General features: G+C 42.5%; 2 protein-coding genes across 5 annotated transcripts in view; one reads left to right on the plus strand and one right to left on the minus strand.

The window, feature by feature from the left end:
* Positions 1-4,292, plus strand: part of NPAS3 (neuronal PAS domain protein 3) — a 596,091-nt gene extending 591,799 nt beyond the window's left edge. For all 4 annotated transcript variants that reach the window (XM_066188407.1, XM_066188408.1, XM_066188410.1 and 1 more), the window contains one exon: positions 27-4,292. In XM_066188407.1, the coding sequence (XP_066044504.1) occupies positions 27-1,336 (1,310 nt within the window). In that variant the 3' untranslated portion in view covers positions 1,337-4,292. The remainder of the gene's footprint in view (positions 1-26) is intronic.
* A 26,630-nt stretch (positions 4,293-30,922) lies between these two features.
* EGLN3 (egl-9 family hypoxia inducible factor 3) lies at positions 30,923-58,192 on the minus strand. The gene is made up of 5 exons (XM_066188411.1): positions 57,710-58,192; positions 37,298-37,417; positions 35,293-35,429; positions 34,530-34,603; positions 30,923-33,430 (listed from the first exon to the last, which is right to left on the minus strand). The coding sequence occupies exons 1-5, from the start codon at positions 58,064-58,066 to the stop codon at positions 33,393-33,395; spliced, it is 726 nt and encodes a 241-aa protein (XP_066044508.1). The 5' UTR covers positions 58,067-58,192; the 3' UTR covers positions 30,923-33,392.
* Positions 58,193-72,089: the final 13,897 nt, after the last annotated feature.

Consider the following 72,089-nt stretch of genomic DNA (forward strand, 5'->3'; position numbering starts at 1 on the left):
TTTGTTTCACTTTCATTTTGCTCCAGAGGACAATGAGAACTCAAAGTCAGATGAGAAAGGAAACCAGTCAGAAAACAGTGAAGACCCTGAATCGGACAGGAAAAAGTCAGGAAATCAGTCAGATAATGAAATGAACTGTAATGAGGATGGGAACAGCTCCAGCAACCAGGACAGCAGGGACAGTGATGACAGCTTTGAAAACTCAGACTTCGAGAATCAAAAGGCCCCTGAGGACAGTTTTGGCACTCTTGGCTCTATGCAGATCAAGGTGGAGCGCTATGTTGAGAGTGAGTCAGACTTGCGGTTGCAGAACTGTGAATCACTGACCTCCGACAGTGCCAAGGACTCAGACAGTGCAGGTGAAGTAAATGCCCAGTCTTCCAGCAAACATCAGAAGAGGAAGAAGAGGAGAAAAAAGCAAAAGGGAGGCAGCATGACCCGGAGAAGGCTGTCAAGCACCTCAAGTCCAAATGGACTTGACTCAGCTTTGGTGGACCAGCCCCAGCTGCTCTCGTCACCAAACAGTGCCTCAGTGCTCAAAATTAAAACAGAAATCTCAGAACCTATCAATTTTGATAACGATAGCAGTATTTGGAATTACCCACCCAACAGGGAAATCTCAAGGAATGAATCACCCTACAGTATGACCAAGCCCCCCAGTTCCGAGCACTTCCCTTCCCCCCAAGCCAGCAGTAGTTTACATGTCTCCATTCCAGACTCTGTTCTCACCCCACCAGGGACTGAAAATACTGCCAGCCGTAAAACTCAGTTCAGCACCTCATCCAACTCGGCCATGGCTCCAGTGTCCTCTGACCCTTTGTCACCCCCACTTTCAGCATCTCCAAGGGACAAACATCCAGGAGGTCCCACAGCGTCCAACTCTTTGTTGTACACTGGGGATCTGGAAGCCCTTCAGAGGTTACAGGCAGGCAATGTGGTGCTTCCTTTGGTTCACAGGGTAACAGGAACCCTTGCTGCGACCAGCACTGCTGCTCAGAGGGTCTACACCACTGGCACTATTCGGTATGCTCCTGCTGAAGTTACTTTAGCCATGCAGGGCAACCTCCTCCCCAACACCCATGCTGTTAACTTTGTTGATGTTAACAGCCCCAGCTTTGGTCTGGATCCTAAAACACCGATGGAAATGCTCTACCACCACGTTCACCGACTCAATATGTCGGGACCATTTGGAAGTGCTGTGAGCGGGGCCAGCCTGACCCAAATGCCTGCAGGGAACGTGTTCACAACTGCCGAAGGACTTTTTTCCACTCTTCCATTTCCTGTGTACAGCAATGGCATTCACACTACACAGACTCTGGAACGGAAAGAGGATTGAAATATGACCACATACTGTGTTCAGTGTTATACTCTGAGGCATAGACTATGTTTTAATTTAGACCTTTAATTCTAGCACTTTGAATTTGAGCAGGTCAGCTTATTATCTCAATATGATGGTCCCCATTTCATTCCCTTTCTCTTTAACTTGACTTATTCTTTAATGTAAAGATATTTTTTTATTTTTGCCTTCAGAGAGTCGAAGTACCAGTTGCCTGCCATTTTGTCTTCTTCTAAGATGTGTGTTTTTTCCTTTGCATCTTTATTAAGATGCCTTTAATATGTGTATGCCTCTGCCATAGAATACTCAGTGTTGTGGTAAAGAGATTTTAAAGTGACAACCATTGGTTTTACTTCAAAATGATCTTGATATGATCAAGATTAAAAGAGACAAGCATAAACAATGTGCCCTGTTTGACTAAGTCAAATGAAAAGGGGGTTTTGTTCCTAATTCCTTTAAAATAGGGGATAGTATTTTAGAATTTTATGCAGAGTTTAATTCTCTTTTTATGGTTAAGATTTTCTTACTTGCACATAAAATAATTTGGGTTCTTAAAAAGTTAATTTCTGGCCTGTGACTAGAATGTTAAAAAGTTGGACTAAATGTTAATTACAGAAACTTTAACTTAATTTCTAAAACCATGGTGCTATCATTTATTAATCTGTAATGTCTTCATACAATATGCAGCTTGTGGGCTGGGTTTTTTGGAAAGAATGTGTTCCGTACTGGTTTATAGTGGGGTGCTGCAGTCTCCTTGGTTAGTTAAGACAAAAGCCCTCATTAACATTTGCTGCAGGACTTAAAATTTGTTACCTCCAAACTAACAAGCATAGCCTCACATCAAATTTAAATGGGTCAGGAAGCCTTTTTCAAAAAGAGCTTAAAAACAAAAAACTCAATTTAATTGACGCGAGGAGCAGTTTCTTAGGAGCATATTGTTTTGCTTTATTTTTTTCTCAGTGTAACTGAGGCTAATTTTACAACATCAAATAACACTTCAGAGTAAAAAAAAGAAAACAGAAGAACTATTTAACATGTTTTATTTTGTTTTTCATTTAATATTATAGAGGGAAGGTTGTAAATTTCTTTTTTGTTCTTTGATTTGGGTATTTTTTGTTGTTTTCTTTTTCCTTATTTCTAGTGTTGAAACCAATATGTTTTAAAACTAAAGGATGGGTTAATAAGCTTGAAATAGATAACTACAACTGAAAACTGCACATTAAGTAAAAGAAAAGAAATCTCCTATTTTGTCTTCGTTGCCAGAAATCACAGTGTAGTGTCAAACACTCCAAATGACTGTCAAATATAAATTCTTCTTCCACTCCATCTTTGGCAGCTGTTTGTTAAGGCATCTAATAACAGATGTGAGAACTGTAATGTGTACAATGTGTAAGTGTCCTTGGCTGTCAGTCCCATTGCAGTTTCAATGTGTGTTACTATATGCAGTATATACTAAGCTAATGTAGTTGTTTTGTCCTTTGTCTTCTCTGTGCTTTATCTCTAGTCCGGAGTGGTAAAGTCCCATTCCTGCAGTCCTAGTGAACCAGTGATTCTTGGGGGTTAGTGGTTTTTGTGTGGTGGCCTTCCTCTGTAATGTCACCTTATGCTGCTTCCACTGTCTGTATACCTTTTCATTTCTGCTGTTGCTTTGCTGTTGTGTATTCTCAAACCTCTCTCCCCCCCTTCCTTTTTCCCCTCCTCCTCCACACGTTTCTCCTCTCTCTTTCTCTTGCTCTCTCGTTCTCTCTTCTTCACTCTCAGAGATAAAAGACTCTTAACTAGCTCAAGGTTAATGGAGCCATTTTTCCCACAGAGGAATTCTGGGTATGACTTACTCTTCCAGTGTACCCCACAATGCACTACAGAGTAATGCTCAGATTTATTAAGCAAATTGACGCCATATAGCCTCAGTTGTTAACATTCCCAGAGTCCTTGTGCTCGAACTGTAAGCAGAGGGTGCATTTCTTTGGTCTTCTCCTAGGTAGGCTGGCAGAGCATTATGTAGAGCAATTACCAGTGAGATAGGAAATTCTTTCAAAGGTCAACTGGCATTGTTTTAAAAGGAAACTGAGCTTAGAATTGTCATATATATTCGCTTATGTGTGCAATGCTAATGTATTAACTCAGCTGTCCTTTGAATTTTTCATCACTCACTGCGTTGAGTCAATTTCTGCAGTAGCTTTGAATTTGAGAAGTAGGTCCAAGTCACAGAGGAGTGATAGCAAAAAAGGAATTGGACGCTAGAAATTTAATTAATGAGCTTTTAAAGGTTCCATGGGAAGGATTTATGTAGGTCTGAAAAAGGCGAGAAAGCTGATTGGAAAATTCAAAGTTTAATTTTGGAAGCTCTGCTCTAGCTATGGAACAATCAAAGGACTGCACCTATCAGCTACAAAGAACAGCTAGACAGCTGTTGTTGTTTTGGGTTTTTTTTATAAATGTTTCTGTGTTGTGTCAAAATGATTTCTGGTGATTTAAACTAACAGATAATCACAGCTGCTGTCTAAATCCATAGTGTTTAAAATTACAAAATGAAAAAAAAACTTCATTACCTGTGAAGACTGTGTCTGTGTTTTTAACTATTTCTTGTACAAATATATGAAATCTTTTATGAGGAGACTGGTGCCAAGTAGCTGAATAATGGGGAAAGGGATTCTGTTCGTATAAATCTTAGCAGTGTTACCAACTCTACAATATAAAAAAATTAAAATGTTAAAAAGTGACAGCTATGGTACATTTATTTTGTGTTAAGCTAACCGAATCTAACTTCTTGAGTGCCTGGCTTATTTGAAACATTTTTTTCATTGATCATTGATAATGCTGCAAATCAGAAATGTACATACTTCATTTACAACAGGGTTCTTTTTATACTTTTGTAGATTCTCATACATGTCATACATGGTTGTCTTTATGTAACTTAATTTTTTTTCATCCCGCAGGTGCCATTTTCATAATAAACTTCTCTTGGATTTGTTACTATCTGGCATCATTTCTTTTACATATAACCATCCTGACTAATGAATGCTGGTAGTATTTGTTTGAGCAGGTATTTTTAATCGTTTTGTACCAAAAAAAAAAAAAAAGAAAAAAAAAAAGAAAAAAAAAACTAAAATACTGTAGAAAAAAAAAATAACCAAAAATGAAAGAGGAAAAAGCAAGATTTTATTAACACTTGTGAAATGAAGAAAGGAAGCTGTCAAGATGTAGGTTAAGAATGCTAATCCAAATACTACAACAAACTTGCCACCATTTTAAATTCTCAGCTACCCCAACTCATTGTCATATTGAGCATTTTTATGCACATTATCAAAGCTGAATAATGGACCTGCAACATTAACCACTATAGAAAGTGTGCATTTTTTCCTTGATTAATGCACACTGGAAGAGGTCAGCTTTTGTACATTAATCATTTAAAATGCACTTTATATTTTCATTTTTCTACTCTACAATGTTACAGTGAAACTCTTCAGTCACATTATATCCTACCTAGGCTGCTGATTCTTTTAAATGTGTACTTTCTTTCCCCAGAGTGGCAACCCGTAAGTTGTTGGTGTCGTGCTGCTAGACATTCTGCCTTACCAACTGAGGATAGAAACATTTGCCAGTGCGGAACTGACAAGGCAAAAAGCCTTGGTCCCACAAATGAAAGGGGGAAAAAAAAGTCAAGTATAGTTCTGATTACATAGATATCCACACACAGGGGCTGGCCTTAAAAAGGGAGCAACCTGCATAAATTTTTGGGGGAAAAAAAAGGCCCAGGGCAAGTGGTTTTGGTCTCTGCAGTGAAAAGCACGGAGAAGCTCAGGCACAGGAGATGCCTCCCCAGGTACCCATCACTGTGTGCTGCCTCTGTGGCTGCTGCTGCATGTACAGAGAACGGGCTGGGGGTGGGACAGGAGGGGAGTGGAAGCCTTCTCACCCACCACAGTTCTTCATTCATTGCCTTTCTTTACAGTGCCTCTCCCACCTCTGAGAAATATTTCCAATTTCCATATTTTTTTTGTTATTGCTGAGTATACCGTCTCTAAGAATGCAAATTTGCCAATAGCCAAAATCTCAAAGCAACTTTGAGTGCCTAATCTCTTCTGTTCTGTAGATCCACTTAGAAATTAATGTTCCTGGGCTAGTCATTCTGGGTCAAATTCTGTTTGCCTTATAAATGCTGAGTAAAACTGTCTAGTCACAGTTTGCAACACAACTCTTTACTGTGAAAGATACACTCAGCTGAAGAGCATGTGAATCTGGCTTGCTGTACTGATTAAAAAAAAGTGTGCACAATTATAGCTCAGGGAGCCAGCTCAGTACCTTTATAGATTGAAGTCAGGCTCTTTGAGCTTCCAAGCAGTTCAGGATGCCCACTTCCCAGGCTCCAAGCATTGAGTTTGATACAACTCCAAGTTGCAGGGGGTAGAAAGAAGCAGAGGTTAGCAGTGCTGCTTTCAGCTCTGCTTGCGTGTTCCAGTTGGCAATGCATCTTGTTTATGAGGTAGCTAAGGCTGCCAATGCCAACCGAGAGGAAAACAGAATTTAAATGCAGATTGGAAGAATGACCAGAATAAAGCCTAATGGAAGAATAACATGCCTGTTCCAAATAAGTGTTAAGCAGTATTACTAAAGCCACTTATTCCAAGAAGGGGCTTGAGAGGGGCATTTCTGAGCTATTATAAGGGGTTTTTATATCTCAACCATACTGTCTACACATGCATCAGAGCATGGAGTTGATAGTCAAACTTAAAAGACTGCTCAAAGATTTGCAGTTGAATGAGGACGTTTGTGTATTAAAGAAAATTATGGAAAGGCCATTTCATGGGAGGTTTTCACGGTGATGCCGTTGCACTCGTCTATCTCTGTTATCTGCAGCAGCTTTAATAAACAAAGTCAACTGCTTGAAAACCAGTTGAGCCCTTTGAAAAGGGTTCTTTGGGGTAGACCCAGCTGCTATCTTTGTAATACTTGAGGAAGAAGTCTTTGCCATTCAGGAAGTTGAGCAAACTTTCTCAAGTCATTCCATCAAAGAACATTTCCCAAAACAACTGATCTCAGTAACTGCCATCTCTAGAAAATTTGTTGCTAGCCCGCTTGTTTTGCAAGGTGATGTATGCAGGTATTTAAAAGCTAGCTGAATGGTTTCAAGAGGAAAAGGGCTCTTTCAAACCCTCATGATTCTGAGAAGTTACAGTAAAAGAAAAATATTTCAGGAGTACTTAAATAATCAGCTCTGACATCTTGCACTGGTGCTTTTGCACAGTGGCCATGTCACTGGAGTAACTGCGATGCCCCTGACAGCACATTTATTGTTATAATTCTAGGAAATGCATTAGTTTAAATGTGTCAGTGCTCTCAGAGCTATTTGCATAGTATTTTCCCTTCTTACCATCGTAATTTCTTTATTTTCATTTTAGGGCTGGGGGAGGAGGGTGGAAAAACTGGATATGCATTGTCAATTAATTTAATGAACTGTCATCTATCCAGTGAGTTTACTGAAGAGCCTACAGAAATGTTGACAAATGGGATGTCACCAGAGCCACAGATGCTCAGGTAAGATTAAACCCTTTATAAAACATGCACATGCATGCACACAGACATTCAGATCTGCTACCCCTGAAATCTAGTTGGGCTTTCAGACTGTGCAGGGTGGTACCTATGTGCATATGCATAATAAAGGTCCTTTCTTCCTCTCTTACCTATTCTTTCATCTTTTCATAAGTGAGAACTGGAAGCTATTTTCATAAAACCTATCAAATCACATCCACATTTTTTCAGCAAATCATAGAATCATAGAGTGGTTTGGGTTGGAAGAAACCTTAAAGATCATTTAGTTCCAATCCCCTTGCCATGGGGTTGCTTAAGGCCCCATCCAACCCAGCCCTGAACACTTGAAACCAAGGGATGGGTTGTCCACATTTTCTTCGAGTGATTCACCACTATTTGACTAAAGAATTTTTTCCTAGCATCTTATCTAAGCCTGCCCTCTTTCTTTAAAACCATTTTCATTCTTCCTCCTTTTTTATAAACTCCCTTTTGGTCCTAGAAGGCTGCTAGGAGATGTCCCTGAAAACTCCTCCATGTTGAACAACCCCAACTCTCTCAACCTGTCCTCACAGAAAAGATGCTCCAGACTTCTGATCATCTTCATGGCCCTAACAGGACCAAACAAGATCTTTTTGAAAGCAACAGGACATGAGATAGGCCAAGGATTCAGAGTTCTTCTTTGAATTTATCTGAATCAGGTTGGGTGTTCTCCCCTACTATTTTGCTCAGAATCCTAAAGTCAGCAAGAGAGAGTGGAAGAACAGCTTTTATTTCCATAATCACCATGAGGTGGGTCTTTCAGCAAAATAAAACCTCAGAGTAGTTCAGACTTCTTTCATTTGGTATATTTCACATTTCTAGAAGTAAATACAGAGAGCTTAGTGACTTGGGTCTGAAGCCAAGCATATGAAGTCAATAACAATGAGTTTGATTACATTTGTAGGAAGTTGTAAGTTTTTTCTCAACTTGTAGAAGCTGCGTAAACTGGATGCAGTGTGGAAAATAAGGGCTCTTTTTGTAGACACCAACAGTACAATGGGCACTGGCTTACTGCTTGGTGAAGAAGATCATCAGGACCCAATACAGGCTTGTGGGGTGTCAGTGGGAGAAAGTTTGCATGCTTTGCAGACAGGAGACTGTATTGCCCAGTATTTCATCTCAAATTACCTTTCAGTGACTCTAGACATAGAAATATTGAGATTACCTTTCCCCTTGCAAGTTTTCCTGAGCAGAAGGACTCCTTGTTTTTCTTGTTTGCAATAAAAGGGAACATAATATTTTCTGGCAGAAGGAAAGGAATCAGGTTTTCCTCTTGCTTTAAAAGCATTCACAGATTTATAGCGGAAATGACAGGAACAGGATGTATTAACCATATGACCCCAGCAGAACGAGTCTATGCTCTTGATTGATGTAAAAGTTTATCTCTGTCCTTTGAATAGCCACAAAGGGTCAAGTCTTGGTCTTGCTCAAATCAGTGAGAGCTTGACTAATGACTTTAATGGCTTCAAGACCAAAGTTTTGAGCCAATACTCATAATCAAATAACAAAGCACGGCCTATAGCATGAACCACTGACCAATGAGTCAGGCTAATTCTTACCCTGCATCATTTCCTTTCTAATTCTGTACCACACCAGTCACACTCTAAGAGGGCAGCTCTTTTTTGTTTAATTAAAAAGCCTTTCCCAGTTTTCCCAAGCTGCATAGTCTGATCCATCCAGAGATTCCTACCTTTAAAACAGGTGGGGAGTGAGGCAAAGGCAGAGGTAGGCCTGCAAAGACTGCCTTCTCACCCATAGGAGTGGGCCTGGCCATCTGGTTCTTTTATCTGAAAGCAATGGTGGAAACTCTGCTGGAGTTCTTGAACTGACAGCAGTACTAAGTGATGGCACATAGAGTGTCAAGAGTACAACTTCCCCAGACCCTCTTTTAATATCATCCAAGAGATGGGAAAGTTTACACTGTAAGGAGCTGAGTATTCCCTGAAACCAGTTTCCAATTTCTGTTCAGTAGTGTGAATTTCTTAGGTCTCTGTTGACTCTCCTGTACTTCATTTCTTTCTTCTGCCCAGCTGTCTGCTTTATTACAGCATGCAAGGTAGCATCTTGCAGGGTAGTGACAAAAAAAAATTTCGTCTCAGGAAGTCCAGTCTCCTTAGATCATAGAAAATGGAAAGAACCAAGATTCTCCAAAGATTTCTTTGGGCTGAAAACACAAACACTATAATTCATCCTTTTTAGCAAGGACCAAGGGATCTTGGACTTTTCAGGATAATATTCGTTTCTGAGAACATGCCTCCCATTTATTGCTCATTGGCACCTTGAGAAAGCTGTAAGTTTTGCCCTCTCCCCTATTTAAAAGGAAAGATCCTTGCTGCTCTGTATACTTTTGCCTTGCTACAAGACCTGCAGCTTATGTGCCTGATTAAGGCCCCTTCAGTTCCTAGACCATTTTCTTCTCTGAATATTACCTGAAATTTTGGATTGCATGTTGGCATGATCATTTGCTTCTCATGAGACTGTAGCCTTCACGTGTTCTTTTTGGCAGCATTTTTCCTCTTTTCTCCACCACCCTTGTTTTTGGCTTTGCCCATCCTTATTATCTTTAGAATGTCTTCAAACACATACCCCAGGGTGCATAGCACTTCCCCAGCATGATCTATAAGCATTACTGCTGTTCCATGGGCCTTGTTACCAAGCCAATTTTATATCCAATTGAGTATTTTACTATCAGTCCCATACTTGCTAACCTTATAAATTAATCTGTTATGTGGCACTGTATCGAAAGCCTTTTCAAGTCCAAGTAAATTATGTCTCCTTCTTCATCGCTGTCCACTTTCATTGTCACTTCCCCAGAGAAATGAATTAAGATTGTTAAGCATGACCTCCTTTTTGTAAATCCATGCTGACTATCTCTAACCAATCTGTATTAGATTGATATTACATCAGGACACAGACTCAAAGAGGGCCTGCTATATAAATGCAACCTAAGGTTGCTTCATGTGGAGATGAGAGGTGGGAATCACTGATACACTGAAGTTAGCTGTACCAGGTCTGATGGTTTGCCAATAACTTATTAGTGGCCAGACCCCTCCCAGGGTCTCAACCAGAACTCCCCTGGAGAGAACAAAAGCTTTTATCTACATTTGCCTAGCCTGTTTCTACTGCAGAAGTGAATGTGATCACAGAGGATGAGAACTGGTTCTGCTTCTATTCATCTGTGATTAAGACAAAATCACAAAGACATTGCAAAACCCTCATTTGCAACAGAATGTTGTCCCTCAGCTTCTGAGGGAGCTGCATCTGCATTGCCTATGTCAAAAGGCAGCATTGGTTTTTGCTTTGTGTACAAATGCAGCCAAAGGATGCCAAGAGAATCTCTCACTTTGGCCAAGGCACTGGAGAGTGTGGGTGCTACGTCAACTGCAACAATTTTCCTGATATCCCATTAAGACACAGGATCTTGCTTCCCTTGAAACGTGTGTCTACTCTGAATACATATCTCTACTCACTTATGCCAGAAAAACAACTTTTTCCTTGGCAAGAAGTGGGGACTGCGAGGTGCAGCTGTGTCAACTGTACCATGTCCCCTTGCTTGCTTGCTGGGGTATGAAGTTATCAGCCCACACAAGCAGGATGATGAAAGGGGCTCTCAGCAGTGAATCCTGGGAGCAGTTTAGGAATAAATTAAGTAAGTTTTGCCAGCTTTTCTACCTCAGTGACTGGAAATACCTCCCTCAATGGTGTAAGCATAGTAGTGGTCTAGTTTGGGAGGAGAAGGCAAATCGATCCCAGCAGTCTGTCTTGAGCTTGTTTGACAACATATGCATCAAGCACACTGAGATCCAGAGGAAGTCAAAGACATCCCTCAGGAAAATAACCTTTGGCCTTCTGCCTCACAGGACACCCAAGGCGCACAAAGTGAGCCTTCTAATCTACACCCTGTGGAGGCTTACTGCTTATATCCTATATATACACATATGGTTCCCTGGTGTCTTCAAATCAGAAATGTGGTTGTCTGTGTATGGTGGGAGAGATGTTGCTTTGGGAGAGTTCAGCACAGTCAGTGCCACTGCAGGACTTAGCTATTCTGGCAAACATGCACTGAAACAAAGGAAAGAGCCCCCCCACAAACAGTTTGGCTTGTGTTCAAGGCCTTGACCCTGTAACAGCCAGCACAGACATGCTCAGAAAAATAACTTGCAGACACAATAGGTCAATACCGAGAAGCATAACTTAAAGATAAGGGTTATAACTGTATAAAGAAATAGTTGGAGCACGTCTTCCCTGTTTGGAAGAGAAGATTGCTCATGTGCTTTGTGGTGAGAGAGTTCTGTAGAGAAAGTAAGACTATCATGTTTTTCTTGTGCAAATATTAAAACAGAAAGGCAAAAAAAAAGGCAAAACATGTTGCTGGAGTTCTCCTTTCTTAGTATGTGGTATCTTTAGGTAAAACATGGTCTTGCCGTTGGCATAAGATACATCACAGCTGCATGGAATGCCACAGTCAAAGAAACATGGTTTAATATCAAGTGTATCACATAAACTTATATATACAATCCAAATTACTTAATATCTTAAAGAATCAGCTGTTAAGTATACACCTTAGAAAATATATCAGACATCTGACAGCAAGCCATGTAACACACCCTTCAAGCAGAAATTATAACAATGCTTTACTAAACAGATCTGGTCATGGGTGAGAGGTCAGATGATGGTAAACCTCCCTTCTCATGGTAAAACTCTGCTGAAACAGTGACCTTGGTGAAACTAATGAGATGTCTGCTCTATACATGTTCAATTTTTAGAGTTAAATCTTACACAAATTAGGAACAACAAAAAGTGAACCAAAAATGTAAACAAAAACAGCAGCAGAATCATTTGTTGTGACTGTAGGTTTCTGCCTATGATTTCTGGCATATTTTTGCGAGCAAATAGTTAAGCTTTGTGAAGGACCAAAATTACCTTTTCATTACTGTTTTCTCTATGTTACCCTGCAGCAGATGAGTTATACTTACAGGAATCTGCAGTGCACTTCAGAGAAAGCATCCATGAGAGCAGAGGGTGGGAACTGACATTTGAGATAGGAGATATCCTTTAACTTCATCATTAAGTGTCTGCAAGACATTTGTCTTCTCTGCTTCTTTGTATCACAGTTCAAACATCCCCATACACCAAAAATGATCTGGCTCCCCATGATAAGCAGGGACTTAGACCAGCCAAACAGCCTGAGCACTGAGTGGCAGAGTCATGGCAGGGCAACACAGGACATGGAACTCCACGACAGTCCTGCCTTGCATGCATCATTCCTGGCTGGCAGTGTCAGGGATACACTGACTTGCATGGGTGTGAGCACAGCACAAAATTTCTAAGTACTCTTAGGGCCATTAAAGTTAAAATCAAGTTGCTTAGAATATGAAAATTCATATTACTAGAAAACATACCCTGAAAACAATTTTCCCAAACTCCATAAATATTTACTTCAACATTGGCTTAATAACAAGTTTAAAAAGGAAGAATACAAAGCTCAAAAACTCTTGCATTGCTTTAAAGGCATGGTGCTGTGGTGTGGAATGCCTCAAACATGCACCACTTTGGCTATGTGATTCTGCAATGAGACACAGACTGTCACCTAGTCATGCATTTATTTCCATTATTTAAATTCATGTCCCAATGCAGACAAGAAGAGTTTTTTTGAAACTGAATTCAACCACTACAATATTCTAGACCTTTGCTTTGACCATGAACACAAACCTTCCTTTCTTACAGAGACTACACAGGGAAAGATATCTCCCTGCAGTCAACACATCCCCCTAAAAAGTGGGAAACCCAAAGTACCTCCTTTGAGAGATTCTCATGTTGGCTCAAAATATCTTCTCCCCATCTATTTTGGTCAGGTCCAGAAGATGATAAAACATTTGAGAGAGAATGATAAATAAATGAATCTAACAAAACAATTGTAATTCCCTAACAGTGTGTTGTGATATTACTTAGTAGCGCTACTGAGTAACGATGCTACTGCTGTTAGCAGTTTTATTAGCAGCAGTAGTAATGTGCTGTACTGTTGTAATAGTATCACTTCTACGTCCCCCAGTAGTGATGGCAGTGTTACCAGTTCAAAGTACTGCTGGATTTTCCTGTGCTTATGAATGTGCACTTAGCTGGCAATGTTTACTTCCAACTTCCTTGACCCGCTCTGCTTGCTTCTTGCCATTTTGGTCACTTATAGACTCATTTTTTCATTTGTCTACAAGATTCCACCCTGTCTGAGGTTAGAAAAGGAGGCAATTTGGAGTCTTTATGTTAGAATATTATTTGTCAGTTGACTTTGTAATACTATCATTTGATAACTGCATGTGACACCAGCATTTAATACTCTCTCTGGGCCGACAGATAAAATTCAAGGCACAAATCAGTAACTGTCCAAGGGCCTGATCACCACAAAGATGACTTGCATTTGCATGCCATGCCCAAACTAATGCTGCCCAAAGAAATCTGCATAAGCTGTCAGGAGAGGTTCACTGTGGTGGGTCACTGGTTCTCAAAATTAGTTGCTCTATAATTTGCCACAGTGGGAACTTGACAGCCTTGTAAGGAGCATGCAAGAAGCTTTTCTTTAGTTATCTCAAATAGCTGATAAATGCTGTGATGTTATATGTCAGAAATAACAATTTCTTTGAGGATGAGGGTGGGTCTGGGAACCTCTTCTCCATACTGTAAGAGTATGTCCACACCAGGGCTCAAAGAATAGTTAAGTGCTGACCACTAACTCAAAACAGCAGGATAGTATTAAAAAGTAATGATAATAATGATGAATGGTAGCACAGTCTTATTCATAATTGTTCATTACAACTGAAATCTGATTAGATCTTCAAATACATCCCATCCATATACCTGACAGCCCTCTGCTGAGTTATAAAGGTGAGTAGCACGTGCTCAGCGAAGCTGACCCATACAGTGAAATGGTTTATGAGAAATAATGATATATGATGAGAATACAAAACTTGATAATGGGTTTATTTATTGATTGCAAATAAAATTCATGAACTGTGAAGCTGGAAACTCTACCAGAGGGAATTGGTCCAAGAGGACATTATGGGGGGAATGGGAGAGGGAGAAAGAGAATGTATTACATGTAAATAAGTTAAAGGTTGCCTAAAGGCTTCTGATTCCACAAGCAGAGCCTCTGAGGATAGGATCTGAAAGCCTTTAATGCTACTAAGGCTTTGTCAGTAAGATATTTGCATATTTTGCCTAAAAACCCAAAACACTGTATTAATTCATTTTTATTTACTTTTCTGCCACTTCTAAAAGAAACCTTGCAGGAAGCTATTAATGACACCACTTCATAAGAGATAATTTTCAGAGAGACTTTGCAGGTAGTGACTAAAGGGGGAAAAAATGTGTGTCAAATTTAGGTTATTAACAATATAATCCTTAAACAGACAGTATCTCAAAGACTAATTCATCTTCAAATTTGTCTGTAAAAACTGCATGATCCTTCACTCTGTGTGCATGCGAATTCATATTGTGTGTCTTTTTCATCGCGTTTACTAGAAAAGGAAGAAGGAGAGTTTTGCAGTGCTGGGTTGGAGGCTGGAAAGCACAATTTCGCTATGGCACCTTCATGCTACAGCACCTTCCATTCAAATCCAGGTCCCTTTCTCCACAGTCCACCAGCAAAACCAACAGACAAGCAGCTTTCTCTCACAGACCAGGTGCAAAGCAACAGAGTAGCAACAGGGGTGAGATTGATGTATTTTGTTGTAAGTTACACAATATTTTTTGCCTCGTGCAATGCCAGGTTCATCCTGGACAAAGCTTTGGACAAGGCAAATGAGAAGCAATTGCTCTTAAATCTGTGGCTACAAGAAATCAGGAGTCCCATTTAATACCATTTTAACCATATGATTTTTTAATCACAGTATGGCAAAGGAAGTCTTGACCTTTTCCCTACTTAAGCATAAAGTACTGAAACCTTTGTGTCTTCCCACGCTGAGAGAAGACCTTTTTCTCATGTGAATTTATAATATTCAGTACAAGCTTCTTTTAAACTTTCCTGTTGTTTGAGGTACATTTTTCCTCCCTCTACTCAGATCCCTTTAAGGTGTAATTTATTAGAGGTTTACTCTTCCTTCCTGTACTTTTCTGCTGCGGGTGTTCTATTTATAGCCTCTGTAATGTCAAAATTATCCCCGAGGAAAAACACAGCATCATATATGTAGGCAACATAAATGGCCCCCATTCCACCGCCCAGCCCAGAGCCTTTCTGGGTGCCTCACAGCCCTGCACCGCACAGACACGGGCTAGCAGGGAGGCAGGCAGGGAGGGCAAAAGGCAGCTGTGGCAGCAGTGACACACTGTGAGTGGAGAGGCCTCAGCTTACAGCAGAGCCTTATGTGTGGTCTAGGAAGGCTTTCAGGACTCTGTACTGAAAGGCTACAATGAACTGCAGTTATATCTGTTCTTCACAGGTGCTGTTTTGCTTTCCTGGGGTTTTTCCACACAAAGTGAGGAAACATCACATCTGCAAAATTACAGGTTCTGCTCATGCCAGTAGCTGTTTCTGGAGAAGCAGCCCTGTGACACCATTAACACAGTTAATCAGTAGCAAACCCCAAAGATGTTTCTTAGATCACAAGAGGTGATCTAAGAGATGTTTCTTAAGCACAAAGAGATAGTAGAGAAAGGAAGAAAAAGAAAACTGTGGGTAGGGGTCTTCAAAATGGGATTTTCCCTAAAGAAATTAATATGAGGGGATTAAAATAAATAAATAAATAAATAAATAAATAAACTTTTTTAAAGCTCAGCAATGTAAGGATGTCACAGAAGCACAGAATCACAGATTATGCTGAGTTGGAAGCAACCACAAGAATTGGGTCCAAATCCTGGCCCTGCACAGGAACATCCCCAGAAGTCAGTCACACCATGTGCCTGGGAATATTGTCCAAATTTTCCCAAACTCTGCTAGGCTTGGTGCCGTGATCACTTCCCTGGGAAGCCTGTTCCAGTGCTCAGTCACCCTCAGGGTAAGGAACCGTTTTCCTAATATCCAACCTAACCCTCTCCTGAGACCAGGCCATTCCCTCTGATCCTGTCTCTGGTCACCAGAGAGGAGAGATCAGTGCCTGCCCCTCCTCATCCCCTCACTAGGAATTTGTAACTGCAATGAAGTCTCCCCTCAGCCTCCTCTTCTCCAGGCTGAACAGACCAAGTGGCCTCAGCCACCTTCATATGGTTTCCCCTCAAGGCCCTTCATCGTCTTTGTTGCCTCCTCTAAGTACAAGTGCTTGAGATACCTTTGAAAACTTGCAGCAGCTCTGTGTGACAGCATCCTTTCCCACTGTGTGTTACCCTGGGGATGTGGCAGAACAAGATGCCACAGTGGTGAAATCACAGGTGTGATTCAGAGCCTGTACACAGGCTTCTCCAGTGTATCTATTCACTAAGTGTGCAGGAGTAGTGTCTGGAAAGGTCTTTTGTATTCACATTCATGCCCTGTAGTTCTAATGCAAAAATTATTTTATAATCCTTTAATTTTTTTTTACCTAATACAAAGTTCAGTGCTGAAAGAAGATTAGCCATATAGCTCAATTACTTTAATGCTTAAGACTCTTTTTACACACCAAAAAGAAAGAAAAGTTTAGGTATTTCAGCTTTAATGCCCCATGATAATTATCCCCCTTCCTTCAAAAATAGCTGCAAAACAAATTAAGTGAAACATTCATTCAGGGCCAGAAATTCTTTCCCTTTGCTGCTCTTTAGATTTAATCCCCATTTGCAGTCTGGTAAAACAAGCAAACCACAGGCATGGTTTAGTGGCAAACACAGTGGTGCTAGTTGAACTTGGTGACCTTAGAGGTCTTTTTCAACTGAAATGATTCTGGTTCTTTGACCTCCAGATACCTGGAAAGGTTAGTCTGGAAGAGGATGTACCTAATTCAGTTGCCATGCAAGTCAGTAGTTGCAAACCCAACCATTCACCCCCTCATCCCTGATGAATTGAGTGCATCTGCTTCCAGGTGCACACAGGTCAGCAGGACTGGGATGGGTCCAAAGATGATGATCCTGGCCCTTGGCATGCTGCGTGCCACATCTGTCACCTACTGTCTTGAAAAAAGCAGGACTTGTCTTCGCTGCTACTGCGTTGCCTACTGTTCATGATTATTTTCGTTTGGGCAAATTACCTCCAATTTTTTTCACACCCCACTATAGCTCTATAATATTTGGCCTGCTGTTTGGATCAACAAAATACACACATTCTGCTCAAAAAAAATACACTTGAGTTTTTGGCTTTCCATTACTTTGTTTTGTTTCTGTTTTTTTCAATAAGATATAGAGATTCACTAGAGATTTAATAACTGCAGAACAGGCACTATATCTATACCACAAGCAAAAGTATAAACAACTAGAAAGCTTCCTGGACTTTGTAAAATGTTAATAAAAATAAGATGGTTCTAACTAGTTGTCTGGTTGTCAAATACTTTGTTTAAAACTATTCTTTGTTGATGAACAGAATTAGAGTTGAAGTTATAGTTATCCAGTGACTCCTTTGTGTTTCATTTTTACATGGTTTTATGACAGTTTCTATTTATGTTTCTCCCTTCAGTAAGAGAAAGAATTCAACAGAGGGGAAAAAAAGTATATTGTTTTTACAAATATAGGTGCAACAGATATACAACAGATATAACCATCTACAAACTGTCTTAAGATTTGGCCTCTTCCATCTGTAAAACTTCATGAGAAAAGAAAGAAAACCTAATTTTGCTATAATATTTTCCAAAATAATTACTTCACCTGCTAGTGGATTTATTATACCAAATTCTCTGCTTATTTACCTTGATTAGTTGTTTTTTAAAGGAGCAGCAGTAAAAATAAAAAGTGGAAGAACTATATGCAATTGTGATGTCTAAAGAGGAGACATCAAGTTGGAAAACAATCAGCTATTCAAAAATGACCATGTTAAACTTACTCTGTATAACAGACTAAAATATAAGCCATTTTAGAGAAATCCCCCTGCTCCTGTTAAGATATATTTTATATAGATACGATCCTAATTTTAATCCTTTCCCTCTGGGTGCTAGGTGTTATTGAGGCTAACATCACCTTTTGCATTTATTTTAATTCTCTTTATAATGTCAAAAAATAAAACTGAAATATACTCACACTTGTAAGAGCTTTGGAAATCCTACAGCAAGATTTTTGGAGACCTTTTCTCCTGCAAAGTTTCAACAACACACACTTACCAATTCCCTTCCAGTGTTTTTTTCAGGGGATCAGCTGCATTATTTTAACTTCTCTACTGTGATTTGTAGTTAACAAAGAGGACACCTGGGGATAAAAGGAGCTTGGTGACTGATTTTGCCTTTTGATATCACTTGTTTGGTCTGAAGATAATGGTGGCAACACTGAAAATGTTTTTTAAAAAATGAAGACTTCAGGTTTGCACCCTAAGAAACACATTACAGAGAGAAAAGGAGAAGTTGTTGAGGAAAAAAGATGAGAAAATATGTCAGCTTTGAAAAAGCATATTTTTATCTAAATTGTTTCTGTTGGGCTTCTATTCTAGATGTTTGACTAATCCAAGCAGCCAATCCAGCACTGCCCTATCACCACTATCTCCATGAGGCCCCACCACAACTTTCAGCTCTTCACACTCCTGCACCACCCTCATCTTCTCACTCACCAGCAGAAAGGACTATTCAGCTGGTCAGTTTGCTGGTGCCAGAGGCCACATTGCACAGAAAGCAGAAGGACATGAGACCTGCAGACCCTCTGCACCCCTGGCATGTGCTGGGATTGAAATATGCCTGTCCAGAGATGGGATTTGTATGTGCAAGTGCACAAGTCTCTACATCACCCCCTATTACTGCCTTTTGCTGCCTTGTGCACCAAATGGCTCTGGGGAGCCCTGTTCCCATGGAGAGACATCTCTCAAGAATAATGTGTGCCTCACACCATAAATAGCAAAGAAGCACCTCAGTCTAGTTTCCAGAAAAAAGTTGTGGGGTTTTGTTTGTTTGTTTTTGTTTGTTTGTTTTGGTTGGTTGGTTTTTTTAATAACCTAGGCTTTCTAAACAGCAGGGAAGCAAAGGACATTATTCAGCTCCTGCAGAGTAATGAAAAATATGTGGCCAAAGTGCAAAGTACTTAATACTTTAGCTGAAAAACAAAACACCTCAGCACACACATAAGCATCATTATAAAATCATATAAATCTGCAGATGATTTCAAAAGTGCCCAAGTTCCTCAGGATGGGTTGCAATAAAAATGTCAGGAGAGGGCTGGGAAATTCCTCAGCCAGTTTTCAAGACCTGGGGGACACATTCTGCTGCAGAGCCACTCTCTCTGCTCAATGTGAGGCTGAGGAGGGAGGGATATGTCACATCCCAAAAAGGCAGGGGACTGCAGTGAAGATTGCTGGAACAGTCCCATACACCCAGAAGGCCCTTCATATTTCCCTCTCCACCGCCTGCAGCTCCAGAAGCAGCTGAATGGGGCATGTCATACATTCTGTCACTCCATGGAGATGGGTGCAAACATCATCATTTAACATCATGGGAAGTAAAATAAATCACACACACACCAAAAGAAAAAAAATTATATGTATATATATATGTATATATATGTATGTATATATATATATATATATATACAGGTAAACAAAGCAAAAAGGAATCTTTTTATAAAACATCAGGTCATCTCAGACACATCACTGTGATCTAGATGTTATGAGCTATTGCCTAATACAGCTTGCACCACTTGGTGGCAACACTTCCATGTTTGATTTATTGAACTTTTCTCATAATCTTTCTTCTGACACTTAAAAGGACAAGTGTAGGCTCTGGTATGTGCAATTCATTACTGCAGAGACTAAAAATAAAAGGTTTGAATGGCTTTGGTACCACTTTCTGTCCAGGATTCATACTAAATTCTTTTCAAGACAATGTTGGTTTATGTCCTGAGACACTTCTAATAGGAAAATTTCACATTCCTCAGGCATCAGTGAGAAGCTCTTTACAGTAATTTCATCTTAAATACTGGCAGAAAATAATTTCTTTCAATGTGCAACCACAACCATGACAGAAAGTGTTGACCAGCTGCTTGCAGAGCACTAGGTGCTCAGGAAAGACAAGTTAGATGGCTACCACTGTGCAGGTTTCTCCACTGCAGGTATGTTTTAAGACTGCAGGTGAACAACTGAAGGGTATTCAAGCTGTAGTCTTGCATGGTGCACAAGCAACAACCATGCTATTTAAGTTTGATCTGCAAGACTCATTCTTCCAGCAAAGGTTGCTCAGCGTCCCCACCTGCACAACTCTGGACACCCCACTAAACCTAACAAGCAACACCATTAATGTCAATAATTTCTAAATTAAAGGATGTGCAAACTCACTGGCATTGTGCCCATATACCTGCAGTTTGTGGCGTACTGTTCTGTCACCTGTGTCTACGTTAACATGTCACACTCTAAGGCTACCAAGGGCCAGGAAGGACAGCTTTGGGAAAAGCAGCCCAAAGTAACTCAGTGGCCCAGGGGTGGAACTGAGAAAAGGGATCACTCCTGGGCCTCTCTTCACAATCACGGGCAGATTCTGGGTAGCAAAGCAGTCCACAACTGTAGGTGAGGGTCAAGTGCTGCAATATGCTGCAGGAGTGCTCACCAGCCCAGAGCATGGTGGCCTCAGCAAGAACGGGAACACTGCACATGGCTCTATAATGACCAGGTGACTGGCCAGGATTTAGGAATGCTGAATGTCTGCAATCATTACCAAACCAGGCAGCAGCAGCCAAGTGAGCAGAGCACCCAGGCTGCTGCTGGCTTCCCTGGGTCCTCTGCTGCATTTCAGCTTCTCTCTTGAGACTCGTAACTACAAGCCCCCTACAAGACATAGGATTTAAAAAGATTTTTTAAACAAATAGGTTTTTCCACCCACATTGAGCCTGTAGCCCATGCTGCACTCACAGTAGAAGGAGATGGGGGTACTGATGCAGCTGTTCTGGCAGCCATGCTCCTGCTCCACACACGGGTCCAACTCAGCAAGACGGAACAGGCATTAGATCAGTCAGACACATGGGGACCCTGGCTCTGGCACGTGCCCGGTCACTGCAGTCATAGCCACCAGGACAATCCACACAGTCCCAGTCCTTCCAGCCCCAACACTCACCTCTTGATTTCCAGTGCAGATGTGGGCACTGTGCAGGGAAGGTTTCTGAACTGCCCTAGCTTTCTAATTTACCCAAGTGCTAAATCTTTTTGCTGATAGCTTGAGCTGAGCAAGCATAAGCTTGAACACAGCTGGAACATGCTGCAGGAGCCAGGTCTGAGTGTCTGTGCATTCAGAAGCCTGTAGAGCCAAAGGGAACTGGGCAGCAGGGCAGGCAGGAAATAGGCAGAGCATTGGAGGCAAAGGCATCAGGTGCAGGAACGTATCAGGGTCCTGGGAAGCAATATCTTGTCAGCCTGGACTCCCCCAACGCAGCAAGCTGAGACTCCCCATGGCGCTAGTGCAGTCCCTAGCAAGGAAGCAATGCCTGGAAGAGGCTGGCAGCTGCCTTCTGCCCTTCAACAGATGCTGAAACAGGTAAGGTCTCACCAGACTGCTGCAAAGCCATGTCTCCAGCAAAGCCTGCCAGCATGGTGAGGGACAGACAGGTCCCAACCTGTGCCAGCGCCGTCATGGTGCAAAAACAGCTTCCTGGCTCACAGCCGGACACTCCTGAGCAGCACCACGTGGCCAGGGATCTCTCAAACACAAACATGCTGTGGATGTCATGCACCTGTCTGCATAGGATGTAACCCTGCTTAGATCTACATTAAAATATATATGGAGATTAGATAGATAGATAGATAGATAGATAGATAGATAGACAGACAGACAGACAGACAGACAGATAGATAGATAGATAGATAGATAGATAGATAGACAGATAGATAGATATGGCTCTGGGATGTGTCACCCAGCCCTATCACACCCAGGGAAACCAGCTCTACATTCCCTGGTCTTTAACATTTTCATCAAAGCTACCACAACATCCTGGCTTGGGCCAAAGCTACTCAGCACAGGTGAAGAAAAACACATGCTCGCAATGCTTGTAAAACTGCTCTTATCTCACATCGGGAAAGGTGAGCAAGTCCCAACACCTCCCCATTGGAGAGGCTGCTTTCCTGCCTATGCTACTCTTAGAAAGGGCAGCCACCCCAAACATCCCTCTGAAGGTCATCTTCTAGCCCAGGTGAGAAGCAGGCACCCAACACTAGCAGCTCTCACACACGATAGAGTTTGTCCTGGAATTGTTTCCCAAGCTGCCTCATGAGCTCAAAGGACTCCAACAGGAAGACACATTCCTCCAGCAGCTGTGAAGCCATGACCCACAGTGAATTCATGTCTGCCTTCTGGATGTCCATGGAGTATTATCTTGACAGCAGCATTCCAGGCCTGGGTGGCCACCACAATGACGCAGTCATGGGGTCATGCGTCCATCGTGAAGAAGGCAAATCAGGGGATCTCATTGTGCAGAGGGTGCATGCCCTCCTGCATGGTCAGGAGGCCACATTCACAGTGTACTGCATGGCCAGTCTCCTCATAGAGCCCTGGGTCGCTGGGATGCTGGCTAAATCAAAAGAGTGCATGCAGACAAACTTGAAGGTACTGCTTTGGGCAACTCTCCTGTTCCCTCCACGGCTCCAGTCTCCCCTGGGTTTTGCTGCATTTTGCCAGTTCCTGCCTAAAACTAGGACTTGCCTTCTTGCTTGGATTTTTTTAAGGGCAGAAAATGAGACAGTATAAAGCACAAACTAAGATCACACATATGGTGGGGATTGAGCCAAAAACCCTGTTTGCATATATGGATGCTACTACTTCCAGTGCAAACTGGGAGAGTGTTTAGCAAGTGAAATGTCAATTAACATATTTTTCTTGACTTGTGTGTCAAGTCAAGTCTGGGATAATTTGGCCCTAATGGTAAGCAAACACTTTGAGTCCCCTTGGGATGACGCCCAGTCCTGGACTGTTTTCTCAACTGCTCCAAAGGTCTTCAAGACATACCCACTACTTTCTCCATTTGGTGTCTGCACTATTTTTAAACTGGGATTGATTTAAATCTCTCTGTCCTGGGAGGAAAGAGGCTGGTGCCCGTGGGTTTGCTTTGTCCTTCTTCCCAAGGCAACCCATGCAGAAAGTGGGTTCCACCTCATGCCTGTTAATTACTGCCCAGTTTCCCTAATGATTCTGTAGCTGTATTTAGCTCTTTGTAAAGTTATTTATTGAATAATGGGGAGAGTATTTACGGAACCCACATAGACTTTCTGGGCTGTGCACCAAAAATTTAGCACTTTTAATTAGAAATACAGGCTTTGGATTAATTTTTAAGCATTCCTTTGATGTTCAACATCTGCTGGGGCTGGAGAGTATGGTGCTGTGCTTCCAGATGACACCAGGATCTGGCAGAGGTGGTGCTTGGAGATGTGCCTTCAAGAGAGGAGAAAAGAGGCTTGGATTCAGCTTGAGAGAAGCTGGGGAGGAAGAAATCCATCTGAAGAACTTTTGATAGCCTGCAGAAAAGCCTAAAATCCCGTGCGTTTCTGTTGGAAACTCACAGGTAAAAATCAAGAACAAGGCATTTATGGGCAGAGAAGAGCCTGTAGTCCCAGTGTCACACTGCTGAGGGTCCTGTAGAGCCATCCCCATCCCACATGGCTCTTGCTTTTCTTAGATCACAGAGTTGGAAGGGACCCACAAGGATCATTGAGTCCAACTCCTTAGTGAATGGCCCAAAGGATTGAACCCACAGCCTCAGTGTTTATTAGCGCCATGCTCTGAGCAACTGAGCCAGTCTCAGGGCCACCACGAACAGCACTTTGTGAGCCTCCTCCTGAGGCAGCGAGGCCTCAGCTGTGCAATGCCAAGGATGCTGCGGCAGATGCTGCATTTTCCTGGCCTGGGCAGGACTCTCCAGCCTGTATTTCTCCTGAGAGTGGGAGGCCACATGCTGACCCTGCATCTGCAGCGGTTCATGGGTGCCAAAGGCACTGAGGAGCCTCAGGCTGCCCAAGGGAGCCCTTACAGAAACCCACCATCAGGTTGCTGCTGCAGATGCACAGGTCTGGGTGATGAAACAGGTGATCTTCAGAGCTGGGGTGCTTTTATCTATTCCTCAACTCTCAGAAGACTAAGCATAAATATAATAGAGTAGAAACCTTGAAATCAGCACTGGACATAGCAAATTGAGACACTGAATCTTAAGATGGCAGAGGAGAAGACTCCTTTGTGCTGCTGCACAGGGTGATGCTGGTCAGGGTGCTGGCATGGGTGCTCTGGCCAGTGGGGATGGCAGAGGGATCCATCCCTTTTAAACACCAAGCCAGCTTGGGGAAGGCATGCCACCTGCAGAGGCCGGGGACACCCCCATATCCTCCAAAATGGCCCTGTCTGCATCTTCTGGTCATGATTTGCTGACAAGGGGAATGAAAGGAAGCTGAAATTCCAACAATTTCCATGTGTTCCCTGGGCACAGTCACAGAGGCTAAGCAAAGGAAATACACTAACAATAAAGGGAAAATGTTTAGCTTATGATATTAACATGTTTATAGCAGCAACAATAGTATAGGTTCCAACCTTATATAAAATTTTGATGAGAAGCCAGTTTTAAAAGTGAAAGAAAAGTTTACAAGAACTATTCATAGTATTTAATAATAAAAATAAACACATCTAGGTGCAAGTACTGATATTCAAAGTGGTTGAATTTACGATCACATTAGTTAACTCGAGTTCTTTCAGATGAGTGAATTAATGATTCAGCTGATAATTACTTAAAATATACTTGGAAAGCAACATGGGTTTGCAAAATGGAGAAAATGTTTAATGGCCGCAGCAAACACTGACTCTCGGACACGTGCACATTCTTTTTAATCAGAACATGAACTTGCGAAGAGAGGGGAGGTTCCTGCCCTTAAATCCATTTGCCCCCAAAGGCTAACTTCTGATACCCCACTGTATATTTCTTCATCATTCCCTTCCCACCCCACTACCTCCAGATTTATTCCCATTACTAGCGAAGATGACCTATAACACATTTCCTAGGAAACAGAGCACCCAACCAGCATCATGGCTGCTCTGGACAGGAGGAAGTTGCTTCCTACTATATCCTGGGTCTAGACACAAAGGGGCATCACACTCAGGACTGCAAGTCTTGAATTTGAGACAGGAAAAATAGGATGAGCGGAATGCACAGCTTTAGGTTTGGATAACAAATAAGAGAATAAGTGTAACTTGCATGAACTATCTTACAGCAAGCAGGTTCAAATGAGATAATGATGCCTTTTTACTGCAGAAAATGTGGGTTCAGGTCTTTGCTGCCCAAGAAGATGAGAGGTGCTGCTCAGCACAGAGCAGTGCCAGGCAGCAGGATTCCCCCTGCTGTGGCGCTCACCAAGCCCAACCTGCTGTGCAGGGCATGCCTGTGGCAACTGCAAGTGCATCATGACAGAAATAAAAGGGCAGGGGAGAACTGCTCATCGCAGGATTGGGCTCAACTTCACTCCTGGGGAAGGGCAGCCCTGGTCTATTCCTGCAACAATGCATGGTAGTTGTCTCTACAACCTTTACTGGAAGAGGACACCCTCAAATCTCTTCCATTCATGGGATGCCTTGACCATGAAAGTTACAAAATAATGCTTACATTGCATGACACAGAACATGTAATTTAGCCTGGCTGGTCCTTACTCATTGCTTTAAGAAAAAAAATAATAAATCACTTCTACGTACCTCACTCCTGGCAGACATTTCTCCAAGCAAATCTCTGGTAAGGGCAACTCCATAACATCTTCAGGCACTCCAGTGGCACAGCATCCCAGCCATAAGAAAGCTTTTCCCAACAAATGACTTGTAACTTCCTTGCTCCAATTTTATCCCACTATTTGTGTGTAATGCATCACAGGTGTAGAGAACAAACTACTTCCTTATTCTTTGCAATAACAATTCCTGTATTTTAAGATCCTTATAATGCTTTTACTTCCTCCTTCACCTGTCTTCCCACTCTCCTTGTCCCTGGAAGGAACAGTACCACATCTTTTAGCTCATCCTCAAGGGTTATAGTTTGTAGGTCTCTGATCATACGTACTTTTTTCCAGTGGACTGGGAGGGGAGCATTTTTTCCACATCTTTCTTGAAGACAGAGGCCATAATGTCTGAGTTCACACAAATTTCCTCTTGAATCAAGGAAAATATACAAATTCCCTCAGAAATGTAGCAACTTCAATGGGTTCAACAGAAAGGTCACACTCCTTCCTCATCACACGGACATACTGCGTAGCCTAATACTGAAGATCTTCTCCTGCGGGATAAATGAAGCCGGTCTGACTCTCCTTGGGTAAGCCTGGTGTCTGACCTTTGGCAACCTGCATCCATGCACTGACAGAGGGGTCAGAGAAGGGTAAAGGTGTCAATTCCTCTCCCTCCTGTTTTTGTCTCAGTGCTGGCTTTGACTGGAGTAGTTAATTTTCTTCACAGTGGCTGTTGTGGATCTGTGCTGAACGCAGGGTTGATAATTCAGAGATGTTTTTATCACTGAGCAATGCTCATACAGAGTCAAGACCTTTTCTGCTTCTCATACTGCCACAATGGCAAGGGGACTGGGGGGACATGGGAGATTGGGAGGAGACACAGCCAGGACAGGTGACCCCAAGTGACCAAAGGGATATTCCAGACCATAAGGCATCGTGCTCAATATATAAACTGGGGGTAAGAAGGAGGAAGAGGGAGGCATTTCAAGTGATGGTGTGTCTTCACAAGTCACTGTTATACTTGATGGGGCCCTGGTCTCCTGGAGATAGCTCAACACCTGCCTGCCCATGGGGAGCAGTGACTTAACATTTTTGTTAATGCGCACAGGTTTTGCTTTCCTTTTCCCCATGTTCTAGGAATTTTGAAGCTTTTACCCTTTTGATCTTCTCCACAGTCCAGTGGGGGAGTGAGCAGCTGCGTGGTACTTGGTTGCTGACTGGGGTTAAACCACAGCATCCACATGCTAGACTCAGGCCTAGATTTGTGTGCGCTCAGCCCTGCCAAGACCTAGGCAGCTCTTAACAAACTAGCACAACATCTGTTGGTGCTCTGGGAACTCAGCTAAAATAAATGCAGATGACTGCGATTGTAGGCAGGAGGTTGGGAAGCTCCAAATGTAGATTTTTGGTATGCAGTGCAGCTCTTGGGTACCCACAGCCACATGGCTATTACAGTTTAAGAAGCTGAGCTGCTTAACTGATGGTGGCTCAGGCTCCTCCATCTCCTTGGCCCTGGAAGAGACCCAAGCACTGCACTTGTACAATTGCACCCAGACCATAGCACTGGCTTGGCTCTGTCATGTCCATTCATGCAGTGCAGGGAGCTAAAAATAATCAACCTTTCCCAAATCAAGGAAAGATACTGCAGATGAGAATGAAGAGAGTAGAAGCTAAGTAGAAGGCAAAATAAAACATGTGAAGAAAGAAAAATCAAAACAACTTTCTGTATTGACACTTGTTTTTTAAACTAAAGACATAATTATCCTGTAGCAAGCCTTGGCTACAGAGAAAAACATCTTGTTGGGAACTAATTAAAGAATTATCCAGTGTTTAGCTTCTCATAGATAAAGGAGCATAAGCTTTGAAACAGAAGCGTTTGCAGTAAGCTTTCGAAAATTCTCTGAAGACAGCCGAGCTTAAGTCTGTTAAGACTCTTCCTTTGACAATTAAATGTCTGTTCAGATGCCTTTGTTTGGTTTTTTTTTTCCTTGATTTTTTTTCCTTTTCGTAAAATAAGCGGCTGATACCTCTTAACAGCAGGCATTTTCTCCCTTGCTTAGAGCATGGGGTGGTGTGTTACCATGTACCAGTCATGAACACAGTTCATCCACTGAACCTCTGCATTGGCGGGACAGGTGTCAAAGCTGGCATGAAATACAGCGTTTAGTAAATTAAAAGCAACCTGCTGGCACTGCATGCCACATCAACCCTCCATGACTGTGTTCTAACCAGACCTTTCCCAGGCACAAGGTGGATCAGCGCCATGTCTTTGACAGACAACCTCTGGGTGCTGCAGAGGAATGCCAAGTCCCTTTCAGGAAGCTAATCAACTTCTTGGTTCAGCAAGAAGGCAGAATGACAGTAACCATTTTCCCTCATCCACTTGAACAACTCAGCATCCTCTGCCAGGGAAGGGATAACCCATCCTGAAGAGCAGGAGTGACCAGAGTCTGCATGGGCTCCCATGGTGTGCACTCAGAACCGGGCACTCTTCTTGGGGATAACTTGGGCCTGGCTTCAGAAGCAACTTCTCTGCCCTGCTCTGCCCAGAAGCCTGATGGGAGCTGTGAACCCATGTAACCACAAATGATTTTTCAGAGCTCTACTAGCTTGGACTACAGGGTCTTCCTTTCCATGCTTCTCACCAGTCCCACATACAGCAGGCTTTTAAGGGCCAGTTCCACTCCTGACTCCCCTCCTGCCAAATCAGATCCATGGTGTTAGCTAAGATCAGGGATCACAAACTTCCTCCTCTCTAGCAGGAAGACAGTGAGTGCCCAGCAAAGGAGCACTGGGCATGTTAGCATTGACTGTTTGCCACCACGTAAGAACTGCTGTTAACTGCAGCTGACCCAGTGTGGTTTATTAAACATCTCCAGCTTTGTTTAAAACAGGCACACATGGGGATGAAATTATCCCTGCTTTCCACACAACAGATAAAAAATTCTATGCCTTGTAGAAGAGTATGGAAGTTTTAAACAACTCTCTGAAATGGAAGTACTCCACAGAGACAACATTATGTGGGAAAGAGGAATCAATTTTTACTAACCTCTCTTTCACTGTCATGCTCCTTTGCAATTTTCAGTGCAACCTCTGATATCAGACGCATTCTCAAGAGTCATGAGAATTGTCAGTGCAAGTATATTTAGCCATATCCCTTTGGGTAGGTGGGGGAGGAAAGAAACCCCTAAATAGCTGTAAGATAACAATTACTGCAAACATATTTGCTTAGAGAAAGTTTAGTCAGAGTTCAAAGTCTTTGGCAGCTGGATGGCCAATGGCCAGCTTCTTCTCAAGCTGTCCCTACAAACCTTTACTCTTTGAGGAGCATGCTCAGAAGAGAAACCCCTATGCTTTGCATAGGTCTTCTCCCTATGCTCTAAAAATGCCTCAGTCTAAAAGAAATGCCTAAATAATTTATGTAGACAAATAAATTATATTATATAGGCAAATTATTTAGACATCTCTTCCCTCTCTAACAAAAAAAACCCCACAAGTCAAACCCAAGCCCTACATGATAGAAACCAAGTTTTTAATAGGAAAAGGGAAATTCTCACTATTCGTAAGATTGCAAAGGAATCAGAAAGTTTACAGCTCTGCCAAATGGGTGAACATGCCCTGGCTTTCATTCAACTGCACTGTTAGTGGAAGTGAAGAGAAGTCTCCCACACAGCCACAGGAGAAAATTGCGGGATTCAGACTGGAAAAGTAGCAGGAGGAGGATGTGAACACTGTTAAAAATAAAACTTATCAGACAACAATTGAATCGTGAGAATGTTATCTGGTTCAACAGGAGCGTGAAAACAAATAGGCATTTCAAGAAGAGGGTCACTAGCAAGGTAAATAACTTCAAAATAGCAGGAAGTGACCAAGGAAATGTGCCAAGCCGAGGGCAACAGAAAAAGGTCTCTCCAACAGCAGAAGACAGTCATGGATACAGCTTTCAGTATCTCCCTACAAGGAGCTGCGTGGCACTGCACCCATCCCTGGCATCCCTGGCCATAGTAAGACACAAAACTGAAGAGATTTGCACAGGACAGTGTTTAACATGACCCAGTGTTTATTGACTCCTGCGACATTTTTTTTTAATAGTAACAGGAACACAAAATGTGATGTGTGGTAAAATACTAGTAGGGGTTTCTATATGAATCCAATGCAAAGTGCCAGCATTGTTGACCAGCATACAACCTGACAAGAGAAGATGTAGTCATAACTCACTCTCAGATATCTGCTGGGAGTACATCACAGTCAAAGCAGAACTAGTCATTTGCCTGCAAATAGACACATTTTCTTCTAGATGCAAGTGGTATTAGAGCCAGCTATTTTGCAACAAGAAATACATATAATATATTCCAACATTTTAAAAAACACGAAGGACTAAAACTGTTTAAAAACAGAAGGGAAAAAAAAGAGTGGAACTTCTTAGACACTATTTTGTAGAAGCCATTCTTCATAGAACCAGAAGTAATCTAGAGAAAAAGATTTATTAGAGGCTACTTTGCTCAAAAGGCCAGTGGTCACAGGTTTAATAATAAAAATAGTCTCTTGATTTTCAGCACTGCCTCCTGGCCTTTTTTCCTCCCTGCACAACAAAAGCCTCCTGTTGAAAATTGCAGCTTAGTGGCTCTGCACATTTATCAAGGCAACCATGTTTTTAAAGAGCCATCAAAAACTTGCATGACATGACATGCATGTGCAGCATGAAACATTTTCACAGATAAGAACAAGGAAGGCACATTACCTAAAGATTAAAAAAAGAAAAAAAAAACCCCACCAGAATTTTTGGAGGATTCAAAGTTAAATGCCTTAGAGAAAGCACTCCTTTTCACAACTGGCTGACAAGTGCTGTTTAGCCATTTAATTTAAACAGTTTGCTATGAAGACAAAACACAAGGAAAAAGCCTCTTTGAAACACCCTCCCCACTGTAGCAGCCTGTTTCCCTCACACAGATAATTTCATTCTTACAGAGCAGTTTGCAACAATTCTAGATATAGGCAAGAGAAATCTATGTAGGAAACATCACACCTGTGTGTTCCTACATGACCAACACCCCCTACACCCCACCCCCAATTAAACTACAGCTTCTTCAAGGAGATCATCCCACTGGAAACAGAGTAGAGATCTGAAACAGAGGACTCAGGAACTGGTTTCAAGCTCTCAAGGCCTCAACTTTTTTTTGCACTTGATTACGAGTGTTAATAGACAACATTCTCTGCCATAGAATAACTTCTCTGTCTTCTATGCATGTAATTTAGATTAGAAAGATACTGGCTAAAAATGAAAATATGTACTTTATTTACAATAAATGCAACTATACTGCTCCATTCACCACACATGTTGCTGACCACTGCAGAAACCTGGTGGTAGCAACAGTGATAACTGAAGTACCTTCCTTTTACAGCCTGTACACAAAGCTTTTCCCCTTCCACCACATTGTTTTTCCACTGTTCCAGGCTCCAGTAAGATGTGTACTAACAATGCTTTCTAGTTCATTCTTAGGTTACAGTTTCTAGAGGCAAAGCAATATTTGCTCTTTTTTATCAGGTTTTCCTCCTTTTAAAATCACATGGGAGTTTCAGATTTACGTGCTCTTATCAACTTTGCATAGTAAGACAACAGGTTGTATTCCATCACCTTCTCTAAATAGTAATCCTATCTTTTCCAACACCACTCACATTTCAAAGGGTTACCTCTCACTCTCAAGGAAGAGCCCAAACTCTTTCACCTCCCACATGAACATTTCAGAATGAGGATTTCAGGTTACCACGAAGTTTCCTTCAAGTCTCTGGTGTGTTACTTAGAAGCAACAGTAGTAGAATAATGTTTTTCCTAACAGTAAAGGACATTTATCATATCTTTTTCTAGTCTTGAGTTGTAAGAATATTTGTCACACATGTTCCCTCATATTCCTGTCTTAAGGTGCACAGTGGTCAGGCCTATAGGACCATAGCTGGAACTCTGCAAGAAGCCAGAGACAATAAGGGGTTTCTTAGCACTGCTGTATTTACATTCAGTATTCATGGGCAGGCTGAAGGATGCTCAGCTTTTTCTTTTTCTTTAAGATAAAAAAACTGCTTTAAAAATGCTCCATTTTCTATTATCATTTTTTATGTCATGAAAGTTATTTCTATTCTGTCCTATGCAGCTGTTACCTTTCTGTCACTGCTGTTTAATAGTTGCCATTGCACACTACGTTTCCATTCCCTAGCTCAAGTGCAGCCCCATCACAGCACAACACCCCAGCCAAGCGTGGGGAAGCGGAGCAGGGGCCAGCAGTTCAGACAGACCGCCTTCACCACCATGGGCAGGTGGCACAGGAAAATATGGGACACTGAAGGGGGCATCTATTTGGAACATTTAATAGGGTCTGACATACACACTTGATAGCATGAGATAAAAATGAATGCAAGTGCAGGTTGAGAACAATTAGTGTGAGTGATAAATACATCCACTGCCAGCTCCCAGCTTCATTAAGAGCTATTCTGAACTGCATAGTAAGTGCTGGTTGTAGAAGTTTAGACAGATTGGAAATAGGTCACCAGTTACTCATTGAGACTAATAAGTTTAAAAAAATAATGGAGACAAAAAAAAGTGTGCTTTGCCATTGAATAGCTCTGATCTCACAGCTTAGGCACAGCAGTAGTAGTTACCTGGCATCACAGATCAATTGAAACGGAATTGCGGTTTCATTCAAATTACGTATGCATGCAAAATTAAACAAGTGTGTTCAGTAAGAATATGCAGCATAAAAATCAAGTCTAAGTTACTCATTATTTATCATATATTTTTCAGACTTCCAGACATATCTTTTCCTTTCAGATTCATATCTATGTCACACAGAACATAGCAGATGGAGAAATCGCAAAGCAAACACCTCTCTACATATCACTGGCCTTAAGGGCCAATGCATTGTGTGCCATAAACCTTCCAAGTTTACCAGACTTCTGGGAGAAAAGAGCTGTTTTACCAAACTGTGAAAATAGAAAACATATAACCCATCCTGCTCAAAACAGAAAAAAAATGGTTTTATGAAGTTGTGAACAAATACCTAACTACTTTCCCCTCAGACCTGCGACACAAAGGGCAGTACAGCTGCACAGCTAGAACGTGCCTCTTGAGGAGCAAACAAAATCCAGAAAATGCAATGATTGTGTAGACAAACATCTGGGAAGTCATTTACTGAAGAGTTGAACCAATGTTCTGTGCAGCAAAATGATGAACAATACATCAACAGGTCCATTTGGGACAGACCGTAAAATTACACTCTACAAATATCCAATTTAATTTCCCATGTCCATTATCTCTCTGTGCCCGTTAGCAGTCTGCCAACTGATTTTGAACTTGCAAGGCTTCTTCCCATTGAACTAGAACTTTATTTCCCCATAAAGTGCAAATAAGACTCAGTTTTTTACCACTAGTTCCAATGACCATTATCTTAGTTACAAGAGTGATCAAAAGCCAATTGGCTGAGCCACTACCACTAGGCTTGAGTATCACATACTCTTTTTTTTTTTTTTTTAAACCCTGGTTATTTTTTTCCAGCAAAAGGCAAGGAGCAAACAAGTCTTTCTTCTGCCAGAGGCAGCATGACAGGAGGCTGCCTTAAGTACCATCAGCGTAAGATGCACATTCTAGACACAACTGGTGCATTCTTGTGCATGAAAGTGTTTTGCCCTTATTTGCCAGAAATGGAAGTCATCTTTGGGATCTTATTTCCTCACAAGGAGTTCATGAGCAGCTGCTTAGTCTTCATTAAGAGGTGCTTCTCTCTTCCTTGCATCTACACCAAAAAGAAAAAAAAAAGGCAAGAAGTGGTTAAACCAGGGAGTTCTGACTGCATTTATCTGAAAACTCAGAAACAGAAAAAGTTGGTTTGTTTTCAATGGACAACACTTTCCATATCAGAATCATGGCATGAATCCACAATGTGGACTGAACTGCTATACGATACCACAGCATGTTAACAAGGACAGTCACACAAAGATCTTGTACAATTATCATGTTCAAGTTGAAGATGACTCATGCAATACTTAAGTAGCCAAATAAACTCTGAGACCCCAGATCAGTGATACTTTCCCCCAGTGCCTCTTGGACCCTTTTTCATGATCCTCTTTAAGGGTGAAACCAGTATTTGCTTTCCATACAAGCTATAGAGATGACAACAGTCTGTTCTGAAAATTACTTGACTAATTACAACTTTGCCCAGCTGCACACATTTTTAAAAAGACAAGTAGTGTTCACACTGCATTTTGAGGAGGCAGCCCCTGAAGACCAGATCTTAAACTGCTCTGAATAGCAAACCTTAGATCATGGTCCCAGGTAGGGTGTTAGAACACATCTAGATAACTCAGACTGTGACTCATATGCCATTACTACAGCAGCAGGCAGAGTGGCTGCCATTAGAAAGCTGGATCACCTCTTTGTGGGCTTCTGCCCTTTACTAATACAGAAGACAGTGCCTATTAATTCAGAACATTTAGAGAACACAACTATTAAACTGTGAAAGTCTAAACAGGGTACTAAACAGGGTTTGGGGGAGGCAAAATATACCTCCCAAATAACAAAAGAAGAGCTGATTCCTTGTGACTGGAGTAGCCATCCAGGGTAGGAAAAAAAATCTCAGTCATTTGGGACTCAAATCAGAAACTGTGTTTCCCATTCTCCCCATTTTGTTCAACAGGGATTCTAGGGCCAGGTCTGAATCTTCTATCACAACTTCTCCACTTTGCATAAAATGACTAGCAATTAGAATTGAAAAAGCTTTCTAAAAATTCATTACAATGCTTGCAGCTACAGAACCACTCCTGGTCTGTCTCTGACTTCGGAAATATCAAAATGCATTAAATTCTTTCTGGGGAACATTCATAAAAAAATCATACCGGTTAAGTTCCTGAACTTCTTTTTGGCTTCTGCTCTTTCTTCGGCATCAAAATACCACACGGTCATGGCATATCTATAAAAGAAAGAAACCTTACATTTCTTCCCACTTTTGATATTAAAATAGAGCACTGCAGCTTTATGCTCATGGAGAAAGAAAAAACAAAACTGGATTAGTAGACTAAAAAAGTAGAATGAAAATGACTCATCTTTATAGGCAAACACAGACAGCATTTTAGTGTGTACTTTAACAAGTCAGACAGAAATGTAGGTGAGAATTTCTGCTGGAGGCACAAAAGAGAGCACAGCCCCTGGTAACAGAGGGCAAAAGTAGCTTCCAGACCTTTGCATGTTTTTCTGTTCTGGGACGCCTGTAGGCAGCTTGGGGGCTGCCCTGCGTCACATCAGCTTTTCACAGCCTGCTGACAGATGGTAGCCCCAACAATCCCTATAGTGTTACAAGGGCAAAAGAATAACCCAGCACCTCCCAGATAAATAGCTATGCCTGGCTTGGAAGATTTCTCCTGTCAGTGGTTAAGGGCCTTCTTTTCCAACACACGAAGAAATGTACCACTCGAGCTTGTTCCTCCTTAGTTCATGAGAGAATTCCCAATGACTCAAAACAAGGAAATTCACTCAACATCTGTCTATTTTTTATGCACATGTATTTAAACATGATGGCTATAATTATGGATAAAAATATTGGTAGAAGAGATGCTTTGGGTTTTTTCCTAGCCAGCAACCAATACTAAATATGCTGCTTACCTGGTTGCATAAGAAGGCTGGACTTCATGTGGGTTCCTTCGATCTGACCAAAAAAATAGTAATCGGTCAAAAATCGGCTCAACATCTGCTACATAGGACTTTCCTTCTGGGAATATTCGAAGAATTCCACCATGCAACTGAAAGAAAAGGAAAGATTGTTTTTTTGCACATATAAACAGCCACACATCCACGTGAAAAATGACTTATTTCTCCCTCCTCCACACCTAAAAAATGGAGAATAAACATCTAATGATAAATATGACAGCTACATGACAACTGGAAAAACTTACTGCATCTCTTGGCCACTTTGATTTTACCAAATAGTTTGTAATGTTTTAGCATAAGCTTCTGTCTAGCAAATGAACTGGGATGCAGCAAACACTGGGAAATTTTTGAGCTTCCAGTCACATTTCTAGAACCAGTGAATACCACGGAGCTGCTCCATCTGACCAGTCTGAGATCAGGCTCTCTCCCCAACAATTGTTAAATACTGCTTTATGGTATTTCAAAACCTGTGCCTGATCATTTAGGAATTAACTTTTACACCCTGGGAAGAGTGAAGCCTGTTTTATTGTTAGATTTGTAAAACTTCTCAAACACATTACAGATCCCAGCCACCATTTTCCCTACTTACAACACAGCCTGGTTTCTCTACCATATAATTTCTGTCTTTCCATGTGCCACGATTTTCAGAAAAAAGATCTGGTGATCTGCACACACTCTAGAAACTTCAAAAGATGAAGATGAACCCTGCCTCCTGCTGCTGTTAGAAGGCTCTTTGGAGACTCTAATGCCGTATCAGAGAGTGCAGGGAAGATGCTGTCAGTGCAACACTGACCTGACATAGTACCACCACGCAACATGTAGACCTCAGTGAGAAACTATTAAGTCAGGTTTAATGCCCCATGGTTGCCTTCAAAGCCCAGTATGATTATACTTTCATATTGCATGTCTTCCAGCATACACTAACATAAAATCACTGTCACATCTACATAACAAACTCCATCAGTGTCCTGCATTTCACTTAGCTTTTCTTAGTACTCACTTGGGTGCCTCCTCACTATTTGGATAAGGGTGCAATGCACAAAATAAACTGGATATTTGCATTTCCTCCCACATCTCCTCCTTCATTTTATTACATTGAGATACTGCACTGTCACACTCTCTATAATGGGATGTGCTTTTCTGCAACACTGCACTTTTCAGTGGCATTGCCTCTGATTCTGAACTTACTTATGGGGGTTCATAATATTTACATGCACTTAAAGAGCATATTGGCCTAAAAAGAGGTTAGACAAGCAAAAAACATTGGACAATTTCCAGTCGATAACCCCCATGAACCGTTTGTGCTGCATTACGACAACAGACTTGTAAAGAGACATCCTGCAATTTTACAAACCTTTCTTCTGTTTCTAATTTAAAGGTGTGGCACATTCAAGGCTGACTTAACTGCCTTATAGTAAGTAATATAGGCAGAAACAAGAGTTCCATCCTGTCAAGAGACCCACTGGTGTAATCAAACTATGTGTTTGTTCCTCTTCCTAAGCTCCACTGCTTCACAAATAAGAAAAGGGAACTGCCTGAATATCTTCTGCAGGTTAGCCAGAAGTATGAAGAATGATAAAGTCACAAATACGGGCTGTAATTTTACTCTGCTCCCAGAATCCACTTATTCTGTAGTGAATTGATTTTCTTTTTCTGCTCTAGACAAAGCGTTAAGAGCACACAGCCCAGTGCTTATAGCTTTATTCTGTAACAACACAACAGTATGCGTGTAGAATGGGAGAGAGGACGATAAGGAAACAGTCCAGATTCTTACTTCCAAAGCATTGCCAAAAACACCCAGAAAAAAAAAATTAAAAAAAAAAAAAAAAAAAAAGAGATGAAGAATGGACCAGCAGTTCAGAAGTTCATCAGAGTTCACAGAAACAACGGCGAGTCCTGAAGCTCTGCTTCCAAAGCAGTTTTTCCTTCCTGTTTTGCCTCAACCCAATGGCTTACTCACCTTGGAGTCCCAGTTCTTATTCAGGTAATAAATACAGGTGATGCAGCGCCCGTCACCATTTGGATTGTCCACATGACGAACATACCCAGTTCCATTTCCAGGATAGCAAGCAACCATAGCCTAAAAGATACAGATTGTAAAATAATTAATTATACAAGATGCCTAACTTCAGTTTTAATTTGCTAAGCATCCTCCCACCAGCAGTTTGGCTCAGTATTTTTCAGATGATCAATCCAAAACCTAGAGCAGACATCACCTGAAGTTATCTTTGCACAAACATCTTTCACAGGATAGCCCAGTCAGTATGAAATTCAAAACGGAAAAAAAAAAAAAAACAAAAAAAAAAACAAAAAACAAAAAACAAAAAACCTTCATAATTGACAATATATACGCTAAAATAAAAGGAAAAAAAAATGTATGCATGTAAAAGCTTGTTACAAGCTACGTGACTTTGAGGCAGTTTCAGCAGAAATTTGCTTGGGTTTCTACAGATAAGCAGTCATTGCAAAACTGATTTTCCAGTCATAATGAAAGTAGAAAGCAATCCCAGGACATCATGCTTTACTACCACCATCCTCCTCTATTCATATCTTCTAGTCATTGTCATATACACCCCCATGTCCAACTCAAAATGAGGGTCCCCGGGAGGTGTTGGTAAAAGTCCATAGAGCAAAGTCTGCAAAAAGCTGCAACTCCTTTGTGCTGTGTTTGCACAGGGCAGTGCATGTTTGTTTTCATGGACTGAGCCACAGAACTAACCAAACAGCTTTCAGAACATACTTCTCTCTTTGATCATCTTCAGACTTGCTGATACAATCGCTTAATTCATGGTTTAAATTTCACCTTGAATGATGAGATAAGCCTAACGTGAATTACTTCAAACCACACGACAATCAACAAGTCTTAAAAGGTTTTTTAACAGCAAAAAACATATTAAACTTAGTTGACTTGATTAGCAGCCTAAGCAGAATGCAGGGAAGAGCAGGTGAGACTGCAGGTAGGGCACTAGATCTCTGCCTCAGTCACTCTTCACTCCTGGGGCTACTTGGCAGTGATACCAATCACCTCTAAAGCCGTTGCAGTAGAAGTCTTGTTCCCACTCCCCTGACATCTCCAGATTGCTTGCCAGTATTAGCAGCAAGAGTGATGGGAAATGATAGACTAAATTCAGTTGGAAAACTGCAGATAGTGTTCAGATGTGATTTCTGCAGAGATGAGGAGAGACCAATTATCATTTCTCAATCCATGTGGTGTGCTCCCATAAATAAGTTGTGCAGGAAGCACACTGTAGGGTCAAGTTCAGCTCACGGTCCACCAGGACGACATAAAGGGTTCCCAGGTTCCCCTGGGGAGCAGAGCTGCTGGCAGCCCCCAACCTGTACTACTGCAAGGGGCTCTTCCTTCCCAGGGGCAGGAGTCAGATTTGCCCATGTTTAATTTCATAACATTGGGCCTGTTTCCCCAGTCTATCTGGTTTCCTTTTGGTGGCAGCCTTGCCCTCAAGGGCATCAACTGGTCCCCCTCAGTCTGGTGTCTTCTGCACAGCTGAAGAGTGCACTCTGCCATTTGTTTCGGGTTACTGATAAACAAAGGTGTTAAACACAACAAGTCCCATGACAGATCCCTGTGGTGCCCCATTTAGTAGCAGCCTCCAGACACAATATGTCTGATTGACCATGACCCTCCAAGTCCAACCATCCAATCAGTTTTTTACCCATCTACTTTTCCATCCATTCAAACCATAAACCCCTAACTTCAGATATAACAGTATTTTACATGCCTGTCCCACAGAATGAGGATATGATTGTACACCATTTGCATGACCTGCTCCAATGATCTGATATGCACAGTTGATAATGCAATTGATACCTGGAGATTGACTGCATAGGCTTTATTAAGAGCAACTGAAATTTTTATTTAGGAACCCCAGAACTCTTGTTTTCTTCTTCCAAGCACACGCAAAAGGCATGCTGTTCTCACGGGACATGACCGGGTACAGTATAGCACATGCTGGTTTAAAGGAAATTTTACTGTGCCAACAAACACCAGCCCAGAAGCTACTGCCAGCCAGTGCAGTGGATCTCTTGAACCCTCTGCTACCAAGAACAAAATCTAGCCACAGGAGTCAGCCACGTATGAATTAACTTTCCTCCCCACAACAAGCACCTGAACAGTACCTGCAGGCAGCAGTAAGTCACCAGGGCCCGCTCTCCACACCTCCGGCCACAGATGCCTAGAGACTACTGGCCTGCAGGGTCAGGACAAAATGCTAAACAAAACCAAGTACTTTTAATTCCAAGTAATAAGCCCTTTTCCATCACACCTCGCAGTTAGGCGGATGCCTTGCTGGAGATCCTGTCTGCTCCGCTGTCATTCTGCTGTTACAAATGGCCCCAGAGCTGCACCCCATTTCACTATCAGCCTGATAATAGCAGTAAGGGCCAGCCTACGGCATAGTGCTTAAAAGAAGTTTGTTAAGGGCATAAGTCTGATGGAAACCACAAGTCAATTGTATCTGCAATCTAAAAATGATTTGAGGGAGCTGTGCCCTCTCCGGTGAGGATAACCCACCTTGTGCATTCCCCCATCCCAGTTACTAGCACAGTACCTCACACAGGTGTACGTTCACCAATCGCACACACAGTGAGCTGCGTAAGGTCTAACAATTAAAATAATAACCTTTCGCAAAACAGGACCTTCATACACTGGGAACCACCACCTTGGTGCCCCTGAAGCCACTCCATCACTCCCCTCCTCAAATGAGCAGGGAAAGAAAATGTAACGAAAGGCTCATGGGTTAATAAGGATAGGGAGAGATCACTCACCAGTTACTGTCACAGGCAGAACGGACTAGACCTGGGGAAACTAATTTAATTTATTGCAAATCAAACCAGAGGAGGATATCGAGAAATAAAACCAAACCTTCCCCTTACCCCTCCCTTCTTCCCAGACTCAACTTCACTGCCAAGTTCTCTACTTGGCCAGCTGTGGGTCCATCTCGTAGCCGGCAGGCACTGGCTCTGTCGGACATGGGGGAAGCTGCTGGCAGCTTCTCACAAAAACAACCCAGGTAGCCTCTCAGCTACCAAAACCTTGCCCAGCAACCCCAAGACATCCTGAGAGCTAAGAGTACAAAGGAGAAGGGGCAGCAGTTCTGACAGTCGGGCAGGGAGGAGGGCTGTGCTGGGGAGCTGGGTGCAGCAGAGCTGCTGCCAAGGGCATGGACACCTACGCCACCAGCTCAGCCCAGCTCAGCAGAGCCCTGCCCATCCCCACCAAAGGGATGATGCAAGATGGGAATACAACTTTGTTGACCAATAATACCTTGTTTTCAAGTTGATGTACAACACAAAATTACGGTGGCATTAAGTTTCTCTTTGGAGAGTAGACATTACTCCGAGATTACTGCACTGCCTAAAAATCAATCCAATATTACTATTATTTTTAATGCTGCAAACAAAAAGCTAATAAACAGTAGGCTGAAGGGCAGATCCTAAAAGGGATTTAGGTGCTTTATTTACTATGGAAATCTAGGCAAAAGGCCAGAGTTTACCCTGGCCTCCCCCACATAATATGTTCTCTTAGCAGAACACGTGCTTTGTCTCCAACATTGATGCATAATTTATTTATATATAGTATGCACCTTTTTGCAACTGCAACACTCCATCCCTGGAGATTAAGTGGAACGATTCCCACAGAATCCTAAAGCACGGGCCACACTTTCACTTAACCCTAAGTCACACTAGCTTAACTTTCAGAAAAGCAACGAGAAAAAAAGTTTTCTCATAGCAGCAGCAAAAGAAGAAAAGCAGAAAATACACTTTTTCCTGGCACAGTGAATATTTGAATGAAACCTTAAACAATGAAGGGAAATCATTCTGGTCCTCCTAGAGACTGTTGAAACGATATCACGCTTTATCAGAGGAACGGCTGGAGCAACTCCAGAGCAGATCAAGCTGGCCTCAGTAGGGATTCCAGCTGTTAGCAGTTACTTTTGGATTCATTTAAAGCAAACAAGAAACAGGAGATGAGATGCGTGACCCAGACTTAATTTAGGTAATTTGTGAACACTGGTATTTGCCAGTTTAGCGCATGGTCTGGCTACAAAAGCCAGAGGCTCGATAACAATAATCAAACCATTTACCAGGTGTGCACGTGGAGTGTTAGTAAAAAATGTTTCCTACACTTTTGGCTATTGTGTCCAGAAGAACACACTCATTTTTGGAAGCAACTCTTCATTAACCAACTCCAAACCTAAACTAATCAAGCTAGCCATAGCAGGCAGTAAGGAGCAGGAATGTACCTAACCTTTTCTTTTTTAATACAACAACTATTACAATGGCTGTCGGTTGGTTGAACTTCCCAGTGTAAGCACCCAGAAATTCTGCAACACCCCCCTTTTCTAAGTTAAAAAACAAGAGTTTGTCTTACACAACAGCTGAATTGTTAAAAACTGATATCCAGATGCACGCCTTTGGAGTCACACATACACACCACCATATGAAGACCAATGCTCTGGCAGTGTAGTCAACAGTCATAAATTAAACCCTACAAAACTTGGAAAATGAAAAGCAAATCCTCAAGACTAAAGCTTCTGCCCCATTATTTTCAGGGATGTTAGCTTTTCCAAGAGGGTGCAGATCAGCCACTAGTTAAAGCAGCTTTAGTAAGGACGCGGGAATTACCAGTAAATTCCACATTGCACAGAAGCTTTCAAAAATAAGTTATCAATCACTCAGTCTAAGTATTACATTCAAGTCAGCCAGAGAAATCTGCAAGTCAAACTGCAAGACACTAGCAAAGTTTGAAGGCAGAAAAAAACACAACTGTCCATTGAGAGGATTTTTTTCCCTGCCTCCCAGTGCTTCCAGCAAGCAGAAAAACAAATTCCCTTAGCTGATGGCCAGAATCATGCTGGGAGACATGATTTACAAAATAAGCAATGCTAGAGCAGCCTGATACTTGGAACAGAACATTTCAGAAAATATCTCAGATAGAAGATGTTTGTAAGTGGAAATGAACAGTGCTTAATAGAAGCAGTAGTGACACCAGGTCAGAAGAAGCAGCACTCTGTGCCCACTAGCACTAGACCAGGGTCCCAGTGCACTCCCACTGCAGACTGCATAGATGGTATTGTAACCCCTCACTAATCCTGTATTTTTCTCTCAGAATTAGTACGATCTTTGCAAGCAGCAGAGAAAATCCTGATCTGTGCAACTTAATCTGGCCAATACCAACCACCCTTGCAGATTAAGCTAAAGACTCCACAATATGCTTTTCCATTTTTTGTATCAGATTTTTTTCCGTATATTGCCAAACAGCAGCTATTTTTGATCCCTTCTGTAGATCATCTCTGTGTATAGCTTGGACACCAAACAGTTAAATTCAGAAGTTACATGTAAAGTTAGTTGAAAGGTTCTGTATAGGCACAAAGCAATGCTGATCTACAACATCACTATGGTGGCTGTCTAGAAAACCAAGGTATTAATAAGAATTAACAGTGCTGGAAGCCACTGCAGCTTTCACGTGCATTTTTATTTGGCTGCACACTTCCCAAATTTCAGCCCAATATGTGGTTCTCAGTTCTGAACTTGAGGGTAAACAAAAATCACTTTTGACCAGTCCTCTAAGAACTGAGGACTACCAGGATTCACTTGGTTGCCTTAGTTTTGAATGTATATTGTGCTCAACCTGATTCTAGTTCATAGATGTGCACAGTCTTTACATCCAGAAATGGAAAGGCACCCAGCATGCTCTACATTAAAAGAACATGAGTGGTCTGACATGTCATGATCAAAGGCAGGAGACTCTCAGTTGAGGCTTGACTGACACACAAATGCTATGGGGTGTTTCTCAAGTAATTTCTTATTGCACCCAAGTGTTTTCTGCCACAGAGCTCATAATGGTTAAGTATAAAATATTCATGAACTTTATTAAATATTAGTTTGTTTGAATTTATGCAAGTTAAAATATTCAACTGCTATACTGAAGCATGAACTGGGAACATTGGTCAAACTTTATACTCTATTGAGATGGGAAGGAACAGAGGGGAAAAAAATTTGTTGAAACACCAGCAAATCAGAGACATTAGCTGAGCACCTGTTGGAAAGGGAATCACCAGTTGCAAGAGGGAGTAAAATTCTGCTCACTTCAGTCAAGCAACACATGAAAGGGGCTTCAGGGGTAGTAATATATGAGAAACTGGTCCCTCATTTCCTCACTATAATTTGGTTATCAGTTTTCAATCAAATTATTTTTGTAACTGTGTAAAAAAATCCCATTTCCATGGATAGCATTTTCACCAGGTGGTCTGGTGCTTGCTTCTCCTTGCTTACATGCAAGCTTGATCATCACATTCAGATCTTCCAGGAGCTGAAACTTCATCTCTCCTTTTTTATTTTATTTAGTCTTTTGCATGCACCATAGCTTGCTTGTTGCCTGCAGGTACAACAATTCTTTTTTTAAAGGATTTTTTGAGGAACAGCCTGAGGGTGGGTGGAAACTGTGGGAAAGACTATTCTCTCATCTGCAGGAAAAAGATGCTAAGACACTGTTATTTTTGATTACCAAACAAAAGTCTATTATTACTTGATAATATTCTGATTACTGTAAGATGGAAAACTGTTCCTGCTTAGGAAGCTTTCCTAATGATTGGCAACCCAATTTAGTTTTTCGTAGCATATTAATATGAAGGACTGTTTCAGCCTGTTACTACTTTTTTTTTATATTATTTTTCTTAACAGAACACACACTTAGAAATAAATCTGGATGCCTTTCAAGTTCAAGCTGGCTGCCAGAGCAGTGCCACTGTGAAATGGGAAGGCAGGAAACAGCCGTGCCTCGTGCAGGCAGAGACCATCTGCAACTGCCAAGAGCACAGGGAGCGTTTGCAGACCAGCCTTTGGAGACAGCAGTGAGTTCTGCTGAGCTGCTCCTACTGCTGGATACTTCCTGGGATCCTACAGGATCCTAAAGTCAAGGGGCAATTCAGAAACTGTGAAAGGATCTGACCATAGAAGAAGTTCTCCAGGTTTCCAAGGGCGAGTCCCAGGCGCTCATCTAGCACTGTCTACTGTCTACATTACATGGCTTTTTAAAAAATGTTTGCAAACTAACACTGCTTTCGGACCACCCAAATGCTCTGTGTTCAGCCTCTGGGCACAGCAAGGAGAAAACAGAACACTGAAAGTTAAGGAAACAAATCTGAAAATGCGATAGGATCACAACTGTCCTTGCAGTGAGCACCTTTGCCTGTTGCAATAATTAAAAGAATTAACCTCCTTTCTTGTGTGCTTAATTAACCTACATGTCTGCGTGTATGTCAATTCTCCAGTACTTCAAGTGCTTCTCCCATCTTCTGCACATGCAAAATCAGGCAAGATTTTTATTTTACATCCTCCTCTGACCTAAAACTGCGCTTTGGTCTGTGTTGTTAGTGGGTCGTTGAGCCTTGCACGCACACAACGGCAACACCGCTCCAGAAGCGATTAGCGTGCTGTGAAGAGCAGGCATACCATCACGGCAGGACCTGAAATTTAAAAGGCTATTGCCAGTGAATTAGTTCAGTCAAGGATATTCAGATTAAGTCTCCAATTAGCAGCTGTAAACATGCGCAGTGCATCGATGTATCAATAAAGGCTGTTCAGTTTAGAGAGACCGCCCGCCCCTGCGCCTGGGAGCGCTGGCTCGGGGCCAGCGAGATGATGGCTTAACGACAGTGCTACGTGCGGAGCGTGAGGCCATCGGCGATCAAATGCAAACTTTACTCCAGAGTGCACTTCAGAGAGGCTGCGGAGGGACGAGGGGAAACCCACACAGGCAGCGAGCACACAGGCGCTCAAGGCACTTCTCGGATCTCCTTCTGAACTAGGTTGTCCCTCCCTCCTGTGCTGCAAACACAGGCACAGGGGCTTTTCTCCCACACTTAAAAAAACAAAACAAAAAAACCTGTCTAAGTACAATTAGGATTACTTTTGCCTTTTGCTGAAGCCCTTTTTCAACACCCAGAAAACTCTTTCAGTTCTTTCCTCTCCCCAAAGAACCAAACCTGACCGAGCTGCACTAATGAGAAAGCATCCCAAGCAATTGATGCAGATGGAGAAAGCATCCCCTGTAATAAGCCCTGGGGGACATCGTGACAAGCACCACCCCCGCAGAAAGGCAAATTCATAAATAAATGCAAGCTCATTAAGGAAACCTGTGAGGACTGTCCCTGTATGTTCAGTCTGTCAGCAGGGAATAAAAGCCTGGTAACCAGCACAGACATCCTCTGAGGAACATTTCTCATCTGTGGGGTAGAAAGATAATCTCACTGTTCCTGAAATATTCCAGACTTTCGTTCTTCATCAGCACATCAGACCTTTTCAGTTCTGCTACTAGTCACCCAGAGGATTACACCACTTTTTTTTTTGTTTGTTTGCAACATTTAAAGAACTGCATATTTTGATTCTCTTGTGGTTGCACTAATAAAGGTCAGGAAAGACAGCCACAACATAGGCAAACTTTTGCTTGGAGCTGCCTGAGCTGCCAACATCTTTTTCTTATTATTACCCATTTATTTTTAGCCTGTGGGCCCAGGGAAAGTGAGCAACAGTGCCCACAAGGCTTTTATCAGCTCACATTGGGTATGTAGCACCCCAAACACCAGGGGCAGCCCTGGACATCCTGGCAGGCAGAGGTAATGAGCCACCACCTTGAAGCAGGTGTGCCAAGGGGACAGGAGGCCCCAGCTGCCAAGAACAGTCCTTCCTCGAGGCCACCACTCAGGATGCCTCCTGTGACCCCGCGTGATCCCACCGCGCCAGAAGCAGCACCACATCTGGGGGAGATGTCTTCCTTTGCCCTCTTTGGCTCAGTGAAAAACACCCTTCACTGTCAGAGGGGAATGCAGGGTTCAGAGAAGCACCATCTCACTTGGCAGGTACCCCAGATACGCCTCAATGGTCCTCCCTCCCAGAGCATCTGAGGCTGCTAAGGTATCACTGCGCTGCTTAAACAGAGACATCAATGTTCTTAAGCGCTTTTTATCACAGCAGTAACAACAAATTAATGCTAATTGATGAGACCAGTTATCTCCTGTGTTAATTTTGGAAGAAAGCCGTCTCACTATCCACATTACCTTTTGCTTACCCACACCTTTACAGAGGACCTTGCCTAGATAAGAGTAACCTGCATAAGATTTTGAATTAATATTTAAGGGTAAAACCCATTAAAAGTATCTATAACAAATCACCATCAGAAATAATTTTTACTATGGTTCAATAACATGTAGTCTTTACCTCTAAGGTTTTGCCTGCACATGAAGTTGTACTGCTCTGTCTACATGTGCACTTCACAAGAGTGCAATCTCTCAGTTAAAGTGGACAGATGTGCATTCAGTGACATACCATCCTGCTGTGCAGGAAGGGAAACAAGATATTCAGATTCAAGGAAAATTCATAATAATAAACCTGCACACCTGTTCTAAGGCTAGGAAATAAAATGTTTTGGTAAAAAAAACCAAACAAATCTTCCTAAGTGTTTTAGTGCCTTCCCTCTCCACCATGTACACCACTAAGGTATGTGTAGACAGACACTCAGCAACTCTGAGCAAAGCAAGCATGCATAGACAGACGTGCATGCACCACAAACTGACTGCCAGCCTTACATCTGCATGTCTTAAAGATATTCACAAAAGCTCTCAACTCCTGAACAAGGATGTCTGCTCCTTAACCCAGCCATGGACAACACTAGATTCTGGATTTTAACATGGGCTCCTGAATTCCCACTTCCCTTTTTCCACTGGTCAAGTGTCTCCCATGGATTTATGCTGCCACCACCTGACAGAAGAGATCAACCTAAAGGCCAGCTGTGTTGTGGCCACTGACACAGGCTTCGACACTCCTGCTGGGGCAGTGGCCCTGCACAGGGACACAGGCGTGCCTGACAGGTTTCAGCCGGCTCACACCTGCTGCTCTGCTTTGCTGCAGTCCCCTCTAGAGCCGTACCCAGTCATTCCCACCACCACAACTCACTGAAGCAGCAGCCCTTAGGAGATTTCTCAAGCCCCAGTTCAGGACTGAGTCTTATAACAATAATGTTCCATGGCACTGCAACTGTTGACCAAGGGAGGCAGTCTCTCCGGTGTGAGTTCAGGATGTTTCCTGAGGATGCAGAAAGCCTGGAGTGTTCTTTCTGGCTCACTTCCCTCCTTGTTCCTCTTCCCCTCCATAATCTTTCTTCTGGCAGCCGATGTGACAAGAGCGGTACGTACTCACAGCCACCACAGGGGAAGTCAAGGCTGAGCCAAGCTGGAGGTTGGACAGAGGCTGCTCTCCCAGGATGCCAGCTGGTTGGGCAGCCAGAGCAAGCAGCCCTCATCCCTGTCTCTTCCCTGAGATGGAGATAAGGGACAGTGACTGCATAAGCATGACAGGCTGTGGTAAGAAACCACCTGGTGGGGGTCCTGCAGCTGGCTTTGCTAGAGACATGGGGTACAACTGCATCTCTCTGGTGGGAAGCACAGAGGGTGAAGGCAGGACAGACAATCGAGGGGGAGGCAGAGCTATAGGGTTACATATGCCCATTTCAGTGTCAGGGTCAAGTACATCTGCCCATGGCTATGTTGACCACTGGCACAACCAGTGCCTTTTCTAACTGCAGCCAAAACATTGTACTAATACAGCTTATAACGAGCAGCAGTAGCTTCTACAGATGGCAAGTACTGAAAAATACTTTTAACCAAGTGCCAGCAAAGAAAAAAAAGTATTTGTTTCAGTTGCAGACATCCAAGTGTAAAGAAACAAACAAAAACCACATCAACTACAGTTTTACTCCTGCCAAGAAATTATCAGTGCAAATGTGAGACTGCACTGAGCCTTTAAGTCACCAATTAAACATGAAGTTATGCACTCAAATATCTTGGTAAAACGCACAACTTTGACACTTCAGTGTTTGACCACCATGTAATGTTGAATTACACCACATTTGGCAATGAGGACCAGCATTCACAAGTCTTCTCACCACTCCTTCATGAAGAGGAAGTCTGTAAAACAGTTAACCTGGCAGTGACCCTTCCTGTTGGCCTGCTTCAGAGACACCATGCACGTGCTCCATACAGCAGATGACAGAGGGTATTATAGAGAGACTTGATTTAGGTGGAAACATCAAGAACAGAGCAGTCATTCTGGAGGATTCTGTCCCATTTGTGCACATCTACTTATATGACACAGCTTTTATGTCTTAACAGCAGGACGTTATAGCATTTATGGTGAAGCTTCTCCTTTTTCCACTTTTCAAACCACTTCTACCAGATTTCCTGTGGGAAATCAGAAGGGGAAGGTGCAGTTAACACATACAGTCTTCAGCAACAAGCACAACACCCTAGGACTGTTAACAGCCCGGGAAAAGGCAAACTGAGGACTAATTAACATCTCCCCCCTCCCACCACTTCTTTAATACCTTCTCTCTCAAATTCTCCTGGTTCTGCTCTACTTTTTCTACTCACATGGTCCAGTGAGGGGGTGTGCAAGATGCTTTCTTCACTCCCTGGAGGCCCAAGGCAGTCAGGAAGCTCCAAGCTGACCTCCACCAGCACAAAGGCCACTGTTCTCACACCCCAAGCTTTTCCCATTCCATGTGGCATTCCCCACCATGCACTGCCTATCCCTCTGCATGCATTACTGGAATAAGTGCTACTGTTAATGGTATTAAGACAGGTTTGCCATAAGACAGTCAGTTGCAAAGGTCAGATAAAAATCATAACTACTATCTGTTTCATCAAGTAAGGGTCCTTGCTGCCCCCCAAGAGACCACATAAAAGATGACCTGCATTTCAAACATAAGAAAAAATTTATACAAGGACCAGGGATGGCACAAGAAATGCAACTCCTCCTTTAGTTTTCTAAACACATTCTAGCATAGTCTAAGGCAAACACCAGAAGATGTGCTTCAGGTCCCATTGATCTGAAAGAACCTTTAAGAAAAAGCAGTTAAGTGAATTGCTGAACTGGAGCCAAAATTTTAAAAACATTTGTCTTATCACTTTGTATAAAAAATTACAGCGCAAGAACACATAAGCAATGATTAATTATATTATGACTTACAGACAGGAAAAATGCAGACATATATCTTGTTCGGATTTTCAGGTCCAGAAAAAAGCACAGAAAACAAACTATTTATATTGACCGAAGGATTCACATGAACTAGATAGACAGAAGACTCAAAATGGTTATCTTTTTTTTTTGCTACAAAGTAGGATGCAATTCCCTGATATTGGGCAAAAGACATGGCTACTCTGCCATTTCCAGCTGCAAAGCTTTGGACTGTTTCCAGTCAATGCAGATAGAGTGCTATGCTGTACTCCTGTAATTTACACTACTCAGTTTTATCTGGGTGGCTAAATATGAACATTTAGTAAGCCTCCATGGAACCACCACGATCAGCAAAAATCTCTTGCATTACTTTATTTGTGAAAAATCAGAGCAATAAGTAGGTTGTTTAATTGACTGCTTTCTACTAAGTGCTTTGCATGTTGGCACAAAGTTTATTCACCTGCTAATCTTATCAAAGCACAATGTCAAGAGAAAAATGACTGTAGGGGAAAATGCTCCTTTCTGTCACTGAGAGATAGTAGATGTGTATGTGTGAGTGATGGAGGGGAAATAGAGCTTACAGCTCTCTCCAAATCATTCACAGGAATGATCACGAGTGGTGTGCTGATGGGATGACATGCCTGTGAATAGTTTAAACAGTAGGAGATAGATGATTTACTTGGCATGAGCCTCCTTCATGATCTTACTTCACCTCACTGAACAGAGAGACCTTCTTGCTTTTCTGACCAACTCTGCAATCTCTTTTCAAAACAATGAGGTCTAAACCAAATTGTTATGTGGTGTTATGCATCAGTCAAAATCTTCTGTCAAGCCCCACCAAGTTCTGTACCACTGCATCAATTATTTACCCTGGAGCCTACCACAGCAGTTGTCAGCCATAGGCACAGGTATCAGAAGCAGTATCCAAAACACCTCTTCCCAAGAGCTCCTCCTTCTAATAAACATTACCAATAGAGCCTTTTCACAGAAGCTTAGGAGGACGTGTTGTTGACATCTTTCTAACAATGTTGTTCCAGTGTTCAGCTTTGTGACGGAAGGATTTCAGTCATGAAAATCCAAACCAGGGCTTTAAATTCCCTCAAGCTGGTATGGACACATCGTCCTTCTCCACAGATGTAAAACCAGTAACACTCACTCCTAGGCTTTCCTTCCTAACCTCCTCATTCTCTCAAGCCATCCACTGCAAGATGGGAGAGCGCCATGGGGCCTGCTGGTGCCAAGGGACTACTTGCCCCTGGACACAATGGGAGCAGTCAATCCAATTGCAAGAGAGCAGAAAAAAGTGAATACCTCAAAGAAATAAAAAAGAAGAAAGTACCTTGTCTTAGTAAGAGTCATGTTGAAACATCTGATAGAAGTATTGATCTCTTCCAAGTGTATCAAGTTTTTTCAGGAAACATCAAAAATTCATCTAATTAAAAATGCATTCATGCTTGGATCATTGTGGTTTTGTCTTCTCCCTCTCTCATCCCTTCCACACACATATGGGAGGGACTTGAAGTACTGTTGAACACTACCACTTCAGGAAAAAAAATTAGAAAACAAAGTATCTGTGGAATATGGAAGAGGATGGGGAAGACACTTCTGTGTAATAAATCAAGCAAATTTCTCAGGAAGCAACATGCAGTATAAGTTTGTATTACATTGAGCCACCGTCCAAATAAATCTGGAAGTCAAAGAGAAGAGTTTACTATGAAATCAAATAAAGACATTGGGATTAACACAGCTGGAATCTTCAATGCAAAGTAACAGGCCACTTTTACTCTATACCTCCTGTACTGCATCAGTGTTATGAGAATCAATGTCCATTTTAACATATACTGCTCTTAGCAATGAACTGTATGTAATGGACTGAATTATTCATTAATAATTACCTTGGGAAAAGGTGGAGAAATACTAATAGCAAGGATCATTAGGAAGAAATTCTTCACAGAAAGGGTGATTGGATATTGGAATGGGCTGCCCAGAGAGGTGGTGGAGTCACTGTCCCTAGAGGTGATTGGATGTGGCACTTAGTGCCATGGTATAGTTGACATGGTGGTGTTCAGTCACAGCATGGACTCAATGATCCCAGAGGACTTCTCCAAACTAATTGATTCTGTGATTCCATGGCCAGCTCTCCTCCCTCCCTAAATGCAAGCTCAGCATGACAGGGCACTGAACTCTGAATCTTGTGATTTCCCCAGTGGCTTTCCCAAGGATACTGCACCTTGCGATGCTGCACACACCCCCGTGAGTACAAAGGACAAACACTCCCCATACACAGAGGCCTTAATGCCACCTGTGCCAGTCACACTGCCATTCAGTGAGCAATGAGTCCTCACATAAAAGCAAAATGAGTGGCACATACTTATTTAGGGCTTGCAAGTGATCCAGCTATTGGCCAGCACACCAGTAAGGCAATCTCTGCAAGTCCCTGGACTTAAGAGCTGACATGATAGCAGCAAGAACTGCTACCAAAGCAGGCACAGCAATGAATAAGAAGTAACTGCAGAAAATTCAAGACCAATATAGGAGAGATTGTGGAAAACTTCACTGCTTTGCCACCACTGTGTAACACCAGAGCCTAGCAAGACTCACGAAGAACTGCTGGGCTGCAAAACTACAGACAACAAAAAAATTGCCCTGATGCCACAAACACATGCACAAACTCAGGATAAACAGGCCATTCATATCTTTACATTGCCTGAGAGCGCACATTTTCCTTCACTTATAGGATTAACCACCTCTGTCTTTCTCTGAGACTATGGCTGTAAAGCACGTGGACAGGCTCCTGGTACAGTGTGATAAAGGTCGCTGGGTGGATACAGACTTCTCTGGCAAGAGGGGGAAAGGAGGACCAAGAGAAGCCACCTGGCTGCCAAGGGTTCTGGTGTAACACATACCAGAAGGCAGCATGTTTTTGCCACTGACTACCATGAAATAAGTTTGCCAGTGCACTACAGTCAGGTTTTTAAGAGTGATGATACATAACAGCTACTGAATTCAAGCTGCTTGCAACTTCAACACCTGAGTATTAATCAAACACCATTCCCTAGAGGCTTCCCATGCTTCTGAACCCACTTACAGATACTGCATCACTGTCTGTAAAATATTGATCCAATATTTTATTTACAAAATACTGTAAAATATTTCTTCAATACCCTGTCCCTGCTGAAAGAAGAATTTATCTGAAAGATTCTCCAGGTGCCTCTTTCAGAGAAGTAGTTCTTTTGAAAGTTTCAAAAGTCGTTGAGAATAATTTGATGAAGAACAAAAACAAGTGTTAATATGCCCAAGTTTATACTCATCTGATTGTCAAGCAAAAATTATACATTCCTGTGTATAATTAACCAGGCTAACTAATCTTGCTTGACAAACACAGATATAAACATCAGCTTTGACACTGAGCCAAAGCAACCACACTAGGATCTGTGCCAATGCTGAATTCTTCATTCTCATATCATAAAACGACTTGTCTGCTGTATTTACAGTTCCAGTGGCTCTGGACTCTGCCGGCAGCTGGCCAGAAGAACAGATTTGAACTTATACATTATGCCAGAACATGTGCATTTGATTAGAAGAAAGAAATTATGCATATTTCTTCTGGATGGTGGTCTTCATCAGACCTCCCATTGTAAACTCAATATAAGGCATGTTGCTGCCCAAGCGTCAAAAATACTTTGTAACATACAATAAACCAGTATATCTCAAGAGGTAGTACCATTCTTCACCCGACTATAGGTATAGTTTTCTCTTATCCCACTCTTCAAATCAGTAACTCAAGTCAGAAAATTCAGCATTTCACCATGTTTTAATTGCAAAGGACAGAATTTGAACGTTAGAGAACAGCACTTTTCTTTCTTCATATATAAATGCAAAAATACCTTACCTCACTACCTGAGTTATGAGGAACTTTGTAAAACTACTCCTGTGACACCTCATCTATTTCTTCAATCCTCAGAAACAGAAATCTTGGTAACAACCTGCTACGCAGACCATATTTCAAAACCTACCGAGGAACACCCCATCATGTGATAGGCAGAAGAACCCACTCTGGTTTCCAGCAAACACTCACTAGCTGTCACCACGAAAGACCTACTTCTCCTGTGACCATTAGAGAGGGTCCACCAGGGTGGGATGAGCAGGGTGGTGTTACGACAACAAGCAGAGGAAGCAAGTTTTTGGGAAGGTTTACATCCCATAGGGACTTCTAAATTAACTAATCTCACATTGCAAACATTTTTTTTAAAACTTCAGGCCAAACACTTGACACTGAATGTGAGCAGCTCTGTTCTGAGCTGAAAACATCAGTCACAGGCTTCCTTCAACACAGAGCACCTCCTAAGATTATGAATTATTGCTTTATTTTCTAACCAGCAGGACTCACTGGTGTCCGGCAGGTACAAGATGGGCTCAAGGTCCCCAGTGGCAGCCCTGACACGGATTTCAGCCTTTGGTGGTACCCAAGGGGATATCTGTGACTCAGAGCAGGACATGCTGCTCTCACGACGAGGTGCAGAGTCCACTCAGGGTGCAGCCACACCAGTTCAAAGTACCTTCCACCCCTCCATGAGGACCAACTCAGCTGCTGGCAGCACGTCAAGCGCTGACTCAGCCGAGGTAGCCCAGGGCAGCAGGCACTGATGGCATTGCTCTGGGACCCTGCCCAGTCACAGGGAGAGCTGCCCTTCTCCAGCAGAGGCAAAATGAGAAAAGGGGAATACCACAGCCTCTTAGCAGCAGATGAGTTACCCAGACACCCCACTGCAAACACAACATTAACTTTCCACACACCAGCCAGCCAACCTGGTTCCTTCCATACTCTGTCCCCTGCCTCCTCACATCAGGGACTTCCAAGAACTCCCAGGCTCTGCAGAATCTTAAAAAAAAAAAAAAAAAAAAAAAAAAAAAAAAAAAAAAAAAAAAAAAAACCTCAAGCCCCTGCAAATGCCAGTTAACCCCAAGAAAGAACTTTGGGACCTGGGGAGTCAGAAACTGCAGCACATCACCCTTTCACCTGCAGTCCCTGGAGCATCACCTGATCCAGAGGGCACTCTGGGTGACTGGCCTCACAGACCAAGCTGCAGCTTTGCTTCTGACCCCAAACACCTACCAAGTTTTCTCCATCAAGTAAAACTTCAGCAGTATAGTTTCTGTAGGTCCTCAGAAACAGAGTGTCCTCAGGCCAGAACATCCCTCTGCACAAGGACATCAATCTTGTCACTCTGAGGAGAAGACTGAACTTGGGTCAATTATGTCTCAGTGATGTCCTTAGCCATTTATCTACTAGAAAAGGGGAACCATTGTATTATCTTACTAAAAAATAGAGACTAGTTGATGATAATGCAAAAGCCAACAAGCAGTGCATGGTGTCTGTCAACCTTTAACCAGCTAATATTTTAAAATACGACTCACACCAAAGATAGATTTGTATCACTGGTCTGCAAAGATGAAAGGTTACATTTCATGATCAGCCCTTAAATGTCAACCAGCAGCTCCTGTGAATATCCAGCACCCTTGAAAATTTTACTTCTGTTTATTCTCTTTGATGCAATCTTAACGTTCTTGAAATGCTCTTGAAATTAATTTGGAAACAGCACAATCCTAACTGACCTGTTTCTCTCATTTAGCTGAAAGGAAAATTTCCTTTATTGGACAAAAGTTGTTCAGGTCTTAATATATTTGTGTAGCTACAAAAGTATGAAGCACTTCACACTACACTGACATAATCTGACATAAGTTCATTTGCCAGGCAAATCTCTCCCCTTCTTCCAACACTTAGGCTGAAAACTAATGTCATACTACTTATTTAAAGTATAAACCTTTAAATAATGATAGGCTGATATGACAAAAGTACATTTTCATGACAAATTGAGTTACCACGTACCTAAATGCTTACATTTTACACAAATTGCTCTGAACTCTTAGTTCTGACTAATATCTATATCCCAAAACAATAAGTTACAACAGCACATGTCCCACAAAGAAGTTCTGGTACAGTTGCCCAGGAACACCCTACATCCCTGCAAATACTAAAGTGTGAAATTTTTGTGGGCATTCAATTACATGTATAATCCATCAGATAAAATGAAAATACTCTGAATTTAAATTTGGGATTTGTGTGTATGCATTCATAAGACTTCAGATGGTAAGGAGAATGGAAAGGTTTAATGGTGGACGAGAAATGTCTTAAACCAACGTGGGAACCTTCATGTACTATAGTAGTCAGTTGTTAGTCACAGGAATAATCTTCCTGCTGAAGGCATCCCACATCTCAGTTACAGACAGCAGCTGCTATTCCAGGGCCTCACATACCCATAATTATAACAAGGGGATTGGTTACTATTAATGTCTGATGAAAATTTCTCTGCATTTGGTTTTACAAACAATATTGAGATACTGAGTCCCTTTCAGTCCTGGACTGTGGGGTAGCACTTCCATGTGCTGTTTGGAGTCTGACAACTTTCACACTAAAGCACAAGAGCCAGAAGTCTTTCTTTATAGCAAATAGCTTGCTGTCTATTTATAAAACAAGTTCTGTTATTACTATTTGTACAAGAATGCCTTCAAAAACACCAAAACTATATTTTAAAACCATCTCTACAACCCAAAAGTCACTGCCCAAAAGACCCTTCTTCTCAGCCAGCACCAACAGCCTCCATTCATCCAGCTGATTTGTTTTCCAAATACCTTGTAAAAAGGCTGGACAACCTCCTTTCACTCCAATCCAACTTTAAAGTAACCCCTCTCAACATCCACCCCCACACACACCCTCACTCCCACACACACTATTAGCCAGAAATGTGCTTTCAGTAGTAAAGAGGTAAGAGAAAGGTCACCCAGAGAAAGGATGAGGATGACCTTAAAGGTGTGCCAAGGCAGGATGGTTATTTATACCTCCTCATACCAGGCTCTCAACAGGAATAAGTGAAATCCAGTCCACCCACATTTTGAAACGTATCTACCCAAGCTTTAACTGAATTGATGATCAATAATTCAGTGGAGCTAAGCATAAGGAACAATGTTTCAACCTTTTATTATTCCCGCTACTGTGTGTAAATGTGTGGGGGTGCATGCACAGGTTCCAGTGTATTCCCAAGCAACTGGTGAACACCACTGTACTTTTTTTTTCCTTTTTCAGGGAGGAATCTCAGTGCCACTCACACATCCCCTTAGTCCATTACAAGTCAGGATCAAGAGAAATGCCTAACTTCTCCCTGTTGTCATCTTTTTAAAGTTTTATTGCTTTTGTTTCTGGCCTATCTCTAAAAGCAGTGGACCTTTTGCAAATGGACTATGTCAAGTCAGAAATAAAGAAATAAGGATGTCTTCAGCATTCAGGACAACAAAGTAAACTTAGTTCCAAGCTAGTTTGCTTTGCCACAGCAAAACAGACAAGGAATGAAAAGACAAGTTATCCCCAAAGTAATGGCATTGAAAGTGCAAATAAACTTCATTGGGAAAGAAACTAATAATACAAGCATCTTCTCCATTTCTGAGAAAGCCTAGAAAAAACTTTTCTCTTTAAAACAAAAGTTTGCTGTGCTCAAACTAAACATCCTGTATTCTGTGCAAATTCAATGCAGTAACGAGAACCACTTCATCTGTAGAACGGTGACAAGAGTTGGAACCTCGAAACTATTTAGGATAATACTACTACATAGGCAAAAACATCCAAATAATCGGATCAGAGCCGGGTACGTTCGCAGGGAGAAGGTGGAGAGCTTGCTCCCCCCGAAACGCAGTCAAGCTTAGACGTTTTCGGTGGGGTACGCCCCGCACTGGTCCACCCTGTCCGCACATGGGGTGAGCACAAGCAGAAGCGGGGTGCAGCCGGCTCCAGCCCCACCGCGAGAGGCGAGGAGCCGGCTACAGCCCCCGGGACGGCTGCGAAGTGATGGCCGCGGTCACACAGGGGAGAAGGCAAGGGACCGGCCGGGGTCCGGCAGCCGAGGAGCGCGGCGAAAACCCAGCAAGGGGAGCCGCGAGGAGCCGCCCCGGAGCGCTGCTGGCACCGGCGGGGCGAGGGACCCGCAGTGGGCGGCCCCGCTCTAGCGGGACCCCCGCACCCGGCCGCCGGCGGCAAGGGCTGGAGAGCGGCTGCCGTCACGGAGTCCCTCAGGCAGCGCGCAGCGCCACCGCCACCCGGGGCGATGCTGCGGGACAGCCCCGCGGGGCTGCCCGAACCAAAGGCACCCGCCGACAGCGCGGACGCGCCACGGGGGAGTGCCCGTGGAAAGTTTCCGGCAGGTCCCACCGGCAGCTGCGAGGCGGGTCGGACCGGCTGGGAGACGGTGCCAGCGGGCGGACGGGAGGTCGGGGCCCCGCGGACCCTTACCTTGGATCGCTCTTTCACGTAGTACTTGCCGAGCCGGCTCCCGCAGTACATCACCAGCCGGTCTATCAGCGTGAGGAGAAAGTTGATGGCCTCGCAGCCCTCCTCCGTGCCTCCGATCCACTTGATCTGGTCGCCGCGCAGGTGCCGCTTGGCGACACCGCGGCTGGGGCCGGCCAGCTGCCCGTCGGCCAGTTCCCCGTCGCGGTGCATCCGTTTCACCCGCTCTAGCACGCAGTCGCCCACTACCTCCCCCAAAAAGTTGTCCAGGTAGCAGAAGCCGATGTCGTGCAAGCAGGGCACGACGTACTCCAGGGCTATTCTCTCCAGGTCCAGCCTCATGATGTGCCCCAGCGGCATGGCGCGGCGGGGACGGGCGCGCCGCTGCTCTGCCGGCGCCCGCGCTGGGAGGCGATGCCCGTCGGGCCGCCGTCCGCTCCAGACCGAGCCGGGCAGGGGCTCCGCCGCGGCGCGGGACCAGGCGAGGCGAGGATAAAACTTTCGCCGCTGCGGGCTCGGCTACGCACCGCGGCCCGGCGCTGCGGGAGCGGCGGTGCTGCCGAAGCCCTGCGCTGCTACTGCTGCCGCTGGCGCCGCAGCAGTGTGCGGAAGCGCCCCGGGGCGTGCGGGAAGGACGCGGGCAGCCCCCGCCCGCGGTGAGAGGGCGGCAGATGGCCCCGCGCTGATTAATACGCCGGCTACGTGCGGGATGTGTGCTCGCGCCGCTGCACGTGGGAGGGGCCGCCCGGCGCGGCGGGATCGCCCCGCCCCCTCCCCGCCCGCGGCGGCCCGGGCAGCCAATCGCGTGGGGCGGGGCGGGGCCGGCCCGCGGGGAACGCGCGGCGAGGGCTACCACACGTGCGCGAGGGGGGCGTGGCCCGCGGTCCCGCGCGCCCCCGGAGTGGGCGTGGGCAGCGCCATTGAGGAATTCTCCCCCGGCATGTCGGCTGCGACCCCCGCTAGGCACCGCCGGGCCGTGGCGCGGGGCACTGCGCCTCGCCCCGCCCTGCTCCGCCGCTCCGGAGCTCTTGGAATAGTCCAAGGGAAGTTTGCCAATGCCGCGCCGGGGCTCTCCGGCCGCCTCTTACCTCCGGCTACCGCAGCGGCAGTTTCAGCACCCGACGGAACTGTTGCATTAAGCGGCAGATACAGCTTTTCTGGGCGACAAATTTTTATAAAAGGCTTAGATAGCAAAACAGCACTTCCCTGAATTATTTACCCCAAAGGGCCCGCTAGGCTGCTTGGCTCTGGTAGCAGGAAACACCGCCCGAACCGTCGGCGGCTTCGTGCCACGACGGGACAGCTGCGGTCAAACCGTGATAAACTTCGTTCCAAACCAGAACTAGCCTTTCCCCAGCGTTACACCTTGCCGGTAACACTGTCCCTGCACCGGCCGGCCACGAATACGGTCCCGCGGTCGCTGTTGGGTCTGTTCCGACTGAGCGGCATGCTTTCACCTAAATTACCTCCTGAGAAGCGAACAGCACGCAACCGCTAAGCTCCGCTCACACACGCAACGGGCCCGGGATTTGCTAAACAAGAGAAGCCTCCACAAAAACCAAAATCAAAGAAAAGTCACGTTGCGGAGCGGTGCTGCCTACGGCCAAGCCGGGCGGGACAGGGCGGCCGTGCCTAAGTCGCTGTCTGTGAAGTTATCGATATCACACGCCACACAAGCCCCGCCGCCGTCCGTGTGCCGAGGGCATCCATCCTGCTCGGCGGCCACCGTGCTGTCCCACGCGGCGCCGCGGAGCCCGCACACACGCGGACACACACAGACACACAGACACGCACCCCCTCGGCACCTCCACGGATGGCAGCCCGGGCCGAGCTCCGCCCGGGAGCCCGCAGGACGCGGATCCGTGTGTGTTCCTGCCCGTGGGGACGCGCCCCGCGGAGCCCGCTCAGCGCCCGGCACGGCACGGCGCGGGACTGACACGGCTTCGGCCGGAACCCGGCACATTTCGCCCCCAAAAAAGGCAAAATCTGTGCTGGTTCTTTTCTTCCCGTTCACGTCGCGAAACCTGATGGGATTACAAGCAGTCCGTGCTGCTGATGCTGCTTGAGCTGCAAAGTCCAGGCCCCCGCACATGCCCGGAGCGGGTCACGTATTCCACGTTTGTTCTCCTTAAATCCAGTGGTATCTACCCCTCAGTGCATAGCACTAAGCGCAGTTCTAATCCTCTAAAGTTATTCCCTGACAGCTCTGTCGAGAGCCAAGAAATATTACATCAGATAAATTCATATGTGGTGGGATATGGACTGTCAAAGGACCTTATTTGATTTAGATACATACTTCACATTAAAGTGCGGTTATAATTAATAAGATACAATTCTGAATCTTATTAATCCCTTAATGCTTATCTGAAAAATCAGTCATGTATGATAGGTTAAGAGCAGTTGTCATAATCAGCAAGGGATGCAAGATTAGTTCAACTGCAAAATCTCAATGTTATGAAATTTGGATACATTAGGAAATATTGTTGATTCATTCTTATACTGTTCACACATTTTTACTATGTAAAAGCCATTATGTGCCAAAAGCCTTTGATTTTTTCCCCTTTTCTTGTTTACACGCACATGCAAATATACAGTCCTGCACCAGAATCAAGTATTTGTAGATGCTGAAATTCTAGCCTTTCTATCAAGTGCAATTATGCCACTTTGACAAGTCAAGGGCTAAGAGGGATGCATTCTGGCAGTAGCTGAAGCTGGTCATTACAGCTTTATTTCTCTCCTTCTGAAAGTTTGAAATTACAAGTTGGACTGATGCCAGATCTGCATTAGAAAAAGTCACCTTAGAGAGTTAGAGATTTGTCTTAGAAAACTAAGTCCACAACTCCACTTGCAGAGTGATGTTCACAGAGCTGTAAATACTTTTATTCCTCCAGCATTGATGTCATGTCTTCCTCAGGAGGGCATTTGCTGCCCCTTGTTGGCAAATCAGGTTTTCTGGTGGACACTGTTTACCCCCTTAAGGTATGATGTGCTTTTCATGCTAGCATTTGCAGTAGCAGTGAGATGCATAACTGTTCCATGTGAAGATAAAATATCAGGAGAAACAAACCCCAAGAGTAGTGATTTTATTTATTTTTATTTATTAGTGCTATTTTACTTCATCTCTTTGTCCCTTGATGATGATAATGCCCCTTGCATGATGATAATGAAGGTGTGTGACAGAGATTGTGATTGCTTATGTTAGAAACTCTGTATGCATACAGACTGCACCCAGAAACAGTTTTCCTTCCATCGTTATACTGGAATGAGTTTGTAACCTGAGCAATCACAGCCTCTATCACACATCATCACCTTGAACATCACCAAGAAAGGACAAACTCCTGCCTAGCCCACAGACACTCTGCAAGAGCTTTCATTCCCCTTAGCGGTACCAACGCTGAGTCGAGAGATGCTGAGCTGCAATTGCAGTAATCCCCAAGCTAAGCCATGAACTTGTCAAAAAAAAGGCAAAGCAATACTCAGTGTATACTATATTGTATGAGAACCACCCAGAAGAAGAAAAGAGTTGGAGCAGGACCAAACATTGAACCTTCCATAGCACTTCTTGTGACCACTCCACTGATCCCCAAACAAAGCTATCACAAAGCATGTACAGTGTAAGTGTTGCACAGGACACAAATAAAGGCATGAAGGTGTGAAATCAGGGAATTCACAATGTCACCTGCACTTTTGGACATGCGTAAAGTTTGTTTACAGTACTGTGTATTAAAGGCATGAAAGGTGTCACCACATTTTAATTAAAAATCCTACATCATTCAATTATATATGAGCAATCCTTCTGCCACGTAAAGCTCTGTTTATCCTTAAAATGCTGAAATCTTTTTTCGCTTCTAAAATTAATTCTGTGTTTTCTTAATTTTCCATTTCATCTAATTTTGAAAACTTTTGAGTCCTGCATATCTGTTGCTTTCACTGCCACTATGGCACACATTAGAGTTTACTAGATTAAAACAGGACATTAGCATGCTGGCAGAATGATTTTAAGGAGATTTGTTTTAGAGGATTAGAATAATTGGTGTCAGTCAAGCCTGGATATTTGTTATACACTAATGCAATTTTTTTGACAAGAGAATTTACAGATTAACTGCTTCAAACTTTTTAGAAGCAGAGAGTTTCAAGCATTTTGAGTCTTGTTTTCAGATTTTCCTGCTGGAAAGCCAGACTACTTCAGTACTAAGGGCCAGAACAGCAAAGGCCCCAGCAAGAGAAAGGGAAGAAGGGAAGAGTATTCTTTATATAAGTGAGAAACTGTAAAGGAGTACTCTTAATACCTCATAGCATGATTTGTAGAGCTGATGTCTCATAATCTAGTGAGACAATAACTGAAGTTCTGCCCACAGAAGGTACTTTTCTGACAACGTTGGTATGGTTATACAACCCCTCTGGCCAAGGGGCAGGTAGTGTTTGTACAGGGATGACACACTAGTGCTGGCACACTTTGCCATGACTTCTTAAGAGGTCATTAACCCCACCTGCCCTTCCCATCCCTCTGCTGCAGGTTTCAACCTCTCCTCTGCAGCGCTGGCAGAAGAGAATGTGAGTTTCTGCCTCAGCCCCTTCAAAAGTTCGACGTCCAGAGCCTTACATCCACCTTCATTGGGGGCTTAGCTTTACACAGAAATGGCTGAGGCATCAGCACCTGAACCTACCTGTACCTACCTTTGCCTGCTCTGGCAGTAAGTATCAACTCGGGGCAGAGCAGCTGTGTTTTGGTGTGATGTCTCCTCCAACTGCAGCCACAAGACTTTACAGAGTTCCTTTGTCAGCACTCTTAATATTATGCCACACTGAAAGCAGGAATGAGGGCAAAGGCACCTGTCATGGCTTGTGCTGACCTAACAACTCATTCAGCGCCTTTTCCCCCCACACCTCTCTTTGCACTTTCTTTGGCACACTTTGGACTCCTTGATGGCTGATCTCCTTTGCCAAGGTGGCAGAAAAGCAATTCTGAGAAAAAAAAAAATAAAGAGGCATTTGGGAAGTTAAATTATCTCAGGGGCAGTGAGAGGTGCTGGAAGGATAGGAATGATTGGGACTGACCCCTTTGGACAGGAATGAACAGTTTGATAAACAAGAAGGAACACCAGCTATCTGGCTGAGGTGGTGGCTTTGCCCCTCAGCTCTGCCTTCGTGAGACCCCACAAGGAGTCTCAGCATGAGAGGTACATAGAGCAGGCCCAGAGGAGGGGCACAAAGATGATCGGGGAGCTGGGAACACCTTTCTCATGAAGACAAGCTGAGAGAGCTGGGAGAAGGCTGTGGCGAGACCTCATTGTGGATTTCCAGTACTTAACAAGGGCTTTTAAAGGAGAGGGAGAGGAACTTTTTTCCATGGGCAGGTAGTTATAGAACAAGGGTCAAGTACTTAAACTAAAAGAGAAGAGATTTAGATTGGATGTAAGGAGGGAATTCTTTACTGTGACTTTGCTGAGGCACTGGAACAGGTTGCCCAGAGAAGTTGTGGATGCACCATCCCTGGGAGTGTTCAAAGCCAGGTTGGATGGGGCTCTGAGCAATCTGCTCTAGTGGGTGATATCCCTGCCCAGGACAGGGTGTTTGGGATTGGATGATGTTTAAGGTCCCTTCCAACCCATGGCATTCTATGATAGCTCAGCTGTCAGTGGTATCTTCCCTTCCATTCCAGCCATCCAGCCTGAATGATGTTTGAGTTAGTTAATGTGTGATCAACTTCCAGGTAGGCTTTGACCAGTCTAAACATCTGCTAAAGATTGCCTTGTTTGCAGTGGGCTGGCTGAGTGTCTGATGCACCAGTATCTTCCAAATCCTTGTCTTGGGAAAAAACAACACTATAAATGTTGTTATGGCTAAGGGAGCTCAGCTAGCTGTCAGCCACAATCAAGTGTTTTATCAAAGTTTTCCTAAAGCACTCTGGGTGTAAAAATGGCTCTTTGGGAAGTGAGATTTCCAGCTTCCTGATAGGATTAAGTGCTCCTATCTTCTTACAGCAGCTCCTGAGGAATGCCAGACCTTAAACTTGCAGCTTTTACTGGCCTGTGGCGCATCTCTTGTGGAGCAATGGATTTTTGTGGCATGTTGTCAGCTGCTTGAGGAACCGTGGGGTGTTCAGAACTGCCCTGCAGGGAGTTAACAAGTGAACAGAATGCAAGGAGACCAAAGTTGTTTAGTAAATGCAACTTCATGCACAGTCTGACACCATTGCACTAGGCAGTTAATTTTATGGCTATCAAGTATCATACTATCAGGAACCTTGAATTGAGTATGGCTATGAGGGTAAAAAAGGCAACTGTTGAGACTTGCATTATGTAAACAGAGAAGTTCAATGTGGTAAATAAATAGCACAAAGAAGGGAAAACAATAACTTTTGAGAGTATAATATTTTGTAAAACAATATTTCAATGATTTTTAAATTGTTAACATCTTTGCAGGAAACTGAGTGTGCAGATATCCATATGTATACTTCCATGTTTTAGAGAGGTTTGTCTTACCTTTTTGTTTTGGATTGATCAGTTAAGAACTGTATCCAATGCAAGGACTTATGTTTGAAATTAAATAAAAATTACCATAGATAGCATTATAATTAATTTTAAAGTTATTTCCTTTTAAAGTAGATGTTCCGCCGCATAAACCATATCCTTTTCTCCCAATTGTATCTCAGTGTTTCTGGAATTAAACAGTAAATCCTGGTGACAGAGAAATAAGTCTGCCCCAAATAATGCATTGTAATAAAACAGAGGATCTGTACAGGAAAACAATAATCCACGATCCTTTGATCAGAAGACTGAAGCCATAGATGTGTTAACTGCATTGCCAGGGATTTCAGACCAGAGAATTATACCAGTCAGAAACATAAATTCTGACAGAAAAGATATCGAAGTTTTCAATATTAAAGAGACTTCTGCTGATAAAACCAGATCTCAAATTCTTTTCTATGTCTTTTCTTTCTCAAAGACATTGCCTGATCATTAATATAGACGAAGAAGAATGCCAGAAATACAGTGTTTAAAATATCTTCCCTGCTGGTTTGCAGTTTCTTGCGTTTTCACATTTCTAATTTTACCATACCTTCCAAGGAAAACAAGAAATAAGTATGTAATGTAAACAAAAATCAAAACAAGAGGATATTTGAAGACAGTTTTAGGGATCAGACTTGCCACTTTTTCTGTTCTATTAGTTAATGAAAGAGCAGGTATTTATTATCTGGGTTTTATAATTAAAGTCTCCACTGCGCAATTGTCAGTACAGGCAAATTTAATTTCTGAGAAATCTCTAGCTGACAAGAAAAATTACAGTTGACTTTCAGCAGTTACTGAAATGCCAGGAAGACAGTAGAGCTGTCTGGGTTAGGTTGTTGTTGACTTTTCTCTTTGGATGTATTTTGTGCGTGTGTGTGGTTTGGGGTTTTTATTTTTTTAAGTTGCTGAATCAGAGACAAGAAGAAACCTTGTAAGAGAATAAAATCAGAATTCTGGTTCTTCTTACCTCTTTTGGATCAATATGAATAAAAAATAGTCTTCAACATGGGGGAGTGTGATTTTGCTTTCGCTTATTTCATCTCCTTGCCTTTTTATTTAGGAAGTCCTTACGTATGAGTGGAGAATTTTTAAGCAACTTAGTGAGCATACACTTTAAATCTCATGCCTTATCTCTCCAGAATTATAGTCCTCCATTTTGTCTTTAGATTAAGACAAGTTAAAGAAATAAACAGAAACCAAGATTTTTTTTTAAAGTGTCTGAGTGAGAAGTTAAAATTTTTCTGGACTATTTAAGATAATTAAAGCAGTGTGTTTCTGCCCTTTTATTCTTATCCATCAAGTAGAGGCCTTTAATACTAAAATATAGACTTTTTTACATCAGAAAGATAATAAATCCCAGAAAATACAAGGCATTATCATTTTATTTTAAAAAGGATTCACATTTTTACATAAAGATCACAATAAAATATTTTGGATTTGGGTTTCTGTCATACAAAATTAATACAAATGTAAGGGTTTTTTATATGGTAAGTTTGATGATTAGGAACAGATGATCAAGGACTTGGACATCTTACTCTACATATAATTACTAGAGCTGTCCTCCTAATCACAGCATGCAAAATTGATCACTTACCATACCTAATTAAAGTAATTTTTCCTCCTAATGCAGAACCATGAAAATAGCGTTGCCTAAATTCTCTCCTGAATAGCTTGCTAATAAAACTTACACAAAAGATTTGTTTTCCTCTCTTAAATTATTTTTTCTAATAAAACTCATTCATATTGTAGGACATTTGCCAGATGTTACTCTGAGCAGTAGTGCCTAAATTTTACTTTGGCTGCATAAAATGTAAAATACATGTTCATGTAAAGTTATAAAATTGTTAATTTATACATATAAATAGTTGTAGTGCCAGCCTTATAACAAAACTGCAGTTAGTTTGTCCTGTACACAGTTTTAAATGCCCTCATGGCGGGGCATAGGGTTTGATCTCTTTAAAATATTACTCTTTTTTTTTTTTTTTTTTTTGGTAAATAAAATTGAATCAAAATTTTGACATTCATGCATTTCTGAGAGTCTTGTGGATGGCTACTGCTTGTTCACACATTTGATTTTCTGATAAGCAATTTTTTTTCTTATTGCAATTTTTTCCTGGCTCAAGCTCTGGTAGCAAGCTACCCAGGCAGGTAATAGCAACAAAAATCAATGCTATTAGGCGATTTTTGTAAGTTAAGAGTTAACAGTTGTTATTGATCACACCTGCACAGCTTTCAGCTCACGTTAGCCAAATGCTATGATATTCCTCTTTAACCTGAAAGTCCTTGTCCTGGTGTTTAAAACAGTGTGCACAAGGCTTTTCCATCTCTGATGTGAGGCTCCAGCTCTCTTTGTGACCAATTGACATCACTTTTTACAAACTACTTGCAACTCAGAAAGAAAACCCCAATACTTGTAATTAAAACCTAACTTTTCCAACATACTTCGCTGTTTCCAACTAGCTAGTCGCATCTTTCCCCAGAAAAAACTTTCTAAAGGCAATGCAGAAAAGAAAATTCAAGCCTTCATGTATTGCATTAAAAAGAGAAGACTCTTAAAGGAATTGTAAGTATTGTGGAAAAATACTGTCCATATCTTTTTTCATAAGTTTGAAATTATTTTTGTGACCTATGGGAAAACTTAAATGGAATTTGTGTTACAGGCACAAGATGGTGACTTAAGTAATAGATCGGGGGGTTTAATGGAGAAAGGCCTTGTGTAATGACTTTCTTGCCTAATTAAAGCAAAAGGAGTGAAAAATATCATAACCAAAAGATTTGACCATTTATTTCATTCATATATATTTAAAGCATTGATTTTGTAGACAAGCCAATGTTCCTACAACTCAAAGCAAGGATCCTGTTACTCCTAATTTATTCTCAGAATGGATTCATTTACTTTAATTCATGTTTTTCATCATTCTTCCACATGTTAATGTGAATGTTAATGGTTTTTTTCACTGTGCTTTACTGCAAAATGCTAACATGTCAGATGCTAGTATGTTCAAATAGAACCCTTGGATACTGGAACCATCATCTCTCCTTTGAAGAAGGACATTTTTGTCACCGTTTTTTTCATGAGGGATCTTTTGAGCTGCCTTTCCTGAACAGACATTGCAGTAATTAGATTCAGTCTAAAATGTTATTCTTACTTAATAAGCAGATGAATCTCACTTTGCAGTTCCTTCATTGCCTTTCTGGGGATTTCCAAGTCAGAGGCTAAGTAGCTATTTACTGCCAAAAACCTAATGGGGGTTCAAAAGCAACATCAAGGAAGTCCAGCCTGGACATCACAGAGCAACACCACCTTTGGGACCGTGGGTGCTCAAACCAGAGCAACACCACCTTTGGGACCGTGGGTGCTCAAACCAGAGAGGAGAAGCTAGTATCTTCAGCAGAGATTTACCTAGATTAAGATAATTTGAGCAGATCCAGGTAGCTGCCTTATCCAGAGACTGGAGCAGCCAGGCACATCTTCAAGGCTTTCTAGCTGTGCTAAATAAGCCTCTACATGATTCATTCTTTAGCAGTTTTCTGAGGAAAATATCTATTTTTTCTGGATGTCTGGAAGAAATATAAATAAAGACTACCCAGGACTAAACATGTCTTCCCATTGTGTGGTTGTGAATGGAAACTTCATCTGGGCTCTTATGTGCACTGCTGGGCTCTTATGTGCACTGCTGTGCTCTGATCAGATAGTGTGAGCTGAAGAAAAAAATCCCATCTTTAAAATTGTTCCTTTTCTCCCTTCCCTAAGGAAAAAAAGAGGTGTTTATGTTTTCCAAAGAAAGATTTTTGGCAAATGACTGCACCCTTACTTAACTAGGAATTACTGATGATGCCCTCTGGCTTGGGGCTGAGGAATCAATCACCTGAAGAGATCTGTGCCACATTGCATTGTAATTTTAGAGGTTGTTTACACTCTTTGCTTAGGCTTGATCTAGGCATGAATCTATCCTGCAGTCCCAGGAGAGTATTCTTAAGGTCATGTTATATCCCAGGAGCTACTCTGCTTTTGTAAGAGCAAACTGCCTAGTGCAAAGTCCACTGAAATCTTGCATGTGACCTCAGTCAAGTCTTGGGGAAAGAAAAAGAGATTTCTTCTAGCAGATTTATTGCTTTTATAGAGGCCAGATTATCAATAGGTTATAGTGTATTGATCCAAGAGTGGATTGATTCATGTTCATCTTTTTTCTTGACATTTTTGTAATAAACTTCTGCCTTTTCCATGACATACAGAAAAGATAAATCAACATTTTAAAGACAGTCTTTAAAATAAGTTGCTGTTTCATCAACAAGCTATCTGAGTATATGTGTATTTTTAAATATGTGACCAGGAGAAGATACAGCATCAGTGATAAGGATAAGTTGATTTTATAGAGAAAACTGGATCATCCTGTTAATCTGTCTAGGATCAGCAACACATTTTAGTGCAAATGAACTACGCACAAAGAAGCAAAAAACAGATAAGATCTGGGTCTCAGCATGCCATGTATATTTAGATGTATAATAGCTAAACTGTATACTATTTTATGTTCTGGGATCCACAGTGGTTTTCAAAAGGCCTTAAAGGTCAGGGAAAGTAAGTTTGCTTTGCAGGGTCATGGCTGAGAAAGTAATGCAATCACGACAGAATTGTTCATTGAGCATGGAAATTATGCCATGAGAATTTACTTTGCTCCAGTAGAAATATATGTGCATCCCACCCATATCTGTGTGGCACTGACACATCCTGCTGACACTTTGGCAGACTCTTTTCTAGTGGTGCAAACCCCTCCCAGTGGGCCACATCAGAGCAGGGGAAATGGTGACTTACACTGATAAAGCCGTCTCAGGGCAGGTCACATTCCACAGTCAAGTGTCTAGTAAACGTTTTGAATGCTGCTATCCATAATTCAAAGACAAAGTGATATTAAAGGACTTTTTGTATTATGAGATGCTACATCCCCACTTCTATTCTCTATCAATGAACATGAACTACATGGTCAATAAGGTGCAGAGAGGAAGGTGCATGGATTGTCTTGGACAGAAAGGCAAAGTACAATAAACTGAAAGCCCAGCATTGGTCCATCTCCAACCCTAACACAGAGACAGAGCCCAGAATCTCACTCAGATGCCTGAACTTTTATTACTTCACAAGAAACAAACTCAGCTAAATATTTGGTACTCATGTTCTCTGTCAAATTCCTGAAGAATAACCTTGAATTCAAAATAATGTTTACTGCACTGAAATCTTGAGTAAGCATCTCTGCCCCTACCTTCCCAGCTGATGAAAACATGTATGAGTGAAAATGTGGGAATCCTATCTTTCCTCCAGCTCATTCACATACTTTCAAATTATCTTCCATTTCCTCTCTGGCAAGATTTTTTTTTTCCTGATTCTCCACTATCCAAAACAAACAAACAAACAACCTCCAAAACCCCAAAGATCTTCCCAAAAATAGATCATAAGTTTCCTCAAACTCAATAAATCCTCTTTTATAACAGTTCAGTAATTTCCAATGAGTGGTCTCCTCTACCTCACAAAACACCTAAAGGCAGCTAATTATTGCCAAAAGCTGAATGCAGGAGCAAAAGACAGTGCTTGGGGAGGCAGCATTTTCACCTCAGTGGTATAGTACACAATAATTTGTTGATCTTTTAAACACATGTGATTCAATCCATTAAATTGAAAAATATGAAAAATATTTAAATCATGTGAAGTGTATTATATAGTATTTTTACAACAAAATGATTTTCTGTAATGCCATCATATAAAAAAGTAGAGGAATAAATTATATGATAGTTGCATGCAAAACACACATTGATTGTTACGTGTGGTGTGAAATGTGATGCACACATATAAGTAAATAAGGGAGAAGACATCTAAGATTGCTTACAAAAATTCAATTACATTATTTCCCACATAACATATGTGGTTTTTAAGTAGAACAGGATTTTTTTTCTGCTTCAAACTCAGTCACAGGCAGAGGGAGAGGGAGCTACAGAAGCCTCTTGGCAGAAGCCTGTAACAGCTCACTGGAGGTTGCTGCGCTCAGTCCTGTAGTTTATAACTATGGAAACCTGTTAGCACTCATGTATTTAAAGGCAGTATTTTACAAGATGCTTAACATTTTGCCAGCACTGCACACAAGAGGAAACTGAATGTGGCAAGAAAGGAAAACGTTCCTCGTATTATTCCACCAACTCTTCAGAAGGCTGTAAAATATATTGGCTTAGTATTTTCCCAGCTTGTCTTGCCACTTAGGGATTTCTCTTGAAAGATATTCCCTCAAGGATTCTGTCTGGAATAGTTTAACATCCTTCACTAAATACTTCTGCTTACCCTTCCCTGTCCCTTTAGATCTGTATTCCCAGGAGTTTTACAATATGCTGATCTTGCACAGTAAAGAAAATAAACCTCAACACCCAAGGCCTTAAATGGAGTGTTTGCTTCAAGACTCTAATAAAGGTTTAAATATATGTTTTTAAGTAAGGAAATAAAACAACTTGGAACAATTATCTGTTCTTTGTTTTTCCAGTTCATCCATAACCTCAAGAAACAAATTTCTGCAATCTCTTGCTACCCCTCTGAAAAATTTCTGGTCATGGTTGTGAACCATAAGAGAGGGGAAAAAAAGAGTAGTGAGCATATACTCTGTTATCTTATGCCCAGAGGCCAACAAAACACCAACAGAAATAGTAAATCTTACAGTATCTAGAGCTTCACAAGGAACGGTAAGTAACTGGATTTCTTCTCCAATCTAGTATGGGCATCCAGCTGGAATGGCAAAAAAATTACTGAAAGACATACAGCTGGATGCAGTCTGGATAAGGAAACACAAGACAGAAGTACTGTAAACTACAATAAGGAATATGCTGGCAATGGCAGGAAATATAAGCCCAGACATATACGAGCCAGACATGCAAACCACTGCCACCAGCAAATGCATACATCACACTCTATCAAATCACCTCCACCTTCTTCTATGGAACTCGAACTTGACTTCATCATCCTACAACAATGCCTTGTTAATAAGGTTCAAGTGTTTTGTAAATCAATGCCCTTTTATTGTAAGTGATAACCATAACAATAGACGGGCAATGAACAATAGAGAGAGTAGAGATAAGCACTAGGGTGCAGCCTTACAATCACTTTTATATCATGATCACCTACTCTCAAATTAGTGCTGCATTCCCCATCACTACCCAAAATGGCATACCACCCACATGCCAAAAGTGAACTTCACAAATTTTATGTACCAAAAACTTAACAGGGGAGGTAGTCTTGTGTATTTTCCTTGTTGAACTTAAGTCGTATTATAAGCCATATCCGCTTGCCTGTTGACTTTTTGCAGAACAGGTCCACACCCTCTGTGATCACCTGCCACTTGTCTTCCTTAGCAAGAAGAGAGCACTGCATTTCATCAGACTGGAAAAGAAGAGAGACAGGCCGGGACAGCTATTATCTTGAGTAGTATCATGAATATCAACTAGGTGATTAGGGGAGGGAGAAATCCTTACTAACAACTTTGCCAAATGCTTCCTGAATTGCCTAATGCTCCTCTCCACCCCAGGCTGATGGTACTGAGGCACTCCTTGTAACTTGCTAACATGGGATTTACTAGCTCCTGGTTGTCTCCCTGGCAGGTGGGTGAGGATGTCTAAAAATAGAACCCATAATCAATTAGGAACTTGGAATGAGTGCTTGTGGGAACTCTAGTCTCTCTGTACATTTTCTTGCTGAAAATCCACAGCTCCAAGGACATGATGCACCCAGGGTTTTTTGTTTCATTGCTACCAGTATAATAACCAGATTCACCAAATTGTTCACCTGCCTTGAAAACAGAGTGCTCAACAAGCAGTTATGCTTCATTCCTCTCAGGCCCTCATGT

The sequence above is a fragment of the Chamaea fasciata genome, unplaced genomic scaffold, assembly GCF_029207755.1.
Source record: "Chamaea fasciata isolate MVZ Bird 193981 ecotype frontalis unplaced genomic scaffold, bChaFas1.0.hap1 SCAF_7, whole genome shotgun sequence".
NCBI classification, from domain to species: Eukaryota; Metazoa; Chordata; class Aves; order Passeriformes; family Sylviidae; genus Chamaea; species Chamaea fasciata.

What these genes read in the sequence shown, in the direction of transcription:
- EGLN3 (XM_066188411.1), bottom strand. Translation starts at nt 58,066, where the DNA reads ATGCCGCTGGGGCACATCATGAGGCTGGACCTGGAGAGAATAGCCCTG. An exon ending in CAGCCTTCTTATGCAACCAG is followed by an intron (nt 34,604 to 35,292) that starts GTAAGCAGCATA and finishes TTTCTTTTATAG; the next exon opens with ATATGCCATGACCGTGTGGT. An exon ending in GAAGTTCAGGAACTTAACCG is followed by an intron (nt 33,431 to 34,529) that starts GTATGATTTTTT and finishes TTTTTGGTGTAG; the next exon opens with ATGCAAGGAAGAGAGAAGCA.